General features: G+C 42.4%; 1 long non-coding RNA gene across 1 annotated transcript; it reads left to right on the plus strand.

Moving 5' to 3' along the window:
* The first annotated feature begins 21533 nt into the window (after positions 1 to 21533).
* Positions 21534 to 37884, plus strand: LOC102549475 (uncharacterized). The gene is made up of 4 exons (XR_015643555.1): positions 21534 to 21925; positions 22001 to 22147; positions 33671 to 33775; positions 36965 to 37884. It is a non-coding gene; the product is annotated as an uncharacterized LOC102549475 (long non-coding RNA).
* The last annotated feature ends 34205 nt before the right edge of the window (positions 37885 to 72089 follow it).

Below are 72089 nucleotides of genomic sequence, written 5' to 3' on the forward strand. Positions count from 1 at the left end.
TACATGCCATGCTTATTGGGCCTCTTGGACACACCAGGAAACTACATCAAGTAACTACACTGCATTGTCTAGGTTTGTACAAGGTACATTTGATGATGCCAGCACAACGGAAGTGTCCAATTACTAGTTCCTCAGAAAACATCCCAATCACTAAGCAATGCATGTGATACTTATTGAGCACCATGACAGATGCTACTTCACAGGATCCAGTTATCACATGGATTCCTAATCTTCCTGTGGAAGAGATCTGTTATTTCTCTCATAGATGAGGAACCAGAGGCCTAAAGAGATGCCGAGTCTCCCAGAGTCTCTGAGGTAAGACAGTTTCAGGGCTTGGAATCAGATTTTAATCTTTTATTATATAATATGCTCTGCTGTATGAATCATATATTATTCTACCATGTTCTATCTTATTAATTCATCAGTGTTAATGTTTGCCCCATGCTTCATATACCTGATATGTTCTCTACTGTCTTCTTCTTCTCATAGCCTACAATTTGTAAGTAACTAAGTCTAGCTCATATTCACAAGGAAAAGACTGCACTGTATCTACACACCAAATCTAGAACCCCTCCGTGTAGAAGATTTCTCCACTTTTCTCCATGTATTTCCTTATTCAAATCCATACATCTGTACAGTAGAATCTATCTGACTTTGGTGCTTAAGTTGCTCAGACATGGACTTTAAGAGTCTTTTTTGATTGGTTCTTTTGTTGTTTGGACAGGGTTTCTCCCTTATTGTGTTTTGGGCACTTTCATAACTTCTGAAAATTCATGGTGCTCAAAGACATCTTGTAATTTCTGTGCCTAATCCCTAAAATCAATTATTTCTCTAGGAGCCCTTTTAACAAATAATAGTGTCTAGAAACCAAGGTCTTGTGTCTGAGTATGCTCACTGATATCTGGATTGCCTCTGCTTGTAGCTGTTCAGAGTGGTCAAAGCTAGAAGATCATATATATGCATATATATACATATATATAATATGACCATATTGATACATCAATGTATGTGCTACTATAAATCTATACTAATCATTGTATAGGCACATGTCTCTAATTATTTCTACAGCTATCTAATTTGGAAGTTTAATCTGTTACCTCTGGTGCTAATTCAGAGCCATAACTTTCTTCCCTTATTTATTTGTAAACATTACTTTTTCAGAGACCGAAAAGAATCTGTCTCCCACAATTCACCCTTTTATTCTCCTTGTTCAACTTTAATGTGCACGTAGGTGCAGATTTGTGAGTCTATGTGCACAGGAGCAATACATTACCAATGTAAGTACTATGATTATACGAAATGTGTTTTGTCTTTAGCATAAAGCTTGATGTCAAAATACCATTCTCCCTGGTTACTTAGCCCAACCCTATGCTCTCCTTAAGCGTAATAAAGCTAAGCTGAGAAGGCATAGCAAAGTCGGCGCTGGTGCTGCTCTCTGATGTTTGCAATAATCTTCTCTAAGCAGCATGGGAGGTTTGAATTTCTCTGCCTTCATTTAAATCAGAAAAGAACATGGTACCTGCTTTGCCCATGCAATGGAATAGAAGCTGGCCAGCATTGCTTCTAGGAAAGAGCCAATCGCTTGTTGCTAGAGTCTCTGGGCCTCTCTTCTCATCTTGCTGATTATGGAAGGATCCTCTACTGTGAAATTACAGGATTTTTCAAATGGAAGATAGCAGCCCAGGAGGACATTTAAGAGACTCTTAATGGAACTTATATGGAATTTTACATTTGTTGTTTTAAATACCTAAAGTTTTAGAGTTATTAAGGCAGAATCATTATGGTTTTGTCCAATATATAAATAGACACAAGTAAGGACAATAAAACATGAGAAATAACTCTATAGGGGGAAATTAGGATTATGGAGATATGCTTTGAATTATGGTTTTAAAGCTGTCTCTGCTCAGTAATTCCTTTGGAGATCTAATGAACATAACTGCTCTCTTCAAATACAAGGAGTTCTGTGATAGGTGCTTTCCTCATCTCTGTAACAGATTACCTGACAGAAGCAACTGGGGGTGGGGGATTCATTTTTGGCTCATGGTTTGAGGGGATACCATCATGGTGGGGAAAGACCTGGCAGCTAGTAGCTAGGCCCCTGATGGTGGGACTTTGTAGTGGTTGGTTACAGTCAGGGATTGAAGACTCAAGCAGAAGTAGGGCCAGCCTAGAGCCCTCAAAGTCTACGTATTCACTCACAAGTCGAGGTTGCATGTCTCAAAAGTTCCAGAACTTCCCTTAAGAGCTCTACCTTCAGGGGCTGGGGATTTAGCTCAGTGGTAGAGCGCTTGCCTAGGAAGCACAAGGCCCTGGGTTCAGTCCCCAGCTCCGAAAAAAAGAACCAAAAAAAAAAAAAAAAAAAAAAAAGAGCTCTACCTTCCATTTTGGCTGGTTTCATGGATTTTTAGAAATCTGCCTAGGTCATATGTCTTCTCTCAAGCAGGTCTGTCATTCAGCCAGCAGTTGCCATGGGTTGGTGTTGAGCTCTAAGTTGTATTGTTATCCTGTGCCCCTCAGATTTAGGTGGATCAGGGTGAAGGAGGGCAGCAGGTGAGATGATTCCTAGGGAAGTTCCTGCTACTGCCAAACCTTAAATGAAATACAAAGGAGATATGGAGCCCAATTTCAGATGGGTCATTTGAGTGGTGGAAGTGGAAGAATGCTTTACGCTCAAGGCTGTCCTACTTTGGGTCCCATTTTAAATGTCTCCATTAATAACAATGCTGATTCCACTGAAGCGCTATTCTCTCTCTCTCTTTTTCAGCAAAGCTGGATGGACATCTAAGCCTGATGAAGGTCAAACAAGGATTCCAAGATTCCAAGAGTGGCTAAAATTCAAAATACTCAATGCTCAACGGAATCAAGTAGACTGCGGTGAACTGAATGCAGAGCACGTGGCCATCTCAGATGGATACTGTGCGCCATCTTCAGCAGCCGCCACCGTGAGGGATTGTGGGTAGTGTTGTATCATTCCAGGTTTGCAAGAGAAATGTCTGTGTTGTGTGCTTTGGTGAACTAGTCCGATTTCTCAGAAACAAAACAAATCACCCAGAGCCACCAGTGCTGTTGAAGGTGCTTGTAGAACAGGTCTTCCCAGAGGAAAAGATGTTTGGTGGTAATCCACACATGTTTATACAGAGGGCTGCTGAGACCCAAGGGTCCGCCATTTGCTAAGGTCCTCAGGGACATCTTATTTTCTATGTTGTCAGCAGCCTTTCTGCAAGCTAGTGAGGACCATTCACAAGACACAGCTGGTTCACAAGGGCAACCCTCTTCCATGCCATGAAGCCCTTGTTCCCTCATGGGGCAAGGAAGCTGTTAATGGTGGGCATTTTCAGTTCTAGCTGCTGGGTACTTCTAAGGATGTATTACGTACCTGTTCCTGCGTATGAACAACAGCATCCTCCAGCTTTTCAGGAGGGCATGCAAATCTAATCCCATAATTCTTAACTCAAAGACAGAGGAGAAAGAGAAGCATGGTGACATTACCTATCACAAACTCCCTGTACACTGGACATACAACACTAGGAATTGGGAGAGGAGCGAAGAGCCAAGCTAGCATTAGCCACCATGATATACGGCTCTAGTTTGTTTCACATACACATGCTTCACGTTCCAGAGTCCAGGGTTTTTTGTTTAACTCTCCTTTTCATGGATTGTACAGATTTGGGTGAGAGTAACAACATTGTTTTGCTTTTTCTCACAGCAGCAAGTTATCCATCCACCCCCGACCCTGGACCCCAGTCTTCTGAGAGCTGCAATCAAATGAAATCTTCAGAGCATGATGGTAAGTAAGTTCCAGGGCTCATTCTGCCCTGTGGGGAAGAACGGACTCTCTGGACCAAAGGGCGATGGCACTGTGGGCCTAGGGCCACCTTGGGGTGTTGAGGTAGCACATGACATTAAAGGATGGTTCCAGAATCAGGAGATCTTCACTGATGCAGTGAGCCTCAACTTTCTGTGCTGGAAATTCTCCACAGAGCTTGAGTCTCATGGTTTTGATGAGAGCAGGGTTCCTACAGAGCTTTAAGTGGTCAAAGGCAAATCTGGCAGCAGAGCCAAAGACTTGGTATGCGATGGGGGGGATAACTGAAGTTGGAGCAGAAATGCAACTGAACCAAGGAGCAATTGTAACAGTCAGGGCAGGAACCTGCGGCATCACAATGTGCAGCTAAATTCCACACACTTCCCTCCAACAGCAAGCTATTGACTTTGGTCCTATGAGAGAGCACATGGTATTCTGCTGAGGGGCTGGTTGGGTGGATTGTAGGTCAGTACATGCTATCTCACCACACTGACTCATCTAATAAGTATGGACCATGATTCCTTGGTGAAGCAGTAAAAAACAGGTTCATGGGCAAATACACACACATATACATATGTACAAATAGACACAAAATATACACACATGCACATGCATACATACATGTATACACTGGACAAACACATGTAGACACAGATCCACAGATACATACATGCACATATATGCACAGTATGCACAATGACTCACATACATGTGCATACATGTACACACACATAAACATGTATATATGTGAAAACACAAGAATGCTCACATGTACACTTGAACATACATACAAATGAGCCAACGCATGGGCACACACATGTACACACAAGTGCATACACACATATACATGTGTATACATATATACACATAAATAAACATGCACAAACACATATACACATGTATACACACATATATGTATAAACATGCACAAATACATATATACATGTATACACATATACAAACATGCACAAACACATATACACATGTATACACATACACACATATACAAACATGCACAAATACATATACACATGTATATACATATTTACATGAATAGAAACATGCACAAACTTATTCACAGACACTGTGATAGCTAATTTTCTGTGTCAGTTGGGGGAAAGGAAGTTCAGAGACCTAGGAAAGCATTACTGTTAAGTGTGTCTGAAAATGATTCAGTTGAGTTTGAACATTTAGTAAAGAAGAATTCGAAACAGTGTGGTTCGCATCCTCCAATTTGTCAGATTCCAAAAGGACAAAAAGGCAAAGGAAGGCGGTTACCCTCTGATTCAGAAGTTGGTGCCTCTAGCCACAGAGAGTCAATGTCTTGTATTTCTGGACTTTGGACTCTAGGGCTTAAGTAGCAGTTTTCTTACCCCAGTGCCATCCAACCCTGGCTTGCAGGTGTTTGCTTAACACAGTCATTAAGAAACTGGTATGTGTGACTATCGGACTAAATGAATGTCAAACCAGGGACTATTAGTCCACATACATACAAAAAGAGCATTCCACGATCACTTGGTAACTTTCTCGAAAAAGCAATCTTCAAAGCCTATGCATCTGCTAACAGTAGACAAAGGCACTGCCATGAGAATGTACAGGACAAAGAGAAACTGAGCGATCTACATCCACTGCGGTCTCAGGCAACAGAGGACAACACTAGGCTTATTACAGAACTTCTCTTTAAGGACATGGGACCAAGTGACTGTGGACACCAACCCCACAATCCAGAAACCAAAATAAGTCCTCCACGTCCTCCCTTCAGTTGTTTCTGTCACAGCTGTGGTTTGTCCCAGCCACGAGCACAGTAACTAATACAACAAATGTGGGGCTGGTGTCATGGCTCAGTTGGGAAATGCAGGCTGGTCATGCAGAGCTGAGGCCCTGAGTTTGATTGCCAGAACCCACACAAAAAGCCAGTGCTGGAGCGCACGGTTGTAACCCTAGCATTCCTATAGTAAGGTAAGAAATAGAGACGGAAGTGACTGGTAGTTTGAGGGACAGCTAGCCAGAAGTACACAATCTGCAGAAACAAGAGAGAGACACAGCCTCAATAAATAATATTGATTATTAAATATTATTATTATTAAATAATAAGATTGAGCCAATTCCTTAAAGTTGTTCTTTGACCTCCATATGTTCATCATGGGGCCTGTACTTACACACACACACACACACACACACACACACACACCAACCACCACCACCCAAAACCCCTCAAACCCACATCAATACATTTCTAGAAATAAAATAATGAAAACATCAAAACATCCCTACATTTAAATCTATATATTACTGTGAGGAAAATGGAGTCTTAAATAAAAAAACAAACAAACAGTTTACTTGCTCATGTAGGGAGCCTCAACATTGTAAAGATAGTAAATTTTACAAAAATTAATTGATATAGATTGAATTTAATTCCAATCACAAATCTATCATGCTTTTTTGATTGGAACAGATGAGCTGCTACTAAAATGTACACACAAATGTAAAAAAAAATTACAGATAGTCAAAATCACATTGAGAAAGAAGCAATTTGAAAGATGTATTCAGTCTTATTTTAAGACTTACTATAATTCTACAGTAGCCAAGACAGCGCAGTAGCAACTGACACAGAGACAGACACGTAGTTCAATCAAATAAGAAAGAAGGTTCCAGAAAAGACACACAGCACAGCCCACTGACTTTTGAAGCAAACACTAGTCAGTTTAAAGGTTCGGGGAACAGCTTTTCAGCAGATACCACTGGGTAGTGCCTGTAAATAACAGGTTGAAAACCGTCCTGTAACTCGTGGTTCCTGTCATATGCAAAATTGTATTGCAAACCGGTTCCAGAGCAACATGCAAAAAGTCAAGTGGGGAGTGACTATTTGGTGACCTGGCTAGACAGGAAAAGGTATTTTTCGACCGAATATGAAATGTAAACTATAAAATAATAAGAATAAGCATGATGTCATCAAAACTGTAAAGTCTCCACGGCAGAACTCAGAATGCTCAACGGCAGACTGAAGAGAACATTTACAGTGTTTGCATGAGGAACTCCATGTACGATAGTGTATTTGCATACAGAATGTGTGAAGTCCAGGAAATGAAAAACACAGAGATGAATGACCCAATAGATAACAGACAAAACACTAGACAGTTCTTCAGAGGATGCATTAATGCCACTAAGCACATATGAACAGATATGTTCAGCATTGAAAAACCTGCTGGCAAGTTTATACATAAGCCAGAAGAAACTACTGTATGCTCAGTAAAATCTGTACAGGTGAAAATAGCCAGTCTTGAAGGATGCACGACAACTATGCTGTGCTTGTCTTTGATAGGTAAAACTATAAAATTATACGTCTACCTTGGGAATCTGGCAGTGTGTGACAATGTCGAATATATACCAACCCCTACATGATTCAGCAATTTCACTTCTGCCTACTTACCCTAAAGTTGGTGTGTGTGTGTGTGCGTAGAAAAAATTTAAAGTTAGAACCAAAAAGAATTAAAAGACAATACATTTGAATAATAATCCCTAAACTTGACCATGTAAAACCTACTGTATGCCCATCTTGGTTCTTATGTGTTTGGGTAGAGCTACAAAGTTCTATTTCCACCCTTACTGGAGCCAGTTCAGCCTGCTGGTCATTTTAAACTCAGGCTGTTCTAACACAGCTGAATAATTAAAAGAGTACTTTGATTTCCATAACTGATCAGTTGCAGAAGCATCTTAAAGAGCAGAGGTAGGCTGCTATTGGCCTCGTAAGGAAATCTCTAGAAATACTGTGCAAGTACCTTTGGGTGTAATGCCATCTCTGTGAGGCTACTTGGGAGCAGAGTTCTCCACGGTTTAAAGGATTTCTCCTGCTTTTGCTCATACTCACCCCCTCCCCATCCATCTCCTTTAAGATGCCAAAACTCTTTTGTCTCTGAGACTATACTGCCTTCAAAGTTCCTTTTGCTTTCCAGTCTACAAAGGTTGGTAATTTAAGGAAAAAACAAAAAACATAGACCTGAAGTGTGAAAAAGAGACAGATAATATATATATATACATATATATATATACATATATATATATAATTTACAGATAAATGTATGTATTTACAGATAAATGTATGTGTGTCACACACATTTCAGTTAATCACTCTGGTCAAGATTATATGCTGCTATGATGGAGGAGGCTGAAAAACACCTCTGAAGAACCCAGGGTGGAACTGGAATTTGAAGGAAGAGGCAAGGCAGTGGGCAAGGAGGAAAACTTCAAGGAAAAAGACCCAGAATATGCAAAGGATGTGTTTCATTAAGGGATGGGAAGGAGGCCACTGTTGTACAGTGGTCCCAGCCAAATGAGCAGGACAAACACGGCATCCTTTCAAAGGCTAAGATTTGTCCTAGAGTAAGTGGGAACCCCTTTGGTTCTTCCCCCTTTTTAATATGTCTGCCTGTCAATGTATCTGGGGAAAGTTTGATCCTCCGTTCTCCACACTTCTAGGACTACATCTAAATGCAGGGTGGACCCTTTGACAAAGCATGACCCTATAGACTCAGGAGGACCGCCATCCCCAGAGACAAATAGCCACTCGCCAACGGATAATATACTCTAGCCAACTCTTGCTAGAGCTTTATTTCAGCAACTTGGGATATGGAATCATTTTGCCATTTGATTCAAAGTAGTTAGGCGAAATGGCTGGAGAAATAAAAGTAATTTAGGTTATAAATGAGAATGCTAACCTCATGATAGGTTGCTATAAAGGAAGACCAACATTAACGTGCAGTAATATGCAACTTGAACTTAGGGAGGAATGAATTATGTCCTGCAATAATGAGGAGGCAAAAAAGTTACAGGAATCCTTACTGTGGGGGAAAGCGGTTTCCACGGCGAGGTTCTCATCCGGGTCCTTGCCCATGCATAATTTCCTTAGGAGTCTCAGATATCCTATGTTAGATCTAGAGAAAGAAAGGGGTTAGTGTCCAGGGGAGGAAAAAAATGCTATTAAACTCATTAATTTCAGAGTTCTGGCTGTTGAACGATTGTGAAAGACAGCCGTTTCTTGGCTCAAATATGGTCCAGCACTACAATTCTAAGTGTGAACTTGTGAAAATATTGAGTGCATGTGTTAAAAGAAGCAAATGTAGGGTGAAACCTTGTTTAGTTAACCCCATTTTGTCGGTAATAAAGGAGGGGAATACATGAAGACATGAAGGGTCTTTTTAAAAACAGAACCCAGAAGAGAGAATAAAACGGAGTGATATACTTCAAATACTGAATAGAGCCCATTTTACCTTCTCATTTTAGTACCTTCTATTACTTCAGAAGCACGCATTTACATATCAGTGATAAATCAGGTGCTGATCCTGACAGCATTTTTATTAGGTGATGGTTTGAACGTACTACATTGGCTTGAATGGCTGTGCTTCTGAAAGGGGCCCTCACAGCTGTGTGTCCTTTAATGTAAATTCCCCAACCCAGAATGCCCAGTTCTCTTTGCCAAGCAGCCCTGCTATTGAAGCTTTGGTAACTAGAGAAGATTCCAACCTCACAGCTTTGGCTGGGGTTCAGTGGGGCATGGGAGGTTGGTGTAGGGATGTTCATGGCCACAGGAAACCAGAAGGCCCAAGGGAGGGGGCCAGAAGGAAAAGCACTGGGCTCAGGTACAAAAATATATGCTCCACTCAACTAGAGGAAAGTGGACCCCAGAGGAAAGTGGCTTCACTGGCAGACCAGTGCCATCGTGGGCCTTCAGTTCTTGGTTCTATGGAGCTCCAAATACTCAGATCTGAATTCTCATCAGAAGAGGCTCCCTTTCTCCACCGAGTGTTCCGGTGTCTGGCCTTTGCCTAATCGTGCCTGCTCATTAGCCTTCACAGACCGTGAGAGGTAAGGGAGAGCGCCTCTTCAGATGCCTTCCTCTTTATTTCCTGATATAAGTAGTGGCTACATAACCTTACCCAGTTTCCGCTCTCACTGGCTTCTTTGCCCTTCTCTTCTTTGCTCTCGGTTACGCTGTTTTTATTGGTGATGTGTTTATTAGCAAACATTAATATAATAATTTATTGGCATAATTAACATAACATTAATACAATAAGCCTATATTACAACAATATAATGAATATTTTTAGCATATACTAATTATGCAAAAATAGGATTCACCTTGATGTTTTCATGCATGTACATATGCCTTCTGATCATATGCCCTGCCCCTTGTCTTCCTCTCTTCCCTGCTGATTTCTTCTTCTCAATCGGTCTCCTTTCTACCCTTCCTCCTTGTTTTGTTGTTCCAGTGAGTCTCCTTAGGGTCACAGGACCATGAACCTGTTTCCGGTGGCTACACCACTGAAGAACATATGGCCTCCACCTTCAGCAACCACTGTCTCTAGCTGGAAGTTCGGTCCCCAAGGGTCCCCTTCCCCACACACTCTGCAATGATAAGACGCTGATCTTGGGCAGGTCCTAACAGATAATGCCAGCTTTTGTGAGTTTGAGAGTTTTGGTCTTATCTTCCCAGGAAGACAGCGTTCCACTACACCTCCAGCCCTTCCTCACGCCCTTACACCCTCTCCACCCGCTCTTCCACTATGTTCTCTGAGTCTTGAGGGGGAGGGTAGTACACAAATGCTCCATTTATGGCTGAGTTGTTGAGCTATTCTCAGCACTTGGACCTGCCTCTGCAGTTACAAGTGCCCTCTGCGGAGAGAAACTTCTCTCCTCAAAGCTTGCTCAGTTTCCCTCCAACTGGAAAAAAAACTTTTGCCCAGGAGAGCTCCTCTACTCTTCTCATCCCCATACAGTTTTGCTCATTTGCACCCTTTGTGGATAGGAGAGAAAACCCCTCCCAGTCAGGGCCTGGCTGGCTGGAGAGGCTTTGGCTCTGCTTGTTCTTTGTTCCCACTGGGCAAACGCTTCTATAGTTGCGAGTTCGAATGCCCAGCTGTACTACTGACTGGGTGTGATCCTCGGGTATGGCATTCACCTCTATGAGTCCTGGTGGCTTCATTTTTAAAATGAAGAAACACAGAATAACATCCCTGGTGTTGAGTGGTTAAACTATAACTGGAATGAGACTCTTCTTCATTCGTTGTTTTGTTTTTCTGTTTTTTTTTTTTTTGCTGTTGTTTGTTTGTTTACTTCCTGAGACAGAGCATTACTATGGAGCTTAGACTAGCCTAAAACTTATCAGGTAGCCCAGGTCAGTCTTAAACTAGTAATCCTCCTGCCTCAGCCTCCTAATGACTAGGATAGCAGATGCATACAATCATAACCCACTCAAAACAAAACAAACAAAAACCCAAAATGGATAATAGAGTGATATTACGTCATTTATTAAGAAGTGGGATTTTATTACATATGCAACTTACAAATTGTCATTTTACTGAAAATATATTTTGATCATTTTAATGCTACCCATTTAACATCAATACATTAGCCTTTTAAGTATATTGGTTTAAATGGCTATACCGTACCCCATTGTGAAGTTTAACTTGAGAGAATACTCATTAGAGGAACTGATTTCAATGCTGTGTGGGAAACAATGCTTCAAGGTGCTTCCTCACCAAGGGCCCGCATCTTTCTTCCAGGGCCTGGTTTTGAAAATGGAACACACAGGTCAGTACAGAAGCACATTTTAACGACTCTTCATTTGCTGAGCTGACTTTCATTTTCCATGTCCATTAGTAGAAATAGAGACATTTTTATTTTGATCTTATATTCATTGTTTCAGGGACCCTGAGCAATTTGGATCTAGAATATTTCATTTTTTCCCTCATGACTTTTGCATCTGTGTGCGTCTTCCTAATAGATACGGTGCCAAACACAGATTTGACAGGGCGTTGAAAGAAGCCTACTCCTGAGGCCTCAGCAGAGTGGTCCCTAGATTAGCTAATGTCTTCACGAAGGCCTTGGGAATTCAGCTAATGTCAATATGTTGTTCCTAATAAAGAGGTCCACACATTTGTGTTCACGATACAGTACTGGGGAAGGGGAAGTGACATTAAAAAAAAAAATCAATGCTTGAGTCCTGCCTCAGTGGGTCTGGGGAAAGGCCCAGGTGCTGAAATCATGTGAAGACTCCACAGGAGATCGTCATGCATGGTTGGAGGTAAGAAGGATGAAAGTCCTTTAATTACAGGTGAGGAACTGTAAATGAAGTCACATCTGTTTCCTTGCACCTGCTGGAGGTGTTGTCTGATTTAAGGGCCACCATCTAGTCACTCCCACTCCTTAAACACATGAACAAAAAAATAGCTTCCGAATACTGGCAGCGTTTGGAAGCTCAGGTAAAATACAGAATTAGCATCCACTTTTCTCTCTCAAGTTTGCTGTGGGGAGCATCCCAAGAGTAATCTGCAAAGCCATTAACCATCTCTCTGTGACCAGACCTCTCCTCTCGCAGGACATTAAATCTCTTTTGTGGTGACGATACCTACTGTTGGGGTTCATGAGTTAAGGGGAATTGAGAAACTGCTGGTTCTTACTGTGTTTGTAAGACAACCTCAGCCTCATGTGTGTTGGGAATGTAAACTCTTGATGCAGCTCACTGAACTTGGACATCTGCAAGCCCTGGGGGACCTGTAAGTAATATAGTTCCAGGGACAACATTTGAAGAAGCTTCTGCACTCTCATCTTCCTGAGTTCTCACATGTTTGTTTAAAAAGAAGTGTATCCAGTTATGGCTGTAGACAGGAGGCTGAGGAAGCACAAGTTCAAGTTCAAGGCCAAACTGGTCTATACAGAAAGGCCTGCACTGTACAAACTAGTAAACACACACACACACACACACACACACACACACACAAAGACACACACAGACACACACACACAAAGACACACACACAGACACACACACACAAAGTCACACACACACAGACACACACACAAACACACACACAGACACACACACACACAAAGAGAGAGAGAGAGAGAGAGAGAGAGAGAGAGAGAGAGAGAGAGAGAGAGGAATTTAAGAAATACAAATTGTGGTCCTCCTACAAGAAGATATCAGCCATACTTTGCAATTAAAACAAGAAAAACTGACCAAGACAGAAGGCTGCCCTTACCAGACTAATGAGATATGGTTACAACTTTTGGCAGAAGTTGAAGTTGGTAAGGCCATTTGGAAGAGATATTTAGCAATATTTCCTACAATTAAATGATTGTGATTACCTAAACTAAAATTCAAAACAAAAATTAATTAATTAACGTATTTTACATCCTGACCCCAGTTCCCCCTCCCTTCTCTTCTCCTAGTTCCTCTTCCCACCTCCCTATCCACTCCTTCTCTCTTTCTCTTCAGAAAAGGGTAGGATATACAGATATCAAACATGTCATATCGAGTTGCAGTAGGACTACACATATCCTCTCTAGTTAAGGTAGTGCACTAGAAGGAAAGGGTCCCAAAGGCAGGCAATAGAGCCATTGACATCGCCTGCTCCTACTGATCAAGCTACACAACTATCACATATGTGTGGAGGGCCTAGGGCTCTCTACAGGCTTCCTGGTTGGCTGTTCAATCTCTGTTAGCCCTTACGGGCTTAGGTTAGCTTATTCTGTGGGTTTTCTTATGGTGGAGGACTCAAGTTTAGACCTTTATTTACTTCCATATTTTAAGACCACATTTCTCTATTGTTTATAGCAGGAGGTAAGATCATGGCGGTGCTGGCATCTGCTAGGACAGTTACCCAAAAATGATGGAACTAGAGGGAGGTGAGACACTGAGAAGCTATGTGCAATCTTTGGAGACTTTTCTCCCCTTTTTTCTTTTCAGATTCTGAAATAGGGGTTTACTATGTAGCTCAGACAAGTCTTAGATTTGTCTTCTTCCTGTCTAGCCTCTTGAGTGCTGGTATTACAGAAGAGCCCTACCAAGCCTCCCACTCCAACTCCTCCTCCTCCTCCTCCTCCTCCTCCTCCTCCTCCTCCTCCTCCTCCTCCTCCTCCTCTGTCTTTTTCTTCTCCAGACAGAGTCCCACTATGAAGCCCTGACTAGCCTAGAACTTGCCCTTGTGGATCAGATTGCCCTTGATCTCACAGAGATCCTCACATTCCTGCCTTCCAACCTGGATCTAAAGGTGCAGGCCACCACACCAACATAAACTCAGCTTTCAAAACTTCTTCTTTTGTCTTGTACTCCTAGGGATAGGACCTTGTGTACCCCAAACAAATACTGCACCCTTAGTAGCTTCCATCGCTCCTTCTCGGACTAAGAAGGAGACATTATTAGCACACTGACATCAGCTAGAAAAGCCACAGCACTTGACATTCTTCCCCTATCTGTAGGGCCCGTGTGATCTGTCTCATACACAGGCACGCTCTGAATGAGCGCTTTTATGGAGACAGTGGTGTCTCCTTACTTTGGGCCCCATCCCCCACTTCCACCACAGCACTATGAATATTTCCAAGATCAGTTGCTAAGAACCCAGGTCAAGTAGTGGTGTGTGCAAATGTGTAAATTCTGAGCCAGGGGAGCTCAGTTATTAGCAGCTCCCAGGCTGATTCTCTCCACAAGAAGAGCACCCTCTTAGAGCCGCTTCATGAAGTAGTCCTGGGCTCCATGGCTTCCTGTACCGGATGACCATCTTTGGAGTTAACCATAACGATCACCGGTATCAAAACAAAGTAATTAGATCAGGGTGTGAGCCACCCCCACGGAGCTCCTAAAATACATTTCAGTGTTACATAAAGGTCAACAGTACCTTGTCTAGGAATACAGGTCAATGAGAGAACTTGCCTTGCCTGCCCACAGTTCCAGGTTAAATCCTCAGCATTGCCAAAGTAAGAAAGATAATAGTGTATGTAGCCCGGTAAACACCACATCGGCTAGTCCTGAGATGGTGCAGTGCGCAGCAGACAGACTTTCTGAAGATATGAAGTGTGTAAGAGGAGAGTAACAAGAGAAGGAGACCAGTTGTCTATTCTAGACATCCTTGGCATCCTTCCGTTCATCCCAGGTCCACGAAGTCTGCCATCCAGGCCAAGTCCACTCCTTTTATTTTATCTTTTGTCTATTTAGAGCATAAGTTTGGTCTTACTGCTGGGGCGGTGCCCTCAGCTGGACTGCTTCCCCATCAGAGTTTGCAGAGTCATGGCTGGTCTCTGTTTAAACCCAGACATCAGGAAAAGCTCAGGTTCATGTTTTCCCTATGAAGGTTGGGATCTGTGAACTGTACTTTTTTTTCCTGACTATTATTATTTCTCGTCATCTTCTCTGTCTGTTGTGTACATTTTCTTGCATCTTCTCCCAAAGCTGGCCACGTGTTAGTCCATGATCTCCAGAGTCAAGCTTATCCGCACGGCGGCCTTCCAGCTTTTCTTCACGCGCTATTTCCCCGGCTCTCAATCGTCATGGATGCACAGTCCTTTTGGAGCCTTTCATGAGATTACCTCTATTAATATGATAAGTGAATACTGGCAAATGTAGTTCAATTAACATTTCATAATCAAGAGCATACTGTAAAGTATCAGCTGGGCTCCCTCCCCGTAAGGTTGAGCAAGAACCTTTTCTGTTGTGTTTCTGTTAGCTGCATGAGTGCTAAACATGGCTTTTAATTAAATAATAAAGAATATTACAACCTTTACAGTATCATTAGGAATTTTGATGTGGAACAACAACTTGATTCTTTAAAAATTAATTGCCTAGGAGTATATTTAAGTAGTATTGATTATGCTTGTACCTCGTGTTGATCTGTGATACTTAACCCAACATTTAAAATATCTTTTTTTCCATTATACGTTGTGATGCAAGAATAAAAGCAAAGTAGAAAACAAATGGGCACTTGAATTCTAATAGCAATAAGCAATAAATGTCAGGCATCTGGAAATTATGGGTGCAATTTCGTCAGGGTACACTTTGTTCTTCTATTATGCCTGCATGAATTTTGCTACAGGCAAAATCTATTACAGATAACAGTTAAGAACCTTTCTAATCTACACAGATAGTCATGGCAGAATGCTAGAAAACTAAATGTTGGAAAATGTAATATTGCTGGGGAAAATTGACACTTGTAGAAAATAATGTGGCCCTATTTAGAACCACAAATGGCCATAATTTCTTTAAGATCATGGTGTATCGCATGTTTCTGTGATGGGTGACCCAGATGAAGGACGAGGGCCCTGGTAATGAATCCTGTTGTGGATATGTGCATGTAGGGAGATGCTTATCTGGAACCCGAGAGGTGGAGTTTGTGCTTAATGATTGCCAACCATGTTGTAATTACAAAGGCAGGTTGCACGTGAGAAGCCTGGGTTTTTTCCACTGCCCTTGGGTACAATGGGGAGGAATATTTCTATTCTGGGCACACTAGAACCCCTCCGGAGAAAGATTAGTTGGTATTCACCTCTCTTGATGGCAGGCAGTGACCCTGGGTAGTTGCTAGGTAAATTTGCTAACGGGGTTTTAGGGAAATTGGCTCCTGGCTATTAACTGGCCGAAATTGTTTTTCTGCACTTAAAGTCCAGCTAACCTGCCACTTGTAGGTTTCAGAGAATGAGAACATGTGTTTGAAAATGAGGAGTCTGTCATTTACTTTATTCCCTCGCGTTCTTTATTTTCCCATCCACTCAGTCTGTCTGAGCATTACCACCTGGATTAATTATCTACCGTGGTGTAGCCTATCACCCTCAGCATCACACTGATTGCAGCAGATGCTCAGGGTCTCACAGTTCACGTGGGCCAGCCTTTGGGAGTAACTCTGATGGGTGGATCTGGCATGAGGTTGATTCCGGCATTAGTTGACTATCTGATGTCAAACTGGGGATGAGGGTCGCTCTTTCAGAAAGGTAGCTGAGGCCAAGAGATATCCCTTTCTTGTACATGACTGAAAGGAGGCCTCTGCTTACCTTGTGGGTTTCTACACAGACTGCTTCCATGAATGGACAATATGGAGGCTGGCAAGCTCAAACGCAGTTTATCAAGAGGGGGGGAGCCTCTGTGCCTTTGAGGGACTGAATCCGAGACGTTACAGCAATATCTTCTCCCATAGTTTAGATTTCAGTTGTTAGAGACAGAACCTTTTGATTCCTATTCAAACTGAAGGGGGACAAACGTTCTTCGATTTCTGAAGTAGTAAAGAATTCATTAAAATATTTTCAGAATACCATACCAGGACAGGCTCAATTTATTTTCCAGGCCTGATTAGATGCCAGCTTGTCTACCTTTTTTTTTTTGATTTTTTAAAAGCATATTCTTCCTGTAACTCCAGGTAGCTGAGTACCTTACCTCTTAGAGCATAGCTCTTTGGATACTAGGAATCGTTATTTCATGCATTTTCTTGACTTCTCCCCAATAAAACATGAGGCATTTGTAATTTTATTTTTTTTTACATTTTTAAAATTTATTTTATGTATGTGAATACACTGTTGCTGTCTTCAGACACACCAGACAAGGACATCGGACCCCATTATAGATGGTTGTGAGCCACTGTGTGGTTGCTGGGAATTGAACTCAGGACCTCTAGGACGAACAGTCAGTGTTCTTAACCGCCGAGACATCTCTCCAGCCCTAATTTTATTTTCTTTAGGGTTTGATCTGTGTTAGGCACACGACTGGTGCTTCATCAGTCATCATGAAAGGTTGTCTTTGGTAGTAGGCCATAGCTTTACCTTGGAGTCTTAGGTCAAAATCTGATCCTCCCTGATAGAACACTGGGTGGGAAATGTGTTCTACAGGGGATGTAGTTAAAACACAATCTACAAGTCAATTGTGCGGAAGTCATGAGTTAGTGCATAGTGAGAACGTGACAGGCACTGAGACTTCAAATCCCATCCCCCACACCCATTGGCCCTTCAGATCATTCACCGCAAATATCCAGGGACCTTGTGAAAGGTCTTCAGTTTGCATCATCCCACTGCTTAAAGCTCTCCTATCACACTCTTTATCTCTCCACAAAGGAAAACTAAATATTTGTTTACTGAAAGACTGCACGTCTTAATTGTGTGTGTATGCTTTAACTGTAATGCTAGACTTCTGTTCCCAGAAGTAATTAAGGTGCATCCTTATTGGAGGTTAAAAGGCTATGACATATTTTCTTTTAACTAAATGCCTCATTCCAAGGCAAGTTGAAACCAAATGAGCCTAATTGCAGCCTGCAACGTCTCTTGGAAATATGTTTCTTCTTACCTTTTGACTGCTGCCTCTTTGGAAATCAGAGTTAGACAACTTGTTTATTGAGAAAGACAAAAACGGGAAAATTTTAAAAAACAATTTCATGTTAAAACATTCCACATTAGAATGTTTCCTATGATACGAGTATCATGTGATATCAGGGCAAAGCCCTAATAGCTCACGGTCCAATATGGTGTGGATGCCTTTCCATCTGAGTCTCCACCTCTGCAGACAATGGACTTCTTTCTCCCCTCAGTGCAATGACATGGTTCTATTTGGAGGCTCTGTATACTTGTCCCTTCCTCCTGGCAGGTTCTGCTGAATATCTTGGCTAAGCTGTGTTTTTGTTACAGGTCTATGTGGTCTTGGAGGGGTGTCCTAAATCATGCTACCTTGTGTGACAATTAAAACCACCGTGATTGTCTTGTTCACTTATTAATTTACTGGTTTATTATCTGTTTCCTTCTCTCAAATGTCTGCTTTGAGATGGTGGAGATTAGAGCCTGGCCCATTTGTTTGTTGTTGTATCCCGGGACTCTGCCAGCACACGCAATGAGCAAATGTTCCCTGAAGAAATGAAGCAATCTTGGCTCTGCCAGTTGCCACCTGTGTGACCTTGGGCAAGCCACTCTTCTCTATGTTAAATTACACTACAAAATCGACTTGTTATGAAGATTAATAATACACAATAAAATGTTTAGCACTGTGCCAGGTACATAGAACGTGTTTAATAACTGAAATTTTGCTTCTCTGAGACGCCTCATCGGTGCGCATATGTGTGTGTGTGTGTGTGTGTGTGTGTGTGTTTGTGTGTGTGTGTGTGTGTGTGTGTCCATGAACACATGCAGTGGGCACTGAATAGATATGTGTCAATTAAACATAGGAAGTTCTCCAGGTCATTGGATTGCACAGCTAGACTGTCAATCAAACTTCTTCAATGTGATGGTTTGTAAATGCTCGACCCAGGGAGTGGCACTCTTAGAGTAGGTGTGGCTTTGTCAGAGTAGGTGCATCACTGTGGGTGTGGGTTTAAGACCCTCATCGTAGCTGCCTGGAAGCTAGTGTTCTGCTGGCAACTTCAGATGAAAGATGTAGAACTCTCAGCTCCTCCTGTACCGTGCTGGCCTGGATGCTGCCATGTTCCTGCCTTGATGATAATAAACTGAACCTCTGAACCTGTAAGCGAGCTCCAACTAAATGTTGTCCTTATAAGAGTTGCCTTGGTCATGGTATCTGTCCATAACAGTAAAACCCTAACTAAAACACCCACCCCTTGTTTGGGATTTGATGCATCTTTGGTAATTCTCAAGGCCTGTGGGTTGGGCTAGAGAAGATGGAATTTATGGAGATGGGAGGTTTTCTGGAGCCATAGCTTCTGAGTGTAGTTCTCCCTCTAGCTGAGTGATAGGGACACCTCATTATATATACTGGTCAGGTTTCGGATGTGGGAAGCTGAGACCATAATGTCAGGCTTCCTCTTCCTTTCAGTAGTTTCTGTCACCTTTTCTGCATCAGGAAGGAAGCCACAGCTCTGCCCACACGTGGCCCATGTTCTAGGTGGGGAGACAGACTGGGGACAATCATTCCCAAGAACAACACAAGACCCCAACAGCAAAGGAGCTCAGAGGTCAGCTGCGGGTGCTCTTCATCACCAAAGGCTATTGTGTCCCCATGTCATCTGGCAGAGAAGTGTTCATGGACTCACAGGACTTCACTGGATGGATTGTGTGGAAGTACAGGGCTTCATCTCCTCAGAAGTGATGGCGGCTCATCCTAAGGCAAGGGGTCTATTGTGTATCTCCACAAGCCTTACTCATACACAGAGCCAGCCCGAAGCCAATACCAACAAAGCAGAATAGTGCCTCAAATGGTAGAGATGTAAAAACGAATTTCACATCCCCAGTTGGAAAGTTGTCAGGCGTAGCAATTTAGATATGCTGGTCCCATCCTCTCCTACTGAAACTTGTCTCTCGGGCAAACAATGGTTTAGGAAAGACAGTGAAGGGTTTTCCTGTTGAGGACAGACTGCAGGAAGCTTGGTAAGAGCCATACTGGAATGTGAAGAGATAGAGCTCCCCAAGCAAGAATTCTTGTAGCTGGCCTTTGGCTGCTCTGTGGGTTCTTTTTTCTTCTACCTTTCTCCACCCTTTTAACTCCTTAACACTAGATAGAAGAGAAAAAAGGATAAAGATGAAAGGGGGCAATGTTATCATTAGAGTACTTCCTACTGATTAGGGGTATTGTTCCTTGGGGCAAGTTGAATCTTTGCTATCAGGATATCTAATTTCATTTTCATCTTTCCTCTTTCTGTGTAACTGCTTAACACACGGCAGTCACCATCAGCCACAACCAACCAGCAAGCCACCCCACCTTTTGGGATTCCAGGACTAAGATACCATGTGAAAAGTCCCCAAAATGTCAAATGTCACAAAATTGCAGAAGCTATCTGCAGCTGGAAAAATCACGTCTCTGCTAGAGCATGAGTCAAGTCATAGTCAGCTGCTGTGGACAATCTGAAGTGGTCCCATATCCCACACCTTGGATTAAGACAAAAACAAATTCTTATAATATTTCCATGCTTTTTAAAGAAACCAAAATTCCAAAATTGTCATTACAGAGTTTCACTTTCCTTCCGGTTAGTCGTTGTACAGCACTCAACCTTTGAGATCAATGAACTTTTTCTTGGAGATTTGTGTTCATCATTATTAACTTAATTGTTAGCTTACAATTATTATAGTGGTAATAGTTCTATCTTCATGCTAAATACTTCCTTGAGTAGAATAACAGTAGCACTTGAAGCCTATCTCTGAATCTTGATTGCAATATCATCTTGATGCCTGATGTGAATAACCACTTAGAGGTGTCCATCAGGGACTGTATTTTCATGTAAATTTCAGAGAATCCTTTGCTCGTACACATTTGACATTAACATCCCTGGGTAGTTGTGAGATCAAATTTGAGGGGAAGAATGTATTTTTCATCAACCTAAAGACCAGGTGTGTTGCAATCTGAGAGAAAGGCCACCTTGCTCGTCCCCTGTTCATCTATCTCCTCTGAAGTCTCCAGCTAAGCCTCATGACAGTCCCTTCCCAATGTTTACCTTGTCTATCACTCCAGGCTCTAGTCAGGATTTTCTCACTTAAGGCCGACAAGATTTTAGATGAAATATCTTAGTGCATTGCAGTCCTTTGAACATCCCTTTGATTCCTTTGAATTAGCTGCTGTTAGAAGAGTGGGAAGGCCAGCGATAGATAGATGTGTAAGCCAGCAGTGCCCAAACTCATTTTTGTTGACTGTGTCCAAGTCAAACACATAAGAGTCTTTCAACACAGTCATCCCAGAGCTTCTGCTCCCTGGTGTACTTACTTAGAAGACTAAAGCAGATCCTAGAAGGCTTATTTTTAAAAATCTGATGGATACCTGGGTTTTAGAACAGAGTGCTTCAAACTCAACACTATGATTTTTTTTTAAACAATGAAAAGTAAGGATGGAACACAGGTAGCCAGTAACAGAAGATAACCAAAGCTGGGCCTTTCCTTCTGACTTTGTCAGCATTCTTTAGTTATGACAACATAATGATGAATAGCTACTCAATGAGTACAGCTCTATAGTCACACAGCGAATATGCGAGTATATATGTATATGATTATACATGTCACTATACAACATAACTTATATAACACCACATACACAGACATGGAGACAGAAAGAGGAACAATTAAAAATTCATAAGAAACTCTTTAAAATATCTGCTTGATCAGGGTTCTGGTGGACCTGGGACTGATTAGTCCCTGATCTGGATTACTTCTGAAGACATGAGAAAGGTTGTGGAAGAAGAGAGCACACAGCTAGAGGGCTAGGCATGTATTTGTGAACACAACTCAATGTCCTGAATGTGCCTCTCTCCCAGGAGCACAGGGACTACTCTGCTGGGCAGGAGAACAAATGAACTGATGTTCCCAGGACTTCAAAATTTGCCATTCAGGGCACATTCCCCTGGGATTCAGGGTATCCTCTAGCAGGAGCCACAACATCATCTGGTAGGTTGGCATATCCCTCATGTGTCCAAGTTAGTCATATCTTTTATTATCAAAGTAACGTTTTAACAATGTAAGTTTCAGCTCACAGAAGGCAGTGTAGAAACGCAGCATGCCTACATGCTTCCTTCACGATACCTCCTGTCAACTGTGTTGAACCAGTGCTGACAAGTCTCATCACCCAAAGTCCACAGGTCATGTCAAGGCTCACTTTTGGTGCTCTAAGTAAGTTGTTATCATTTTCTTTATCTAAAAACTTTGAGATATTAAAAAAATAGAGACAAATTAAAAGTACTACAATCCTGTACCCAAATTTAAATACCATAATATTGAGTTTGCCAGTATCTCTCATCTTTTTGTGTATGTGTGTGTACACGTAAGTGTTCTCTTGTTTTGACAGTGGAATTTTATAAAGCTAATAATGTGTTTCAGATCTCTAAAGGGCTACCAGTTTTGCTCCTTCAAAGGCAAATATCATCATTACCATCTTGTTTATGCAGTTATTTCTAGGGGCGACTGCTTCCCAGCAGACTTCCTGTATCCTGGACCTTACAACATTCTGATCCCTCTTTAGTGATAGTCTCAACTATAGACACAGGAGCCTTGATCTAGATGTATTCATGGGAGATGGGCTTCCCAAGGCCCATTGGTCTATGCATTCTGTCCAATCGTGGCTTTCTGTGCTGGTTTCCAGTTGGTCTAGGAAGAGCAAAGCAGTAGAAATAAATTTGGTTTTAAAGTCTGTGACATCACTAGCTCCAGGAACTTGACTAGGTTTCTAATACCTGGCATGATTCTTTTGAGTGAATCCTAGGCCCTAATAGAGAGCTGTGGCTACCACTTATTACACCTTCATAGGTGACTTGCCATGCTGGCCATTGTTGTGGTTCATAGGGGTTGTGGTTGGATAAGACTATTTATTGTGTGCATAGTATTTCCTAGTACCATGGAGATTAGACTTCAGGAAAGAGGCTTTCAGGTTAGACTCAGTTGAATCATGTGAGCCCTGTGTCCTATATGTACAGTGTCTTCAACAACAGGGGCTGACCTTCGACCTCTTAGAAACTACCAAAGTCACCAATAATGGTCTGTATTGTTTGGGGACTCACTTGGCCTTCCATGGCAGGCTGTGCTCTTTCTTATGATGCTTACTGAGGTTTGATTAAATGGGCAACTGGAAGAGGAGGTTGTGGACTGTGATGTCAGGCATGGCCAGCAAAGGCACTCGACGATGTACATTCTATCTATGTATTTTTCCTCCAGAACAATCTTCTAAGAGCTGGGTACATGATGGTCATGAAGGCCAATCTAGCTCTTTGTCTGTGGAGCAACCATCTTGAGGGAGAAATCAGAGAACAAGGATGTAAAGAGCTTGTTAAGTCATGCTGTCGTAAGAATGACAACCAGAAAGCAGGTTGATGGGGCTGAGGGAAGAAGGGGCTATTGAATGGCCATGGTGGCTGAACTGTTCTTCCAGCAAACTTATGAGACAAGCAGGGTATGCTCATGCCAAGGAGGAGCCTAAACAAAGTCTAGGCATTCAAGAAGTCTAGGGAACCATGGGAGGCATAGCCAGGGCTAGAGGAAAAGTGTGGATCCAATGGGGTTTGAAGAGAGAAGGTCATTTGTTGAAGGATGTGTGAGGATGTCTTCTTGCCTTCCCATTTCCTGTTTTCTGTTGGGAAGCTAAGGACAGTGGAGGATTCTGTGGAATGTAATGTTCCCAGGGACATGGATAGAACTAGCCAAAGGAATACTCCATTTCCCTTTCTGTAAGGTCTTTCTGCTGCTTTTTTTCTATAGGCACCAATCTGTTTTTCTTGATATTATCAAGACAGTGTCTTGGTATATAGTCAGTGTTCAAGGCTGATTTTGAAATTTACCATCCTCTTGCCTGAGGGTTAGGATTACTGGTATGTGTGTGAGGAGGGGAGGAAGCCCTGAATGTGTAAAGTCCTAAGAGTGTGTTGTTGACGTGAAGTAGCTTTGTCAAGGACTCTAGCCACAGACCCATGGGGGAATGACACAGCTATTTTTTTTATAAATGTATAAGTTATTTATAAAAATGTTATTTAATCTTATTTTATGTACATTGGTGTTTGCCCACATGTCTGTGTGAGTGTGTCAGATCCCCTGGAACTGGAATTACAGACAGTTGTAATCTGCTATGTGGGTGCTGGGAATTGAACCCCCCTGTCCTCTGGAAAAGCAGCCAATACTCTTTTTTTTTAAATCTTTATTAACTTGAGTATTTCTTATTTACATTTCGATTGTTATTCCCCTTCCCAGTTTCCGAACCAACATCTCGCTAACCCTCCCCCTCCCCTTCTATACGGCTGTTCCCCTCCCCATCCTCCCCGCATTACCCCCTTCCCCCAACAATCAGGTTTACTAGGTATTCAGTCTTGGCAGGACCAAGCAGCCAATACTCTTAACCACTGAGTCATCTCTTCAGCTCAAAACATCTACATCTCAAAAAAAAAAATCACATGTTTATCTGGAATTCAAATATGCCTGGGCGCCCTCTGTTATCTGATGGTATTGCTTCTGGGTTACGTTCCTGAAGTCCAAACATGCCAGTGATTCTTCAGCTGGGTTTTGCATTCTTGCCCTGGCTGCCAGGGATAGACCTGATGAGGTAGTGAGGGACTAGAGAAAGGACAGACACATATACTCACAGACAGAGGTACACATAGACAAAAAAGCTGAGACTGGGTGGTCTGCACACTCTGGTGGGAAGACACAGGACCCCAGACGCTTAGCATGTTTAGTGAACACAATGGAACAGAGAGGTGAGGTTACTGTATACAGCTGAACATGGAGGTAGGGATATTATGTACAGATAAACAAGGAGGCAAGCAGGATTATTATGTACAGATGAATTAAAAAAGTCAGTCCAGCTAATCCCTGTAGATGCAATCTACAGGGAACAGTTTTCAGTCTGTAAATACCCTGGGGGAGAAAGATACCATGAACAATTTCTTCCCTTCTTATTGACATTTGCACTTTGACCCTCAAGGAAGACCTTGCTGCCCCTCCAAGCCTCACCTCAAAGGAATTGTATGAACGTAAAAGTCAAATTCCACTAGACGCTCTACAATCTCACCTCTAAGTCTGGTAATGCCTACCAGGAGAACTGCAATGGCAGAACCAGATGTTTTTGTGTGTGTCATCTCTCAGAGGCACGGACTTTACCTTGTTGGAGACGAGTCCTTGCCCTGTTTGGCTCCTGTTTCTTCCAGGATAGATTTGTTTATTTCCGATTGGCTTCTTTCTCCTGAGGATCCGAGAAGATGCCACAATATTTGTTAGTAGAGCTGGAGAGATGTCTCAGAGGTTAAAGTCACTTGCTGCTTTTGGGGAGATCTACGTTTGTCCTGAGTATCGATGCCAGACAGTTTATAACCAACTGTAACACCAGCCCCAGGGGACCTGATGCCTTCTTCTGGCCTACACAGGACACCTGAGCATACACGCACACAAGACAACACATACACATAATAAATAGTAAAATAAATCTTTTCTTTTCTTTTTTTTTTTTTTCGAAGCTGGGGACCAAAGCCAGGGCCTTGCGCTTGCTAGGCAAGCACTCTACCACTGAGCTAAATCCTCAACCCCAAAATAAATCTTTAGAAATGAAAAGATAATAGTCAATGTATACTTAATAGGGGACCAAAGAGCCAGTTTCCTTTAGATGGCTTCTGGAAGGGACAAACAGCTCAGCAAGGCTTCAGGGTGGGAGGGGGTGTAATGAGGTCTTCACAGAGGTAGCTCTCTTTAGAATTTAGGGTGGTTTCGGAGAGGGTCACAATCCACTCAGCTCACTCAGCCCAAGGCAGTCCAGACTTACTGCTCTCCTACAATATTCTGAGTTATACGCACACCCTCCCTCTCATAACCGTCCTGGTTTGAGGTAACGTGGTCACTCCACGATGTGCAGGAAGCTCAGACCAGGACATCCATTTTACAGACTGTGAAGTCACATGACCTGCTGGTCTTCTCTTGCTTCACTGGTAAAGGGGAGCATCAACAAAACTCTAAGCTCCCCCTCCAGAAACTTCTGTCCGTTTTTGGGCTGGAATGGTAGTCAAAGGACATCCCATAGGCAGCCTTTCCAGACTTGGGGTCAATTGGTATTCAGTGTTGCCATATGCTTTGTTTATTTACGCCTAGCAGACTTAAAACCCAAAACCGAAACCTCTTCTCTTGTCCTGGGGACATGGAAACCGAACGCTAGTTGATGCCTGAAGCAGTAGCTTTAGTGCGGTCAGATCATAGGAGAGCAGGCATGACTCAGCTGGTGAGAGCCGGCTTGTGGAAACGACTTTATAGACTCTTTAAGGAGGAATTGCACGATGTGATAGCAGAACATGGCCAAAATTTCCACCTTTTAGCTCCGCTGTTGGATTTACAAGGTTTCCCTCAGACCAGTTTTATGTGAGCCCGTTCAGACCTTGTAAACGGAAGTCTGTGTTTGCATTCATTTAAACTCCTGTGCTTTGAAATGAAAAATGTCTATCCCGAGTTACTAAATAAATTGCTGTCCGTAGTTCCCAGCCACCCCCCCCCCCTTTCACCAAATGCATGTCTGTCTGATTATGTTTTCTTTCTGGTGCAGGCTACCAAGCCCAGGGCCTTACACAGGAGAGCAATTTTGATACCAGCAGTTGCCGTTTACGTTCATGTTTTTTCTGGTTTTGGTGGGATTTTTGTTGTTGTTGTTGTTTGTTTTATTTTTTAATTGTGTGCTATTTTACAGTATGGGTATACCAAAGCATATAGAAATGATTCCCTATTGGTGGATTTTGAGGTTATTGCTAATTATTTGCTATGTTTAATTATTGATATTATCATGCATATATGAATTTATGTAATATAGATTCCTAGAAATGGAATAATTAATTTTATTAGTGTGTGTGAGTGTGTGCATGTGAGCATATATGTGTGAATGAATGTGTTAGTGTGTGTGTGAGTGTGTGTGTGAGTGTACGTGTGTGTGTGTGTGTGAGTGAATGTATGTGTGTGAGTATATGTGTGAATGTATTTGTGTGAGTGTATGCACGTGTGTGTGAGTATATGTATGTGAGTATACATGTGAATGTGTGTGTGAGTGTGTGTGTGTGTGAGTGTATGTATGTGAGTGTGGGTATATGTGTGTATGTGTGAGTGTGTGTGTATGTGAGTGTATGCATGTGAGTATGGGTGTATGTGTGTGTGAGTATATGTGTGTGAATGTATGTGTGAGTGTGTGTGTGTGTATATGTGTGTGAGTATGTGTGAGTGTGTGTGTGAGTGTATATATGTGAGTGTGGGTGTATGTGTGTGTGTGGATGTGTGTATGTGTGTATGTGTGTGTGAGTATATGTGTGAGTGTGTGTATGTGTGAGTATGTGTGTGTGTGAGTGTATGCATGTGAGTGTGGGTGTATGTGTGTATGTGTGGGTGTGTGTGTGTGTGAGTGTATGTATGTGAGTGTGGGTGTATGTGTATGTGTGTGAGTGTGGGTGTATGTGTGTGTGAGAGTGTGTGTGTGTGTGTGAGAGAGAGAGAGAGAGAGAGAGTGTGTGTGTGTGTGTGTGTGTGTGTGTGTGTGTGTGTGTGTAAAACCCATGCCACAGTGAGCATGTAGAGATCAGAGGACAACCTCAGATACTGGCCCTCACCTCCCACCTTGTTTAAGACAAGGTCTCCTGTTCACCACTCAGTATCAGGATGTCTGGCTGGGAGCTTCTGGGGAACTGTTCTCTTGTTCCCACCTCCCACCACACAGTAGGAGAGCCTGGGAGTCTATTGCTCCCACCACCCAGCGCACAGTAGGAGCTCTGGGATTTCAGACACACCTGTCTTTTGAGCTTGCTGGGGATCTGAACTCCTGTTGTTAGGATTGAGCGGACAACAATTTACTCATTGATCTGGCTCCCCGAGCAGGATTAACTGATTCTTATTAGCGATTGGTGAATTGACATTTTCAAAGGACTCTTTTCAGTTGCTTGTCAGTTTGAAGGGACTTTTCAGAACTTGAAGCAAACTTTGGAGTGACAGCAAGGTTTCAGGTGTTGGCTGTGCATTGCGTCTTTGTTGTGGTCAGGCAGTTATCCCTTGACCCCTGCAATTGGATCAAACTGAGGCAAACTGAATCTTACTTATGTAGACCCTTGCTCTCTGTGACCTTGTTTTTATGTCCTGAGTGATTCCTTAGACTAGACTGCAGTCCAGCCATGAACGGCCCTGATGGGAGAATACTTTTATCCCTCAATCTGTAGAAGCTGAATTGAACTTACTGGGATTAGCTGGTACTGATGGACTTGTTCGTCTACTTTAATTATCCTTCCAATGAGAGCTTTTTCCCCAGACTGGATTTTGAATCAGAAGAATGGCAGCTGCAGGAAATGTTGAGTGAGATCAGCTAAAGATCTTACAGAAAAGGTGCCCACAAGGAAAGCTCTAGCCTGAAGGAGGTAGAAAAGATTTTAGTTTCTAAAGGAGAGGGCATTTTCTGAGGAGTCACACTTAAAAGGCAGAAAAAGAATTGTTTTACTTGTTCTAAAGCCAGCCAGGCTGTCCTGTACTGAAACTTGCTCCCATAAAAGCTAAAAGTTAACAAAAGAATGAAAGCTGGAGAAATTGAGGGAACTTGCGGGTGGAAGACAAAGCCTGGACAAAATGGCTTTCGCGAGCATCATGTTCTCTGCCGCCCTCTGGTGGCCATGTGAAGGAGCGAAGTGTAAAGCGGTCTTAAGTTCATCTTCAAACTGACCTGCAGTTTGTTTCCACTGCAGCCTGTTCTTTCACAGAAGGCGGAAACAGTGATGCTTCTGATGTAATGACGTAAACGAACAGCAGAGAGGGAAAACGGAAGGAAACGGCAGTCGTTTTGGTTCAACACCAACTGTGCCATATTCTGCGTCCAGTCCTGGAGGCACAGAGCGGAATGAAACATGACTGCAGTTTTTGAAGCGATCCCAATATAGACAGGCGTGCACAAATGAGCGAGCGGTCCTGCAGCCAACCGTGTGAGCAGCAGTTGACAAGATGTAGGTCCTTGACAGCAATTCTCAAGTCAGATTGACATTACTTACTGAGAGTTTCCATTTGCTCCCAAATAGAAAAACAAAACAAAACAAAGCAAAAGCCCTCCACATTCTTGTTTAGAGTAGAGATGATGTTCGGGGAGAATGGATGTTTTCTTTCTTCCCTGACTCTGTAAAACATTGGGTTTGGGACGCTGAGATGGCACACGTATGACAGTTCAAAGTTGAAGCCTTGGCTTGGAGATGAAAGGCAAACTGTGTACACGAGCAAAACACACCGCTCTGTGAACAGCAGCGAATGCAAGGCTCTGAGGAGGCTGATGCCACACCATATGCAGTAAGGTCAAAGATGGTCACCCGACCTTCTCTGTGGGGAGTACTAAGGGTGTTTCTCAAGGGCTGTATGCAGGCTCCTCTCCTGAGTAATTCTAAGAAGCCCTCTGTATTCAGGGACACCTAATGGCACTAAGAATTCTTACTCTTGATATAGTTTTAGGGCTACATTTATAGTAGCTAATATAGTCTTTGAGTTAACACAAGTAGCCATAGAGGACTGAGGAAGTTGTATTAAAGATAGTGTTCTGCGTTGGGGATTTAGCTCAGTGGTAGAGCGCTTGCCTAGCAAGTGCAAGGCCCTGGGTTTGGTCCTCAGTTCTGGAAAAAAAATAAGATAGTGTTCTTTTTTCACTGTGTAGGGGTGCGTGCATGTCCATGGGTGTGAGAACTTGAAGCCACACTTGGTTTTATAAGGGAAAATGGCTCTTTTGTGTCTTTCCCTTGTGACTCACGAGTTCAAAACACCCTTAACCATGTAAATGATAAAGTGGTCACTCAGGCATCAAAACCTGAGCTGCACTAGTCAAGGCAAACAGAGCTCCACTCTCCCTCTCCCCCAGGGTAATCGTGAAGCTGGTGACATCTTGTCACCATAGAGAAAGATGTTATCTAATAATGCAGCCATTCTAGAGGAACGGTGAACAGCGAGACAGTGTGTAGTCAGTGATGCTTGAACTCCCGGACAGAGCCATACTTGAACCATGGCATACTGGTTAATATTCCAGTTATACAAAGCAACCCATTTCTCTGGCTATTGCTCAAGTCAATAAACCCCATGCTTTGGTGACTCTTAAATGATCTAAGGGGCTTATGGAGAGGTGGATTGTGTTCCTCACCTTCATGTAGATCTGGGCTTGAGGACTTGAATCTGGAGTGATTTCCAGGGGATGGAGTACTTGCTAGTTTGGCTATCTTACTATGAGAACCATTGGCTTAGAAGTCTTCTAGTAGATTCTCCTGCTTATTCCCCAAATTAAGTGGCTTGATAGCAGAGGATATTTTCTCAAAGAGGGAGAATCTTGGGGGAAATTCCTGGAAGGGGCCCCAAGAGTATGTTTGAAGCCAGTCAGGAAGCACTTGAAAACGTGGCATGACCATGCCCCATCATGGTGCGAACCATTTTAGTAGCTTTATTTTGCTTTATTTTGATCTCTTTCTACTCTCATCCTACCCCCCCCCCCTTTGTGGTTAGAGGCAAAGCCAATAGAGTAGGTGACAAATTAACCCAAACAGTAGGACTAATGCGTGTTTTGTCAACGACTTAAAACGCACGCATTGAGAAAAGGCACATTTTTTCCCCTCTGATCCAGTCTGTCAACAAAATGCTTTTCAGGAGAAACATCAAAGCCATTTCATCTGCAAATTTCATTTTTTTTCCCCTGGAATCCCTTAATCTACACTGTTGACAAAAATTTCTGTCAAGTGCCTCAAACCATTGTATTAACAAATCTCGTTTTGTCAATCATGATTTAGGCTGCTTGCAAATGCATTTTGTAATATTCCACTCCATCCTGTGGGAAGAACAGCTCACAGTCAACGCCTCAATCTTAATACTGAGAGCGAATGAAGAAGGAAAGGGAAAGTGGTGTCATCCACTGGGGGTCCCTATGCATTTCAAGTAAGGGTAGCACGTCTGAAGTCTTCCCTTAGCAATGCCAGGTTGGGGAGACTGACCATGAGTGTTGGCGAAGGCACAGAAACTGTACCTCAGGGTTCCTGTTTAGTTTGTTATCTGTGAATAACAGCCTTGCTGTCTTCTCCTCTTAGGCGACTCACTGTGCCTACCATTGGTGGCTCCTACATCCACTTCTAACACCCCCTGATTATGAATTCAAGAGGATGGCGCGCATGTCACTGCGTTTAGATTTCAGTGTGTCTTTGCTTTAGTTATCACACCATGGTGCCGAAGATGGTCACCACTGTCTCTCCTAGCCACTCTGAGAATGTCTAGGGGCATCTGCTCAAAGAGGAAGCTATTTTAGGTGAGCTCAAGCTTGAGATGTCTGTTTTCTGCTTGGCTTATCTCCGAACTCTTCATAGTGGGATGCCAGGGAGGGGCTGTTGCTGCGGTTCCCAATAGCCTCTAACATAGGAAGTTGCTAAGTTTTCTTGGTGAGGGATGTCACTGTGGCCATCAAATTATGGTGGACTAGACACCCGTTACTGCAGAAAATAACAGATGTGTTAGGTTAGATGTTAGGGGATCTGAATGTGAGTCCCGACTCTACCTCAGAATAGCTACTGGATTTGAGAGGTCACTGTTCATCTTTTTAATGACACTAAGTGAGAACTCCTGAGCTCTTAGGAAGAACAAGGGAGAGAAGCTTGTAAGCTTGAAGTTAGAATGATGGTCAAGCACAGAGAACATAGGCTGCAAGGAATGCTGTTGCAGAAATTCTGGCTATCTCGGAGGAGGTCGATTTTTCTGTGCCGTAAGCCAAAGCAGACTGATGATGTAATATGGGATCATAATTCAGATGGCTTCAGAAACCCTGACCTTCTATAGAGTCTAAAAACCCATTCTTAGGAATCAGATACATAGAATACCCTCAAAGGTTGCTAGGCTATGTAGGAATGATGTCATACAGGTGAGGGCAGGTACAAGATAGAACGAGGCCTATCATTGAATGAGAAGGAAGGATGGGTGGGGGAAAAGTTTGAGGGAAGAGAAGGAGACTAGAATGGGAGGAGACTGGCGGAGGAAGCCATGGAGAGAACATGGAGGCTGATGTTAAGATTCTACTCTGTGTATTTACAGGTTGTTATAAGTATTCTTAAGGGACAGATGTGTACAGGGCTTTGTATGTTTAGGTGGGAAATTATATCTTATCAATTGGAACACAGGTTATTGTGTTGTGTGTTCTTTCATGTAGCGAGAGAGTGTGTGGCGGCAAGAGATCCTGGGCTGCCACAGAGTTGGGATGTGTGTTTCTGGCATAGTGCCTTGGGAACTGGATGGGTAGAGAGATTGCTGCCAGGCTCAGAGAGAAGCCTTTGGCAGTGCAATATGGGATAGAGCAAAGTGGGTGAGAGGTTCTGCTGACTGAGATGAAGACATCTACCAGATATCTTGGGGCACTGTGGTACCAGACCTAGCGGGGGTAAAAGACAGCCCTTTTGTATAATTTTACAGCAACAATGCTATGCATATGTGAGTTCACCTTGGCTTTTTGTGTAACAATTTATGGAAACCCAACCAGGAAGAATCGGGCCCTAGAACTCAGAAAGCACTAGACAGGAAGCAAGATGGGTCCTTCTGATGCCCAAGGAAAGAGGCCACACTGAGGCCAACTCATGTTTGATCCCCACCGCCATAATTTTGCTTCCATCCAGTCTATCACATGTGAAGAATGATTATATCCTTGAGAAGATTTAGATACAGGCTGGGTCTAGAAAGCCTGGTGACTGCCTGACTGCTGTAATGGCTGTGACTTCCATCTATAAATCCCCATGTTGAACACTGTGACAGAGCCAATGACTTCCGCATGCTACCACCCCTACCCGTTCCTTCCCGCCTGCTTAACCCCTCCACAAACTTTTCTTCTGCCAGTAAAACTAGCCCTGTTCCACTTCACTCTTCCCAGGCCTTCGTCATCTTCATAGCCACCCAGATTCACTCTCTTCTTCCACATGACAAGTGGTGTGCCGCTATTAACAGGCTTCCTGGAGCTCTCGACCCTGGGTTTTGCTGCCTACAGCTGAGGGAATCGAGATTGAGTACACAGTTGGAGAGAAACAAATCAATTATAATAAGTGACAAACAAACAAAATCTCTGGTCCCTCAGAAGCCAGAGCTAATGTACTGAGTTCACAAACAAGGGCTCTCGGGGCTGGTGCTTTCTGGAGAATCACCCTCAGAGTGAGTGTCCCCAGATGCTGGGAGGGAAAAGGCAGTGGGCAGCCCAAGGGTAGAGAGAAAGACCAAAGTTGTAGCCTGTGGCTATAAGCTCTGCTCATTCTATTGCACATAATTGGTTTTTCCCAGGAAACTTTTGTACTAACCTTTGGCTTCTGGATGCAGAGACTGGCCTACAGAATAAATGAGTACGATAGGCAGTGTGACAATCAGGACTTTGTAATCGCCAATTATGGATAATGTGGCCTCAGCCTGTTTATAGAAAGGGGGGACTGTGCACAAGCCTCTTGGTTTAGGGACCCTAATCACGTAACGGTAAACCTTACTTAAAATATGACTGGATTCAAGAGCTCACGACACTGCAGAAGCGACTTCCTATTCCTCATCAGCCCAGCTTCCTCTTTGTGGAATCTGTTTGCAGATGGTTTTGTCTCATGGATGCAAAATGATGTTTCTGGGGCCCAAAGCCACGCCCCACTAGCTTCAATTCTGGCAGAAAAGAGGTCTTATTTCTCTCATTCCTAGAAACCTCCTGAGATTTAGAATGACCAAGGACTCTTGGATTCTCTGCTTAACCATGAAGTAGAACCAGTTGGCCTGAATTGTAAGAGCCTAGAAGGAGCAGGTGAGGTAAGTTGGCAAGGAAACTGAAAATCAAAATTGACGGTGGGGATGGACTTATTAGTCAAGGCTGGGTGGAAAGCACACAGATTGTTGTTTTAAGCTGAAAGTAGATTATTGTGGGATATTCCGTGAGAAGGGGCAAAGTCTGACTCATCAATGACATCCAGAAAAGTCACCCAGAATTGACTCACAGGGGGAACTCAGGAAGCCAGGAGTTGAGATGTTCCACCATATCTGGACTCTTGGAACATCACCTTTATGTGATCTAAGGATCAAGAATCTCCATCAGAGACATTGGCTCCAGCAAAGTGGTGCCCTCTTTACTGCCATCTACAAAGTTAATGAGGCCTTTTGTTAGATGCCCTATAATCCCACAAAACCCAAGAATCATTCTAGAAACACTAACTAGCAAAATCATGCTCTCTGCCTCCCGGCCCTCCCCATCCTGTGTGCCACGCTGACAAAGTCTAGAACCCAGAGCCATGAGGAGCTAGAAAAGAAGAACATTCAACTTCACAGTGCTTAACACCATTGCCTAGCATAAGGGTAGGACAGAAGTTGGACGGCTCCTTTTGTAACTCAGAGAGCCAAGTAAGGACTCCCTACTACAATAGAGAATGTAGCTGCACACAAGGCAGGTCTATATGTATGCTCAGTACTTCCTAGCATGGATTCATTTTACTAGAACATAGGTAAAGAGACCTATGAGGATAGGCATGCTGCATTCGACTCATCCATAAGTACTTAATTAGCAAAGAGGCACATGGCTAAGAAGATGGATGAACAGCAGATTCATGCAATACTTGGGTAGAAGGCATAGCAACCAGCCATGGGATAAGGAAGAGTCTAAGAAAGAACAACCACTCCTGACTTCTTTGACTATATACCCATGGTTCTGCAGACCCTGAAGCTGTCACTGTGGGTACTGAGAGCTAATGATCTCCCCCTGCTCTCTTGTGTTCTCTCTCTCTCTCTCTCTCTCTCTCTCTCTCTCTCTCTCTCTCTCTCTCTCATTATTATAGTAGTGTTGTTTCCTGTATGCATGCCATGCCATGTATCCTCCTATTCATCCTATTCAACGTAGAAGAATTATTCATTCAGTCAACTAATACTTGTTAGTTACTTGCTATGTAGTGGTCCTAGTCCTCTGATAGTGTTATAGCCACTCACAAAGCAGACAAAATTCCCACCCTTATGGTTCTAACATCCTGATGGTGATTTATATCTCTTTGGGGAGAGAGCAAGTTGAGGCAAGCATTTCTGACCAGTGGCGACAGGTAGTATTGGAATTCTAGCATTCTGGCAGCGGGGCTGTCACTTACATAGCGTCCCATCTGTGCCCCAGGGCTCCCTTGAGAGAAAGTTCCAGAGAAGGACCTTCTTCCCCTCTCATTGGTGGCTGAGCTGAGCCTCTGGGCTGCTGGTTGCTGCAGCTTGGATGACTGGAAAAGCATGGGACAAAGCTAGAGCTGGGTAGGTGTTTGGAGCCACAGTGAATAATGCTCTGCCTCAGAGCTCAGCGTGCTCTTCTCCTTGCAGGGAACAATGGCGGCTGTGCTGAGGGCTGGCACTAAAGAGGAAGCTGCTCCAGACTCTGATTTCTTTACCTTATCACCCACTCTTTACTGCTCTGTGAGGCATATGCACCCATGTAAGACAGTGTAAGAAAAGTCACTAAAAAAAGTAGTCTTCCCAAGGTCACACAGCTAGAAAATGGGGGAGTAAAGGCTTAAGCCCTCTTTTCTAACCCATCGCTATGCGAAATTATGAAGGAAAGGTCTTCTAATGCATGAAGCATCTTCCTTTTTAAAGATGTGTCCATTTATTTACAGACTTACTTATGTGCGTGCACAAATGCACGTATTTGTCTGTATGTCAGGCAAACATGAGACGGTGCACCCCTGTGGATGTACTGGGGGCAAAATAAGAAGGCATTGTGTGCACTCTTTCATAGTTCTCCACTTGTTACTGTGCACTAGGACCCTCCTTTCTGAATGGAGGATTGTGTCAACAAGCTCCAGAAATCATCCTGTTTCAGCCTCTCTCCAAGTGCTGATTCCAAGTAGCTGTGGAGAACATCAGGCTTGTTACCTATGTGTTGAGTTCTCTTAGTCCTTGTAGTTTTTCCATCAAATGCTCTTAGCCATGGAGCCAAGTCTCTGACACAACCATCTTACTTGTTATCTGTGGTGACATAAGATCAGTTCAGACCCATGGCTAGGCATCTGCACTTTACTGGACTCACAGTGGCATCCTGGAATGGGAATTTAAACTAAGCGATACCAAAGCAGAGAATTGTCCCTTGGTCTGATGTTCTTGGTCTCCATCATCACTGCTGTTTTCCTTAAAGTTGGTTCTTGGCTTGGCTGACATTCTGGGTACTTTTATTCTTATTACTGGAGGATAGATTTTTTTCCAACAATACTTTCTGTTGTAAATAATTTGACGCATTTCCTTTTGCATTAAAAGGGAAAAGCATCTTCTGTCACTTAAATTCAGCAATTTCATATTCACACTGGGGACTGACCCAGTGGGTGACTTGCAGAGGCCTCCTCTTATCTGGCAGAGATGCGAAGAGCAGGGCTTGCTCAGTCTGGGCACCTACAGCATGAGAGAACAGGTCATTTTTAGCTGTGAGATTGTTCTGTGCATTGTAGACATGTGGCATCATCCTTGGCCTGTTTCCACCAAATGCCAGTTGTAGACAGAGAGCTGGCCCTATTTTACATTTCATCACCAGATGCCAGGCACTTGAACTCAAGCTTACTGCAAAGGAGGCTGGGAAATGTACACTGACAGTCTTGGGCCCCCAAATAAAAATATCTAGAATTACTGCAGAAGTTCACAGCTCATAGTGAAATAGAGAAATGGCCCCTTGCCTGTAATGTTCTGTCTAAGAGGATAGCATTAGGAGTCAGGGATACCTGAGTGGACCTGGAGAATTTGTTGATTTTTTTTAAGAGATCAAATGTCCAATGGACAAGGCAGTGGTACCTCCTCATACAGATGTCAAAACTGAAGTCACATGAGAAATAAAGAATGGTTGCAATTGCTATTCACTTTTTAATGTCCTATAAAGGGCATAAAGCAGCATACAGTTCTAAGATTCCCTTGCAATAAGATAGGATTAGGCTGCCTGGAATCTTACATATGAATGTGCTCTATGAGTACGAGGCCCATGTGATTCTCTTGCAGGCAACCTCTGTGACATTCCTAGGCCTGAATCTATTGTGGAGGTCTCTGATGCTCCAAAGGAAGGACAAGATAATCTAAAAAGTCAGGCAATGTGTGTCTTGACATGGCTTCAGAGAGCACAACCATGCTGCGTCGACATCGGGGACTTCGCCTGCCTCTGCTGGCTCTGGTATATATAACAGAGAAGCAGCTTTGATTGTATGAAGCTATTGAAAAATGGAAAAGTCAATCTGTTATAACAGCTAACAACCTCTGACTGCTACCTGCGCATAACAATAGACTGAACCCTCGGAAAGTGTCAATAGCTGTTAGATAATATTATTGATAGGAACAATGGGTTTCTGAATTTGACAGACAGTTGGAGACTACGGAGGGGAGAGAATAGGAGTCGAATGGATTGATGTACATCACTGTGTCTTTCACCAATTCATGAGACTTGATGGATGGATCAGCATTGGCTTATGTTATGCTTTCAAGAGCATTGTTATGATCCCAATGGTGCATCTCAAAAACTAGAAGCCCTGCCTCCTCCCAGGGGATGGAATTGAGTCATCTGAAGAAGAATCTATAGTGAGCTTCTCAGGAGGACCCAGGAATGAGATCCAAGTTAAAAAAGAAAAAAACAGTATGTAAGGAATCTGAGAAAGCCTGGCAGGTCCTCAGATGTATTCCTTATCAACATGAGAAATTCATTTTTCTGAAGAGATTCACTTGAATCCTGTACATTGAAGAAAGGTAAGGCTTATCCCAAGAGTTCATAAGGGTAAAATGAATGCAGTGAGGACTCCCAGAGGAAGAATCTATTAACCCCTTTTTCTATTCTCTCTGCCATAATTTTGTCTTCTCTGATATTTAAGATATTTGTAATATTGGACTTTCAGAAGGCCATTAAACATTTCCATTAGGTCTCTTGAACATCAATGATAGTGTGTTGAGTAAGGGACCTACAAAGACACCATATCTTAATCTATGGGATGTGTGAATATGCTACCTTCCATGATGAATGGGGTTTGCAGAAATGATGCATTGCAGCTCTTTCCCCCAGGCTTTCTGTGTCCATCAGACCAGTCATCATGGAGTAGAGGCTGCAGTGGTGGCCTACAGGGTATGTTGGTCCAGCCATTTTAGTAGCAATAGATAAGCAAAATGATACAACAAAAGCTAGCCATGAGAGGGGTAATGAAGTTGTTAGCATTTGTTAGCATTCCCTTGGAGAGAAACTGGGAGGGGATCACCTGATCACCAATGGAAGTCTAGTCATTATGCCCTCCGGTCTGGTCCCTGACTGTAAATAGAGGTGGTGGAGAATATAAGAGGTGAAACATTGATTAAGGGTGGAACTATGAGGATGGGTACTAAAGCTTTTATGAATTATCCCAAATGCTGGGGTAGGACTTTTCAGTAAGGAGGCTGCTTTGGATTCTCTGAAGTTCCTACCAATAACAGTTCACCAATTCTACTGTAACCAACTTCAATAAAGGCATTGGTTTACCAAGATGGACTTAGATGGAGTCATTTTGTCCTAGTTAGGTTTCTGTTGCTATAATAAAACTGGCCAAAAGCAACTTGGGAAAAAGGATTTTTTATTACTGGTTACAGTCTTTCATGAAGGGAAGCCAAGGCAAGAGCTGGAAGCAGAAGGCAATGGAGCAATGCTGTTTACTGGCTTGCTCTCTCCGGCTTGTTCAGCTACTTTTCCCGTAGAGTCCAGATGAGCCTGCCTAGGGATGGCACCGCCCATGGTGGGCTGGGCCTTCCTACACCAATTAGTAATTACAAACATGCTTCATAGTCACAACCACAGGCTAATCTGATCTGATCAATTCTTCAGTTGAGGTTCCCTCTTCCCACATGAACCTAGGTTTGTGTAAGACATATTTATTTGGTCTGTTGGTACCTTATCTGGTAAGTATAGAATTTTCATCTCTTCTCCATGGGAAATTAGCATATAAAGGTGTGCCTAAATTAAAAATCAGAGAAGACTCTCCTGAACTAAATATGTTCCATGTAACCAAACAAAAATGTTCTTCTAAGAGGAAGGCAAGGGGACTAGGACTTGATGTGCTAAAGATTCTAAAGGTTGGGCCATGCAGAAGCTCTCATCTGAGAGATGCAGTGGAACCCAGAAGCTTTAATGTGAATGAGAACAGTTTCTTACTTCAGAAGCCCCAGAAGGAACCAGCCCTGCCAATACCCTGATCTTACTCCAGTGTGATTTGCTTTGGTTTCTAACTTGTAGAATGATGCAGTCATTGTTTAAAAAGAAGCAAAAGCCACAGCAGTCCATCCATAAAGAAGCAGACACAATTCCCTTCAACAAGGCTCATTAGAGTGAGAAGCCTCAAGGCCATGTTTGAGCCTTGGGGTGGGAGCAAGAATGTTAGACAGAAACAATGCAGAATATGGAGAGCTAAACATGAAAGAGAAGTTTGACTTTAAAGTTGCAGAAGAGCTTCATTAAAAGTAAAAATATGAGAGAGAAAGAGAAAGTGTGTGAGAGAGACAGGGTGGGGGAGAGGGAGAGGGAGGGAGGGAGAGAGAGAGGGAGAGAGAAAGGGAGGAAGAGAGAGACAGAGAGAGACAGAGAGAGACAGAGAGACAGAGAGACAGAGAGACAGAGAGAGAGAGAGAAACAGAGAGAGACAGAGAGAGACAGAGAGAGACAGAGAGAGACAGAGACAGAGAGACCGAGAGAGCGCCACTATGAGAGGAATGGTAGGGGGACAAAGGTAGGACCAGAGGAGCCTCTTCAGAGAGCATTCTTCATCTTTGGGCCAAATTCTCCAGCAGTATCTCTGAGGAATCTTGGACCCAGCTTCAGGACAAATGAAATGTCTGATTCTTTTTAAAATAATGCTGTAGCAGTATTGAGAAGGTACACATTGCATGACAGGATACATGACAAGGAACTTGGAACAGCCGGCTACCATAAACTGGGAGCTGTCAAGTTACAGCACAAATTGATTCTTAACTCTGTCTCAGAGAGAACTTCAGAATGGCATGGCCTGATTCAAGCTTAGGGATCCAGTCTAAAGGTAGACGCCTATGTTTCTCTTAGTCATAAGCTTGCTATTCACTAGATAGTCTAGTTAGGGTAGGGGTTACTGCACAGGTCGGGATTTCTAGTTGTGATAGAACATTTAGCACAAAACAGCTCTGCGAAAAAGCTATAATGGTTCCAGACATGTCCATGTTGAAGAACTCAACAACAGTATGAAAACTTGAATCCAGACCAGCCGGTGGTAAAGCTGATTTCTTCTAGAATTTAAACACCAATTGCAAGAAGCTTTCTGATTGGTTGGGGTGCATTTTATGAGTGTCTCTGAACCTATCATTGAGGTAAAAGAAATCAAGAGGAGTGGTTCCTACACAGTGGTCTATATAGCAGTACTTGAACCCAGGCTTCATATTTCAAGATAGTTGGAGGAAAAATGAAGAAAAACATGTGGGACAGATGGGCTCTCATTTGGCCATTAGAGCTGAGGAGAGGTTTGCTAACAGAAGACAATAAAAATCTGTAGTGAGGATGATGGCGGCTGGGTTGGTAGGATCTCACTGGGTAGTACAGGCTGGTTGCCCACTGCTGACCTTCTGCCTTAATGTTCTGAGCGTCATGATTATGGAAGCGTCCCCTCATGTCTGACTACATGACAAAGGCCGTCAGTGGCTGGCTAAAACAGCTTATAAAGATCTCCCCATCTCTTTTCTTTCTCTCATCTGTACAAATTAAGTCACTAGTAGTAAGGGCTAAGCTATCTTATCCCCTCCACCCCTTATTTTATGTATGTGAGTACACCATAGCTGTCTTCATGCACATCAGGAAAGGGTATCAGGTCCTGTTACAGATGGTTGTGAGCCACCATGTTGTTACTGGGAATTGAACCTGGTAGCTTTGGGAGAGCAGTCAGTGCCCTTAACCACTGAGCCATCTCTCCAGCTCTCTTACCTCCAGCCCACTGTTTGCCACATATTCTCTAATATTTGGGATTAAGAGTCTCTGAGACTTACCTGCTAGGCACAGCTCTTAGGGCATTGTAGGCAAAGCTGAACTTGAATGGATGTAATTAATCATCATAACTGATTAATTTCTTATAGAGAATATCTGATTTTATCAAAACAGCTGAGCTCCTGAGTTCTGGCACAATTTCATGCCTAGAATGAGCTTGCTGTCCCTCCTGCCCTGCCCCTGATCTTTTCTGCACATTAATATGGCTTATTGGGTTCCTGTGGTGTTGGCCATCGGAGCTATTGAGTGAGTTTTCTTCCACTGTAGTGTTGAAATAGGATAATACCAAGTGAGAACCTGCTGGTTTTCTAAAAATGACTCAAAGGGTGTGTGTGTCTGACTCTATTAATCTCTCCTAATTTGTGCCAGCCTGCTACATTTAGACTGGAAACCTTTCTTTTGCCCTAATATTTAAACTCTTCTGATCAAGATCTTCTATCTGAAGAATGTGTTCATATGTGTGTGTACGTGTGTGCATGTGTGTGTGTGTGTGTGTGTGTGTGTGTGTGTGTGTGTGTGTATGTTCCAGCTCCTGTGGCATGTGTGGTGATACAAGCATCGCCGTCTAGCTAGCAAGCTATACTCCTTGTTCAGGGGTCTAGAGAGTGGTACAAGTGTGGTGGGAATGTGAAGCGATATCGCTAGGCAGTATGGGACTTCTCAAGAAACCAGTTCTGGGTATGCCTTGGCTAGGCTAGGGGGAAGAGCTCCGTGTCTCTCAGTATCTCAGGTCCATGTTGTCCACATCTGGTGTCCACACTCTACCTGTGGTGTTGGAGGAGCTGTTTGGTGCTATGAAGTGAAACCTCATAAGGGGTAAGAAAGGCTATGGAGCCATTCCTGAAAAAGGACTGCCAAACTCAGAGCTCTCCACCTTCCGTGTCTATGCTGGGGATCTCTATGTGGATGAAGCACACAGCGTTTAGTATGCTAAGCAACAGACCAGATCTGTATAGAACCCTCATTCCCTTCTCTTATGGGCACTTATTTTAGGCTTGCTACTACACAGTAAGCCTGCTGCCCAACACATCACTGTGAGCACTTGTTCAGTCACATGTGTCATAGGGCTAGGCTTTCAAAGGACCATCTGTGGGAATATAGAATCATTATATTTTTCCTGGAACAATAGGCTTGTATGGGTTTGTGCCTACATCTTAATCACTCCTTATGAGTGATCTGTAGACTGAAAGGATTCCTTTCGAACAAACATGCATTCTCCATTTATTGCTTCAGAATACAATGCTCAGGGTGAAGTGCCAGTCTCTGGGCCTTCCCTACTCCTGAGGACACGGAAGGGCACACATGTGGCACTTGCAAGCTCACAAGTCCATACTTGGTTCTGTAGAATGTTTTTAAGTTCCTAGAATCTTGCAGACATTGTCTTTGTTTTTATTTTCAAATTTCTTTTCTCTCTCTCTGCAACTCTGTTGTGACCATTCCTTCATTTACTAACAAGACAATCATGGGGCAGGAGTCAGGGAGACGTCAGGTATTGCAGATAACAAGACAGAACACCAAGAACTTCTCTTCTACTGTTTCATCTTTCTCTCATACACAATTTCATGTGTGCTATCACATGCATGCATGTGCATATGTTCTACTACATACATGTTAACATATACATGTATACATACACATGTGCTTCCAGCACATATGTTTGCACACATGGGTATGTATGCACACACACATGCATTCCTTCATTACATATATGCTCTCTCTCTCTCTCTCTCTCTCACACACACACACACGTGAACATGCATCCTCTTCTATTGCACACATATTTGAACACGCATACATGCATGCACACCAAGGCACGGTCTTCCTTCACACCATTTGCTTTCCAGTCCTCTTTCTCTTTCACCTGACAGAGGACCTAGTCCCATATTAGGCACAGTACCTGCTATCTGAAAGAGAGAATGCAGAGAAGTCTGGCCATGGTCTCCAGTGAGAAATCATAATGAGGAGGGGACTTGCCGAGCTGACACACCGCCCAGAGCTGTGGCCCTGAAACATACTCTTACCTAAAAAGGTATGTTGGGAACACTCCACTAACTCCTCATCCCCTCGAGCTCTGAGACCATCAGAAGCATCTACTCTGTGCCTGCTGGGGGAGAGAAAAAGTGAATAGCCCCAAGAGGTAGAGATATTTTTAGGTAAATAGCAGCTCTCTTCCATTCAATTAATTCTTGGGACATAATAGGTGTTCAGTAAAAGTTTACATGAGAAGAAATGATTCTTTTGAGCTTGGTGTTATATAAAGTATTATTGCATGGTATTATTATATTATATGTAATATTATTATGTAAAGTACTATTTTTAAAGGAAGTCCCCAATTTAAAGGTCTTGAGGATGTTCATACTTTAGAAGATTTAAAGTGACGTTTAGAATATTCCTACCCATGATCCTTTGTGCCCCTCACTGCTGGAAGCACATTCTGTTTCTCGTTAGCCTCCCAAGTCTTTGATTTTTGTTTCTTGTCCGGCCATCACTTTATCACTCCCTTTAATGAGGTTCCACACAGAGAGGCAAGGCTACACACACTTCCCTAATTGCAGCCCAAGAAACGACAGGGTCATTTTATAGGCTGATATGACCCAGGGAATGAAGGCCTACTGGTGGCTGAAGAGTGACCCTAGGTTGGAGCATCAGAATGAAGAATCTGTAGATCTCGTCCCTCTGTCACATCCAATGTAACTCCTTCCGGTCTCTATGGCTGTCTTCTTAGGAAGGATGGAGTGGACAGTCGTGCGTGAGGCCCTCTAGGCAGATGGCCTCTGCCTATTGCACAGTAGCCTCCAGTCCATACTTGTGATCCTCCTAACAGGTAATTTGGGGCTCCTTGCATGTCAGGTACTGCCTCAGGCTCTTGGTCATCAAGAGCTCATGTGACTTTCAGGTCCGTCACTTCTACACTAACGCACCTAGGCTAGAGTTGAATGGGCTGAGCTTCAGGAAAATCTGGAGCTAAGTCATACTCCAAAGTCATGCTGTTAGCACAAGTGAGAGCTAGGTTTGAGTGAAAGCAATTTGTGCTTATATGTCAGGGCCCCTTCTCTCACTCTTAGTCCCAAACCACACCTGTCTACCCGGTTTGCTTGTGAATTCCAGTCACTTGGTTTTCCTGGCACCAGACTCTGAGTAAAGGCAGGACTGAGAAGTGGAGGGGAGGTGAACGCCTTAAGGTCCCGACTTGATTTGCAACAGAAATCAAGGTTAAGAAGGGAAAGTGGCAGGTCTTCACTTCACAATCCCTCATTCTTTACAGCCTTTCTCAAAGCTTGGTCAACAGGCAGCTGGAGGTACATTTAAGTGACAAACTACGACATTTCTAGTTTTTTATTTTAGTAACATGTAAATCCCTGTAGAGAGTGATTTGGGTTTTCTTATTTTAGAAATCATTTTTAAATTATTATTTTACGTTTATGGGCATTCCCTCTACATCCATGTTTGTGTAACACTTGTGTGCAGTTCCAAAGCAAGCCAGAAGAGGGCATCAGAGCGTCGGGAACGGGAGTTGCAGATGGTGAGGCAGAACAACGTGGGTGCTGGGAATTGAATGCGGGTACTTTGGTAGAGCAGCCAGTGCTCTTAAACTTGAGGCTTCTCTTTAGCTCCAAAAAATATGTTTAATCACAGCTCCCCAAAACAGGGTCATGCTGTGCCACGTCACTCAGCTTAATTCTCTTTAGTACACAGAGAACTGTGTCCAAAATGATACCCATTTGTGCAGGTACACACACACCACATCCAGAACTGATCTGGGATTGGTCTCTTTCCAGAACTTTCCTTATCATCTCAGTTAAAGCTGAATACGTTAAGTCTGCTAAAGGATGTAAACCGAGCACCTCCTGTTCTCTGGAAATACATTGTGGAGGCTGGTATCCCCACTCCTTTGTGTATGTGTTTGCTATCCTGATGGTTGCTAATGAGAAGCAAGCTGAGCCTGCAGTACCAGCTGAGACCCTGCATCAGCCAAGCAAGTCGAGCCAGGCTCTGGACAGCCCCTTGGAGTTTTTCCTTGTTGAGCAGGAACTTATGATGGAAGCCAGAATCATCACTGTGTCCCTAGAGCACTGACTACTGTGGAGACATCCCAATAGTTTCTGTTGGTGTGTGTGTGTGTGTGTGTGTGTGTGTGTGTGTGTGTGTGTGTGTGTGTGTGTGTGTGTTGGTGGTGGTGGTGGTGGTAGTGGTGGTTGAGTAGATTGACTCTGCCCCTCTACCTGTCTGCATTTTCACAATTTACCAATCAGAGTTCTGCTTAGGATTCTGCTTTAATTTTGAAAAAGAAGGCGCATAGCAATGGTGGGAAAGCTGTTTGAATGGTAGGAAGAAAACAGACCTTGCAAAGATGACTTTAAAATAGACCTGTGATGGGATTGGGGCGAAGAAACTCACCTTTGTAAACCAGTATTATTTACTTTTCTGTAGCTCTGATACAACACCATGATCGAAGGCAACATAATGAAGAGAGAGCTTGTTTTGGCTTATGCTCCAAAGGTGATAAAAAAAAAATCCATCATGACAGAACAGTAGGACTGGTATCCCGAATCTCGAAGGTGAGAGATCATATGCTCAACCCCAAGCACCAAACAGAAAGAAGAAACGGGGAGAGGCAGGGGATTTTAATCTCAAAGTCTCCCCCCAGTGATTTACTTCCTCCAGGAAGTTTGCACCACCTAAACTTCCCCTCAACAGCGCCACCAACTAGGGGCCAAATGCTCAAATGCCCAAGACTACTGGGAAAAGCCTCATTCGAACACTGACAGAACCTGTTTCCTCAGTCTCAAAACTGTGGTCTTTAGGGTTGATTGTAAACACTGAAGCTGCACAAAGGAAAGAAGCCAGCACCATTCTTGAGATGGAGTAGATTCTGGGTAATGGGGAATTTCTACCTGCTATTACCATCATCACGGTATCCCTTTTGAGATTACTTTTGTTTCATAGGGAACAAAAGCGGAGGTTGAATACCTGTTGTAGTTAGGGTATGGCCCTCAGATCCATATGTTGAAGCCTTGGTCTCTGAGCTGGTCTTGGAAGATGGCGTCTAATGGGAGATAATTGGTCTGTAAACTCAGAGTCCCCATGAAAGGATTGATGACCTTTTGTTAACAATGAGTTAATTACCTGGAGAGTAGATTGTCAGAAAGGTGAGTGTCCCTCACGGTCTCTCCTTGGTGTATGCTGTTCATCCTTTTGTTCTTCCACCATAAGAGGAAGGACAAGAAGATGCTGATGCCACAGCCTTTCCGGCCTCCACATCAGAGGGAAGAAACGCCCTTTCTGCAAAAATATGTCAACCGGTGGTATTAGTTGAAACAGCATAGCGCAGATTAGTGCAATACCAAATTGGGAACCCCAGGAGGGCCTCCATGAGTCAGATAGATATATTCAGTAGTGGCGATGGCAGAGGTGGAGTTCAGCTACAGACTGGATAAGCCGAGCTACCTTTTTGTAAGTACAAGGCCAATTAAGGACCATTGTCATTGGGCAACTCGCATGCAGCCACCAAATTCAGAAGTCTACCTTTGCCAGAAAGAAATAAAGTCTTTAGGCAGCCAGGGTAAACCAGGGAAGGAGCCCAGAGTGCACAAGCAATGGTACCTGGGGCATAGGCATGAACACAGCACAGAAGACAGTTTCCATGGTAGTCCCTAGGATGAACTTCTTCCCATTGCCTGTGTTCTGGGGAAGAGAAAAGAAACTTCTTTTCTTTATTGATGCAGGGGATCATACAAAATGGCCTATTTTCCCTTCAGATGACTCCTTGTGGAGACAGTACCCTAAGCCTGCAGTTCTGGGTGGAGCGCTCTAATAGTAATGAATGATCTGAAGTGACATCTGTGCCCACCCCCTTCACTCTGCCTTCCCGTCCATTAACACCAGCACTCTATTCTGGCCCAATTAGAATCATAAAATGACTCGGGCTCAGAAAGATGTGTTTTGAACTTGAAGTTGCCTCTTCATATTTTTAAATCATTGCATTTGAGTCTAATTCAATATGATTCTGTATTTCCTTCCCATTGAATTTGTGTGCTGCTCTCGCCTACTTGTTGCTAGGACAACCAGCATTAGATCTGGCGTTCACTTGTTGTCCAGGAGGAGGCTGTTAATTAACTCCCTGAAATTGCAGGCCAGGTAATCAATACCAAATGTATGGACTTGGCTGGAATGTTTTAATTAAATTTACAGTAATTTTATTTGCAGCTTCTTTTGCAATCTGCATGGCTGCCATTGATTTCTGTCTCAGACACAATGGCCTGTTCACCAGCCAGGTCATCCTTCCCTTTTAGTGCCTTTCCCCATCAGCTGAGCCAGTGTGAGACGAGGATTCACAAGGCAAATTGTTAGTTAAAGCGATAATACAAAAATGAAACAAGCCTTAAAATATGAGGAGGGCTGGGCTTCTGCCAGTGTGGGACGAGTTCTGTGTGAAATGAATCCAGAAAGCAGGGCTCAGAAAGGGTCCATGGAAAATAACCCGAGATGGGCAGAAAACAGCAAAACCCAAACCATGCTGCAGCCTCTTCAACGTTGCTCAAAATAAGATGGTAACCACCTGCCCTCCACCACTACAGTATTCTTAGCACCTTCGTGCCTTTCTAGAACTGAGCTGTGCACCTCTTAGGAGAAACATGCCCCCTCGTCCTTAAATAAAGAAAACGAGGTTTCCCTGGCAGCAAGACCAAGTCAAGGGCATTGCCTTCTCCCAATAGCTGTAGGTGGTGGCTTATCCTCACCTCATAGAATTATCATGGATTAGATAAAATCTTACAGAGGATAGGCCCAGAGCATGCACTGTGGAGTCAGTCAGGCCTCTGAGTCCTATTTCTCATTCCACTTGCTATTCGAATAGCTTTAGGCCAAGAACATAACCTTCAGGGCCTCAGGCTTTTTCCCTGTCAAATGGGCACATTGCCACCTGTCTCACGTTATGTGGAAGGATGAACATAAAGCCCGGGCCGGTGAGCCTGGCTCATGCACCCCTGGGTTCTTGTTTCGTGTGAGGCCCCACTACACAGTTGGGACCAATACCTCGGTCCTGAGAGCTCTGTTGTTTAAGCCAAGCAGCTTTCCCTGGGGTGAAATGAACAAACTTGTACCAATTACTCAGGGTGATTGGAATTTATTGTAAGGATATTTGAGACCCCAGGTAGAATAAGAATTGGTGCCAACAGACACATTAACACTCCAGACATGGGTTTGTTGGTTTTTTTTTTTTTTTCTGTTAGAAGGGCCCTGAGGAGCATCAGTCCCAAAATCTTTCCTTTCTTAAAGCAATGAAGCCCAAGCTGAGGACTGCTATTTTCTCATTCGTCACCTTCTACAGTGAGGAGTCTCATGAAAGACCTCTGTCCCTTCAGGAATGGGCAGCTTCTACAAGACAAAGTCTCCTCTAAACCACATACCAATCGGTTGAGTGTCATAAATACTTCCGTTCACATAGGGCCATGCTAAGTCCTTCGTAGCAGGAGCAGAGGCTGGCTATGATGACTCCACCTAAGAAAAATGACAGACACTTGGCTAAAATAAGAACTAAAGAAAATAGCCTCGGTGGGTACCCTGTTACAATAGTACCACCAGAACTTTACCTCCCTCCCCCCCCCTCTCTCTGTCTCTCTCTCTCTGTCTCACTCTCTCCCTCTCCCTCTCCCTCTCTGTCTCTCTGTCTCTGTCCTTTTGCTCTTCTTCAAACAAACTTGTATTTGGTGATACAATAATTTATTTGTTTTTAGTACTTACTAGGGACCCATTAGACATCACTGAGTAAGGGAAGAAATAAAGAATGTGTTGGGACAGGTTAACATGCTTCCAGATAACTCCTTCAGGTGGCAGAAAGCAGCCAAACTTGTGACGCTCCTGGAGTGCATTTCAAGAGTCCTTTTCTAAGTCCAGTGATCTGTTTAACTGAAGGTGTTATTGGCCACGAGAGCCTGGAATGGCCTCCAGGGAGAGGGTAAGATTTGTATTATGGGTAACGACTACTTGAAAATTCTTTCTCTCTGCCCACATGTTATGTTTCAAATAAATAGAACCTTACTGAGACTGTATTAATTCCCCTTCAAAGGCAATAGAAGAACTGCTTCCTGGAAGCATTTCAACTAACAAACAAAAAGAAAATGTTCCATGATGAAAATATAGCTGTGGTGGTGGAATTTGACCATTTTTCCCCAACCATAAAATCAATCTCTTTCTTGGTGCCTAAGATGATCTGTTTTTGGGGGACAGCATATTTATGAACATTTAAAGTTATTTAAATGCAGTTAGAGAATTAGGGATGGGCGACACTTGAGATCACACTCTTCCCAGTAGGTGTTCCTCATATAAATCTCTTTCTTTACATTTTTTTATGGCAACTGTTCTCAGAAAGAGAGGTCTGTGAAGGATCAACTACAAATTAAACAATGTGGGCTCAGCTGGCCAATCCTTTTTGTTGAAAGACCCTGAGAAGTGTCCCTCACCCTACCTTGAGCAAAGCCAAGGACTCTGCCTTTCAGAGACACACCCTCATATGAGGTCCCACACGGCCATACTCATTCTAGCCATTTACAGAGGAAGTCTGAGGGACTTGGGACATCGCTTACCTTCCAAGGAGCTGTAGTTGGCTTTGAAGGGACACTAACAAATTCAAAGCAAAAGAGATTTGAAGAATGTGAGTTTTTGGTCCCGTGTCTCGGCGGATTCTTTTTTCACACACATATAGTCATCTGTGGAATAATTATATAGTTTACCTATCTCTTCTCTAACTTTTCACCCTGTCCCAGAGACTGCAGTGCAGAAGACAGGCGCACTCTCCAAGCCAGAGTTCTGTCCTTAAGACAGGCTGAAGTTCACGGTAGACATATTCTGTGATCCTTCGTGGAGGGTGTGGTTGGGATTTCTGTTCCCTTCATGTTTAAAGGAGTGCAGAATTGGCACAGGGGTGACAAGTCACATGTGCTGTGCACACTGTGCTTAAGTCCCCATTCTAAGTCCTTTGGTATGAAACTCTCAAAACAGGTTTTTGAGAGCAGTAGTCTTCCATGTTTTTTACATAAGAAAAGACTGAAGCAAAGCAAATTAAAAACAAATAAACAAACAAACAAAAACTTGTTCCAAACCAAAATGGTGGTTAAGAGCCCGAATTTAAATGCGGGCAGTGTGACTTCAGTCTATGGGCTTAGTTTATGTCCATTAGTCCTCCATCAATCTTGAAAATGTTCAGCACAAGCTGTGCTCCCGCAGGCCAGGGTAGGTCTCCGTGTCTGTATCTCTAAGTGTCCAAGTGACATTGCTGACCCAGTAATCAAGCTTGCAGCAGCAGGGCAGCAAAACAGTCTCCTAGCCAGAGAGGCTGGCTCTGTTTGAGTTCTTAAGCTGCAGCTCTCCTGACACATGCTGTGGTTTCTGTCATTTAAAAGGAGTTATGATTATGAGAAAGGCTTTATTGATTTGTGGAGTAAAAACACTGCCTATACTGGTCATTCCTGCAAGACACTGAAGATGAGTAGTTCAGTGCGATCACCGGAGACAACCTACAGAGTTGGATCATGGCTCTGACTTTTATAAGCTTCGTGACTTTGCACAATACTATGGCCCTGATGAACTCTACTACGGTACCACACCTCACAGGATTATCTTGAATCCTTAATATGGGTCCAGGTTCCAAAGCCGTAGGCTCAGAACAAAGTTTAGTTCTGGGTAAACACTTATGTGTGTCGTTGCAAGGCAGCTTCAGCTGAATGCATTTGACAGTAGTTTTGTCTAATTTCCCAGTCTTAGGCATCAGTAGAACAGGGAGTGATTCACAAAACAGTAGGACAGTAGGAGCGATTCAGGACAGTAGTTAGAGCTTACACACCCACTATCCTTTGAAACTCTCGAATCCCTGGTGTGTATCCCATGCGTGTGTGTGTGTGTGTGTCTCTGTGTGTGTGTGTGTGTATGTGTGTGTGTATATGTGTGTATGTGTATATGTGTGTGAATCCATATACATATTGATTGACACATACCTGTGTATACCAATGTGAATAATATTCCTTTTATAGAAATAATATAGTGAGGCATTCAGAATGTAGAGTAGGGCTCATTCATGTCCCACCTGACCCTCCACCCCCACTCCACCAAGGGTAATGCAAACTGTTGTGTTCTCATAGTAAGCATTGACTGTGGGGACCTCCAACCCCAAGGTAGTGGCAAAGTTAGAATTGGTTTTGTTCTGTTTTCCTTCTATTTTCTAAGAAAACAGACACTAGGTGTTTCAGACATATGGAACTACACTAAGGACATCACAAAGACCCAGGTATTAAGACTTACCTCACAGCTTCAGAACTAGAATATAATAAAATACTCATTTTCTCCTTTCATGCCCTACCCAGTCGTATTTTCTATTTTTCCTCAGAGGCAGATGCTATTCCTTGTAATATTTATACTTTTAGTATTTTTGGCTATAGGCCTGTGTGTGACAAGGTGATGTTCTATAGAGTTAGTATTTGCATATCACATGTCCTTGAGCAATTTGCATTTCTCTGCATTGCGGCTGTGATGTGCATCCATGTCTTCCTGTAGCTCTACGGTTGACTTCTATCACTAACAAGTGTTATAGCCCAAATTAGTGCTCACCCTCCTGTTGATGAATTCTTAACTCCTTTGAAGGAGTAGAGAACAGCTGTCTCCCCACGCATCCCTCCCCTCGTCCCAATACAGCAGAAAGTCAAGCCTTGGACTTTCCAGACTTGGTTCTAGAGTTCAAAGATATTTTGTCTTTTGGCTCGAGTAGATGAAAGCAAGCACCCTCTGTAGTCTTCGATGCTTGTCTCTTAGATTCTTGTTCTTTTTACTCTACTGTACATTTGACTTTTTTTTTCTTTTTTTCTTTTTTTCGGAGCTGGGGACCAAACCCAGGGCCTTGCGCTTGCTAGGCAAGTGCTCTACCGCTGAGCAAAATCCCCAACCCCTCTACTGTACATTTGAAAACCATGCCTAATATCCAATACACATTTGATTTTCTACTGGGCTGCGTAAGCTTCCTCATAGCTCCGTCAAGCTGCTATTCTGTTGACAAATTGATGAAGAAGAGTACTCAGGAAATGCCATGTGAAAAGGCATTGGATTGGAACGAAACCCCATCGATATCTTCCAATAATAACTGTCTTACTGATAGGGACAGTTAAATCAACACGGATGACTAAATGCTATGACTTTTGTGAGTATCGCGTTCTGATCCCATCCACATTTCATAGCTATGTCCCTCCTTTAGAGATCTTGTTAACCTACAGATTTGAAGCCTCAGGTGGAGGACAACAGTTGAGATTCAATGTCCCTAGGAAGCTCTCAGAGGAGGCAGCTGCAGGGACCTTGGGACACTTATTTATCTTGTGGGTGTGCTGTTGATTACAGCTACCTGAGACAGAAACACAATCCATCCATCTAGATCAACCAAATGAAAGCGTCTAGGGCTAGGATCCATATGGTAGATTTCCACGGTGTCTGGGTTATTGGGATGTACAATCAAAACTTCCAAGAAACCTCATCCCAGGGCAGACGTTCTTAAACTTTAGCACACATTAAACTTTCCTGGAAGTGTTGTTAAAATGTAAGATGGCCAGGAACCAGCCATGTGACTCAGTAGGTCTGGAGTGGACCAACGAATCCCTATTTCTAACAAGCTTCCCCGTGATGTTTAAGGTTGCTGGCCTTGGATCCCCTCTTTGAGAACCATTATTAATGACTGGGGTTTTCATCAGTGAAAGAGGTACAAGTATTTACCCACTTTTCATGGCCATTGATGGTTTAAGTGAGAAATTTCCCTTGGAAGTTCTGGTATTTGAAGATTTGGTTTCCATTTGGTGGCACTGTTTGGGAACCGTTGTGAGGTACTGCTTGCCTGGAGAAAGTATGTCATGGGGCAGACATTTATGTTATACGGCCTATTTGTTGCTTGCTCCCTGCATGGTGCTTGTGGTTGAGGATGTGAGCGCTTAGCTTCCTGCTTCTGCCAACACAGCTGTCAGCTATTGCAATGCTTCTGTACCACTGATGGACCTTTATCCTCTGGAACTGCAAGCCAAGATCAACTCTCTTCCTCAAGTTGCCTTGGTCATGGTGATTTTGTCACAACTACAAAATGCCGTTAATACATGGCCCAGTGAATGACCCATAGACTAAAGCTGTTCTATTGTGCACACAGTAGACAATGAAGAAATGATTTGTGTGATGATTAATGCTTCTGTTGTATGTATGTTCAAGTGGGTTGATTAATAACTCTTTAGTTGACATATTCGTGATATTCAACACATGGTCTTGTTTCATTGATGTTCTTCTTTTATCAATGACCTCAAATCTACCTGCTTATGTTTAGTAAAGACATCATGGCTCCGACATTATTGTTATTATTTCCAGCAGGCCACATCTGCCTTGAAGTAGAAGCAGTTTCTTGAGAGATTTAAGATGATGTAAGACTGGATAGTCTCCAAAGGAACGATAGAAAGGGAAGGCAGGGAGTTGGTGTACCCCCTTCTGAGCCTTGAAGCTCTGTCATGACCACACTTCCTCACTGCAACTGTGGCACACACAAACTCCATTGTGCTTTCTCTCCCTTTGAATGCTGTGTTTCCATCCAGCTCCTCCCTTGAAAGAAGTGCTCCCAGGTGGTAGTCTCAGGCCTAGTAGCTGCTTGCTGCTTCACTGTCCTCTTTGTTAACCTGAGAAGGCTGCCTTCTGGGTTTTGCAAAGAAGCACATCCTTCTCCCTAAATTCACTGTGTCAGAATGACTGCTTGCTGGGCTAGGCAGCTTCCTGGGTGAACTGCAACTATTGATCTTGTACCAGCATCGTGAGTAATGCAGACAAGACAGTTTCTGGTGCCTTCTCTGACAACAGGCCACATTTTGGACTCCTGCTGGATGTGGACTGCATCGTAAACATGCCCAGCTTGTGCTGACAGCATGGAAAGCACTTGAGGATAAACATTTGGGCCGGCTAAAAATGTCTCTAAGATTGGGAGTGTTTCATCAAAAGACTTATCTGTGCATTTCTGAGGGTGTTTTGAAAACCTTCTGTAGTCCCAAAGCAACAGTTCTGATGGATTCCTTGGTCAATATCTTCTGCATTACCTTAAGCTTCAAAGAGGAAGACTGAAATGAAAAGGTTAATTCATATTAAAAATGGACAGGTGTCCTTTCTGGGACATAGAAAGACTTAACTGGGGAATGTTTGTAATAGATTAAGTATTTGGGGCTGAGATCAGACTATGTTACCTCTTAATGCTTTGGGCTTAGGGATCAGAATCAGTTGCCTAAAAAAGATGGTAATTCTCCCATAGCAATTGTTGGGCTAATTAAGTTTGTCACTAGTTCTGGGGAAGCTAGAGCAAAGCAGAGATAGCTTTAGAGCCGAGGCTGGTTGCTGCTGTTTTGTGAAATGGTCTGAAATAATTGTCTTCTGGTTGATAACTCTGTCACAGTCAATGTTCCCTTTCTAGAGTTGAGCTTAGGCATGTGGTCCCAGGAAAAGCTATGTATTTATTAAGATCCATGCTACTGTATACTAAATTCTCATCTAACCTGGAGTAGAACCTAAAAGACAATGGGAAAGCATCCATTAAGGAGAGATAAATGCTGCACGCCCATTGGAAAGCCCTGTAGTGATGGTAGGCTAATGCTGTGAGCACATTTTATGAATGGCCTTTGAATGGGGAGGCAGAGTATAACATGTATCCATATTAGTTTTTTAATATGATCTTGTCCATTAATAGAAAGAAGAAAAAGAACCACTACAATAGTAATCCTGATTCTTAGGAATTTCATACCTACTCTGTGCAAAGCACTTCAACCAGGAGATCACTGCTCTTCAGGGTGGCTCACAAGGGGAGGGCTGATCAATCCACCGCATTTGTAGAAACCGAGAGAGAAGAAATGTTGTCCACGTTTGAATATTTGGTAAGTAAGTAAGCTGGGGCTGGAATTTAATCAAGATCATGGAGCTCCTATCCCAACTCCCATGAAGGAGGCAAATGGGTCCAAGGAAATGTGGATCACAGGAACATGTGAGAGGTGACATCCAGTTCTAACAGGAACTGTGGGGTAAGTCTGAGTTTCAAAATTACAGAAGCACTTAATCACTTATACTCACTGAAAGTTGTATTATCTATAATCTATCTTCTATCTATAATCTATCTATCTATCTATCTATCATCTATCATCTTTCTATTTTCTATGTATCTGTCTACTATTTATCTACTATTATCTATCTATCATCTTTCTATTTTTATGTATCTACTATCATCTGTCTACTATCTATCTGCTATTGTCTATTATCTATCTATCTATCTATCTATCTATCTATCTATCTACCTATCATCAATCATACACCAATCTATTATCTATATTTTCTACATAAATACAAGGGTAGGTGTTCTTTATCCCTTAACAAACAACCACCAGATCAAATTGAAGTCTGCTAGCTCATTCACTTTTTTGTACTATGTGTACAAAATTTTATATACATAGTACATTTTTCTACTTTTATTAGATTTACCACTTATATGCTGCATTCATAAAAACACATAGAAGTTTTATTCCTTATAACAGTAAATGGGGCTATATACAGTAATGTGCAATGTGTTCTCTTAAAATACATCTATCCTTAAATTCTGAGTATACTGTACTATGACTAAATGTATTAGTCATTGTTTTAAAAATAAAATTGCTAACTCACTTGGTTAGCATTTTATTGAATTTTTATTTAACACTAGTCAACCAGGCATTGTTGCACATGTCTATGATCCCAGGACTGAAACAGTAGGATTGTGTGTGAGACCAGCCTGGGCTACACAGAGAGACAACTGTACGATTCAAACTTAAGGACAAGGCAGCCTTAAGCAAACACCAGGTGGAATTTAGGATAACACCCTGTTCCAGGAAATGAGCTAGCTGCCTTTAGCAGGGGTCCTTCACCACCCCTTCTGCATGCGAAAGATATTTCCCCACCAAGGAACTCCAATGAATTCAAAGGACAATAGGAGGCCACCAATAAATTAAAAAAGTAATAGGCCCCACCAGTGAGAAATAACCAACTCATGCTGTAACCTAAAGCCTATACCTTGAAAGAGTATAAAGGGTGTGGGCCTTTATTCTTCAGGGTACAGGGTCACCCCAGCGTACTGTCTTATTAAACCTCTTGTTTATTGCATCGATCTCCATCTCTGTGCCTCTGGAACATCCCAGACGTAGGCCTGATCATGTCCTATACAACAAACAAGCAAACAGATTGTTTAGTGTTTTATTTCGGGAAAATGACAGCTTGCTTCTGCATTTGGACTTCTGACTATCCAAGCGCATCCAGGGAGCTCCATTCTCAAACGGTGTGCTATATCCTGTGACATTGTTTTCTTACAGAGCAAGGGTAAGGTGTATATATTTTAAAACATCATCCATTTAAAAAAAAATCCCAGGAAGTTGTTTTTATAGAAGTTTTAAAATATTTTTGAAATTAATTCAGGAAATCTGAAGAATAAAAAATTTACTTAAAGAATAAAAAATGTATTTATCGAATTTCCTGAAACTTGTTAAAAGTAGTGGTATTTGAACCATGACCTCCTTTTCCCAGCTTAAACCCAGAATTCCATGTCCAGAGTTGCAAGTTGAGAGCTATGCTTTCCTAGAGGAGCATGCATTCATTTCTCATCATCCTGTGCTGCCGTTATTCCACTGAACCCTCATTCTTAGGGCAGAGGCTCTGGGAAGCCACAGCACACTGAGGACAATGTACTCTGTTATGGTCATCGAAAGCCATTTCTTAGGGTGTGCCGAGCCAAGAAGACCTAGGCTACTGTCCCCACCCAATATCCTGAACTTTGAATAAGGGATGCCATCCACAAATGCTGAACTCAGGTCTGGAGTTCATGGCTTGGACATTTTACTTAGAAGCGAGGCAGGCATCGAGAGTTTGTGGCTCCTCTCTAATGTGCTGATTGCATTTGCAATCGAGTTTGAAGGAAGCTCAAACTTGAATGTGCTCAGAAAAAAAATCAATAGAAACTTGAAAGGAGAAAGCAATAAGCTACACACTGGAGTAATTTACTTTCTGGAAAGAACCAGCAAAAGAGAGAACTAAGAAGAATATTCTCAGGATCAGAGCAAACTGATGGAAATATCCATCCAAAGGTCCTATGTTTATTGGATCAGACAGGGAACAATGTGTGCCCCAGGGCATCGTCATAAAGGAAAGAGCAAACATCTGGCAATTAGTGGAGCTTGACTCCATGGTGATCATGAGAGTGTGGAGCCCAAGGGAGCTCTCTCCAAACCCCTGCCATTCCAGGGTGACCTGACATAATTGAGGTTGTACTCACCGAGGAATAACGACAGACCTTCATTCTGCAGTAGGGATGCAGGAATCATGGAGGACATCACTCTTCTTCTCCAGTTGTCCTATAACAAATAAATAACAAGAGCACAGTCTGAATTGCTGTTCCAGGCCTAACCACACCATAGTAAAACCAGGAAAATACAAATTGCAGACTGGAAACAGAAGGTGATAGAGCAAGTGCTTGCAGAGTTGACAGAAAAATGTCCTTGCTGAAGAGAAAAGTTGTGGTGACAATGGCTCATCAAAGCAAAGAAGGAGAGATAGACAATTGAAACATGAACCAAGTATAAACTACATCTGAAAAGCATACTAATGAACTGTGTGTATTTTTAGCAGAAAAAAATTGTAAAGAGTAAAAATGAATGAATGAATGAATGAATGTAAAGTGTAGAGAACAGTTGAAGAACAGGATATACAGAAAGCACTGAAAGGAGGGAATTGGCCTGATCCAAACTGACTCCATGACAGGCCTGCCCAGAACGGGGCAAGTCAGTTCCTGGAAAAAAAAATACAGGCTTATGTTACAGGGGCTGCTCCCCATTTTGCAAAAGGATAGTTAAGTTTTCAGCCAAGAGGTCGAGAGCTACCTGTCCTTGGCATGAAGCAAGAATAGTCAAGTATGCTGGAAACAAGATCTAACCAATCATAGCATACCCAGACACCTAGAGATAGAACCCGCCAATCAAGATATAGATCACATAGCCCTCCCTAATGTTCCTCCTTTTGGCTTTAAAACTGAGTCTGCAAAGTCAGTCAGGGTCCTCCCATCCTCATAGAATTGCACCTCTGCACACAGGAATCTGTAGAATAAACAGTCCGCTTTTGCATGCTATTCGAGTCTGGGGTATCATTCTTCAATGATTCAAGGATGCTAAGAGTGTACGTTTTTATACTAGGCACTGTGAGCATTATTGAAAAAGTCAAAAAATTGAAAACCTCAAAGTTTATAATGTAAAGAAGATACCATAGGCTAAGATTAGTTATTATTGTATAAAAACAGTAAAATAAGATTTGTGAAGCCAAGGGTAGAATGTTTAGCTTCAGTACAATGGTCATGCCCAAGGCCCTCATGCTCACCAGCCATTCACTGACTAAACCCAGAACAACTGTCTCATAAGCTCCATTTAACCAAATGACTTATACAGATGTGACTTTTTATCCATTATTTTTTTACAGCACCTTTTAATGCTGAGATACACAACTACCATGATGCTGTGATTAACTACAGAGTTCAATGGGCTACCACGCTGTGCAGATTTGTGATCATGCACTAATAGCTCACACCTATGTTTTGTTACAGTGAATTCGAGGATGTTGTTCACAGTCGTGGATCACCTAATGACAAATTTCACATAATACAACCCGGTTGTTAAATGACAGATAACTATAATTATATGTTGGCCTATAATGTACATTCATGTAAGATAATTACAAGTAGCAGTGCACAGGAGGTGGGGGAGAAGAGAGCATACTGGAGTAAGGAACGCACAGCATGACAGCTCCAGACCTCATGAAAAAGAGGGAGAAGCAGAAGCACTAAAATATCACCAAAAACCAAAATCAACCAAACAAATGAAAAAACAACTGTTTCTCTCATTCTTTAAATATTTTTAGTAAAAAAATTATATAAAGCAGTGATTATCATATAACTGGGTTTTAAACACATAAGAGGTGTCCTTCTTATCATAAAAAAACAGAGCTAGATTCCAAGCACAGTGGCGCACACATGTAATTCTAGCACTGGGGAGCAGAGGCAGGAGGATTGAGTTCAAGGTCAGACTGAGCTCTAAGAACCAGTTATAAATCATCTTTATAATGTAGCAAAAAGTAAAGGAATAGAGTTATATCTAAATATTTTTTAAATGTTTTTCTGTCTCAAGAGATAATCTAAGATTGGTTCTTGTAAGTTACTATACATTCAAGAACTCCAGGGATGACTAAAGAAATATCTTTTACAAGTAGTGAAAATTGCTAAAACACTAAATTTTTACAATTGAAAAGAGCACGCATAGAATAAAAGCAACAAAGGGGGTATAGAGGACCTACCAAAACACTTGGCATGTGGAAACGCAGTCTAAACCAGAACACTATGTAAGTAATTTCAGTGAATATGAGTGAGGGTATTAAATCATCCAATCAAGAGACAGGTTATCAGACTGGAGCAAAGAGAAAACAGAACAAAATTCAATTACTCGCTGTCTCTAGTAGACATACATCAGAGACAAGGGGACAAGTGCATTGGGAGTAGAGGGGTGGGGAAGATCTACTGAGCAGAAGCATCCAGAAGGGAAGGGAGGTAGCACCTGGGACATTGTTGCAGAGCAAAGGCTACAGGAGGAAAAGGCAGACGAGGCACACTGTTGAAGGGAAGATATTAAAACTATGAACATGTATGTGTCATGTTTTAGCTATAGAGCCCTTGGATATAGGAAAGACTGGCAAAAATGATAAGCTGGAGTAGACATTTTAAAGATTACAGAGTCATCCTTAAGACTTCAGTAGCATCCCAGACTGTCTGGTCCTCAACAGCACATCTGACAACAGAATATACATTCTGATAAAATACATAAAAGACATTCAGACCCTAAAACTAGACTTAACAAATTTTATCATGCCAATGGGGTGATACTGGAATGGACAGCAGGAAGACAATTTGGGAATCCATGAATAGTGAAATTAAGCAGAGAGTGTACGACTGAAATCAGAGTTACGTCAGGAGTCCCAAAAGGCATTAGGACATACTTTAAAATAACCAGAGCACGCCATAAACACTTTAGAGTCCAGGGTGACAATACTGTAAGTGTGTGTGGCAAAATGGAAGGCAAACAAATCTCAAACAATAACATAACTTCAAGACACTGAAAACAGAAGATCAAGTTAAACTTACAAAATTAAAAATATAAGAAGAACTAATGCCCGTTCACAATAAGAGCGCTAGGCAAAGTCAGAGTACGCAGGAATATTCAAGTCTCCCAGTTCACACACATATTTACAGAAAAACAAACAAACAAACAAACCCTGAAACGCACACCCCAAGACAAAACCAGAATCATTGCCACTCCTAGCTCTTCTAGCCAACATTGGTAAGGGTGTTTCTTTCAGAGTATTTAGGTCATTAAATGAAATAAAAGTTGTATTAGCTGGCTCAGGCAGCTGTGGACAAACACTATTGGGTGCAGGGCATAAACAATAGAAATGTGGTTCACATAGCTATGAGGGTTAGAAGTACCAGATCAAGGTCCATCAGGAACAGCTAGGGATGAGATCATCATAGCTTCGCTTTTTAGTACTGAGGCCTCAGATGTGGAGAGGAACCATGAGATTCTCTTCAAATCTTACTCATCAAAAGCCCACTTTTGTGAACTCATTTGAATTTATTTCCCGACTTCAAATATGACCACAGAATAAGGCTTTAACATACCGTTGTGAGGAAAGAGAACATATTCTCTCTATGGTGTGGATTTAATCTAATGCTTGAATTATGTTAATTGGGTCCCCAGCATTACACGGGAATGCACACAATGCTGAAGGTCCCTGTCCTCAGTTGGTTTGGATTGGTAAATAAAGTTGCTGGCAGCCAAGGGCTGCATAGAGAGACAAAGGTGGGACTTTAGGATTCTCGGGCAAGTGATGAGGGAAGGAGCAAGAAGGAGAGGAGTGGCTGCCGTGTCTGAGAAGGGCAGGATGGAGAGACAGCCAACATACAAAAGCTGGGAATTATGGTCCAGCCATTGAGCTGCTTAAGGTATATTAAACTATAAGGCTGCATGCCTATGCATTTCATTCAGGAACCCAGAACACTGGGGTGAGTAGCGAGGAATGCTTGTGCTGCCAGCAAGTCAATTTGAGTAGGGATTAATTGGGTACTACATCATATCTATAACATTCCACCCCGGCTGTTCCCAAATTAACGCAAAATATATTTGTTTTCAGCCTCAAACTGTCTAGTTCATTATAGAATTAGCTTTACAGTCCAATCTACAAACTCTTTATCTAAACATGCCTCGGGGATCATTGCAGAAGAGATGGTGGGACAAGTATAAGAAGTCTGCTGGGAAAGTCTGTCCCAGGAATGGCTGCATAAGCAAGGCCAGAGCAGTGGCAACATCAATGGACATGTTAATGTGGAAGAGGAAACAATCTCATGGGGTTCCATATCTAGACAAAGAACTACAGCCACTGAGGAAAGCTAGGAGAAGGGGAATTAGACTCTCTCAGGGATGAGCCCTCATCAATTTTCCAGTACAGAAAAGTCAGTCCTGAAACCATATAAACACAAATAACAAAAAAAGGCTCAACATGTTATATACATTTATCTATTGTCTATCATCTATCTACTGTCTCCTCTCTCTCTCTCTCTCTCTCTCTCTATCTATCTTTCACACACACACATCTATCTATGTGTACATACACACACATATGTAAGAATAATAATCAAACAAAAAAGTTATCAACTTGAAGGTGAGGTGCCATGAGAGGGGCTTGGATGAGGATGGAAGAGAATATTATATTACATAATTCTATGTTGATTAAAAATACAAAAAATCCCAAACCTTCATCTAAATGAAACATGAAGTATGATTCACCCTGATGCAAAGTTTTCTAGCTTTGGACTTGCGAAACCAGACAAGTCACGTGCTCCTAGAACACAATGAAAAGACGGGAAAAGACTAACCATTCCCGTTTCAACGGGGTACCTGAGGAGGAAGAAAGGGAAGTCTAGCTAGACAAATGCCATTGGATCTCAAGGCTCTGGCATAATACTCTTTGGTTAGGTGCTCTGCCCTGTAGGGCCATCAGGGATAATATGTCACTCTTACAGCTCTGTCTTCTAGGTTTTCCTAGACAGTGGCCCTGAAGGGAAGGGGACATAATCTACACCACAGGAAGGAAACAACCCCAGAATGGCTCCACTAACAGCAGGCCCTTGCTTTGCTTTTCTCTCTTATTTCTCTGATTTTTGTAGAATTGACTTTCTATCAGTCACTTTACAGAGATCTGGCATTTTTTTCTATGATTCAATTCCGAACCCTTCCAGACTTTGTCTACTAGTGAGCTTCTCATCACCCCTGTGATGTCCTGGGATACTGAGATAGCTTTCACACCAGTGCTTCACTCCTTAGGACCATCTGAATAAATTTCTTTATATCCAATGCCAAAAATGCCATTGGATTGATGACATAAGCAACTGCAGTTTATTCTTCATGCTTCAGGTGTTCGACATCTCAGGCAACAGTCTGGTCATCAGTTCATGGTGACCGTTTCCCATAAAGATCTTCATAGCTCACAGATATCCATTCATTGGTGTGTGTGTGTGTGTGTGTGTGTGTGTGTGTGTGTGTGTGTGTGTGTGTGAGAGAGAGAGAGAGAGAGAGAGAGACAGAGAGAGAGAGACAGAGAGAGAGACACAGAGAGAGACAGAGAGAGACAGAGAGAGAGAGACAGAGAGAGAGAGACAGAGAGAGAGAGACAGAGAGAGAGAGAGACAGGAACAAAGATAGAGACAGAGGAACAAAGAGAGAGAGGGAAATAGAGGCAGAGACAGAGGGACAGAGACAGACAGAGAGAGAAGGAGAGAGAGACAGAGAGACAGAGAGAGAAGGAGAGAGAGAGAGAGAGAGAGAGAGACAGAGAGAGAAGGAGAGAGAGAGAGAGAGAGAGAGAGAGAGAGAGAATATCACATCTATTACTTCATTCAAGCTTGCTTGATTCTTTAGTGTGAATGCAGCCACACTAGGGATTGGTCCTTCAACAGTGAGGTGGGAGATGGTTAGGTCCTAACGAAAGGCACTCAGATGAGAAAGAAGTAAAATTTTCCTCTATTTTGGAATGGTGTGATTTTGCATCTCACAATTCTCAGACAACCAGTAGGAACCTATTAAGACTAAAAACTGAATTCAGCAAAGTGGTGGGCTGTATATAATATCATTATAGATAAATAAATAATAATTTACATAATAAAAATTTAAGTTGAAATCAAGAATACAATTCCATTCATATTATGACGTGAAGCATAACATTTTTAGGAATAAGTAAAAAAAGGGTTTTTTTTTGTTTTTCTCTATAAACATAGACATTATGGAAACAGAGAAATATCCAAATAAACAGGAAGATATGTCAAGTTTGTGGATTAACAACAATATTGTTATAATGACTGCCCCTCAAATTGTTTGCATATTCAGACGGATTCATATCACAATCTCATTTGGACTCTTCAGAAACTGACAAACTAGCCCTAAATGTCATGTGGAGAAAGAGAAACAGAACCATCTTGAACAATGTCATAGGACTTGTAGTTTGATTCTTCAATTATATTAATAGAGTGACCACGACAGTGTAGTAACACAGTACAGTGGTGATCACGATTCTGTGTCAGCAGTTCTTAACCTTCCTAATGCTGTGACCCTTTAATAGAGTTCCTCATGTCATGGTGACCCCCAACCATAAAATTATTTTTGTTGCTGCTTCATAATTGTAATTTCATTACTGTTATAAATTGTAATGTAGATGTCCTTGTTTTTCAATGGTCTTTGCAAAGGGGTCACAACTCACAGGTTAAGAAATCTGCCTGTGGGCTATCATGGTGATGTGGTGCTTCACAGGGATAGATGGATAGAATGGGCAGGGAGTAAAGAAATAGAAGGACATTTGTAGCCAGCTGATTTCCACAAGGAAATTGGAGGAATCTTTTTAGAAAATGGTGCAAGGAGCCAGTGGGACAGCTCAGAAGTAAAAGCCTTGCTACATGAGCCTGCTGATGGGAGTTCAGTCCCCAGGATCCCTAGTGAGAGGAAAGGACTGAGTCTGCAAATCTCCACAACCTCTCTGCACAGTGTGTGTGTGTGTGTGTGTGTGTGTGTGTGTGTGTGTGTGTGTGTGTGTGTTTGAGTGAAATGTTTTGTAAATATCTGTTAGGTTTATTTGGTTTATAAGGTCAGTTAGCTCCATCATTCTGCTCAGTTTTGTCTAGATGACTTGTCTATTGGCAAGAGCTGGGTATTAAAGTCTTCCACTGTTAGTGTGTAAGAGTAGGTGTGTGATTTAAGCTGTAGTAGTGTTTCTTTTATGAACTTGAGTGCCCTTGTGTTTGGTGCATAGATGTTAAGAATCACAAAGTCCTCTGGGTAGATTTCTTTTTCTTTTATGAGTATGCAATGTCCTTCCCTATCTGTTCTGATTACTTTTGATTTGAAATACATTTTATCAGGTATTAAAATGGCTATACCACCTTGCTTCATAGGACCACCTTTTTTCATCTTTCACCATGAGGTGATGTCTCTCCTTGATGTTAAGGTGTATTTGTTGGATGCCACAGAAAGATGGATTTTGTTTTAGCAACCATTCTGTTAGCTTGTGCCTTTACATTGGGGAATTTAAACAGAGTTTATTGATTCATGTTATTTTGTTGTGGTTGTTGTTTTTGTTGTTGTTGTTGTTGTGGTGGTGGTGGTGGTGATGGTGGTGTGTGTGTGTGTGTGTGTGTGTGTGTGTGTGTGTGTGTGTGTATTTCTCTTTTGATTTGCTGGTCTGAGATTTATTTCTTGGGTTTTCTTGGGTGGGGTCAACCTCTAATTTTTCTTTTTATTGGATATTTTATTTATTTACATTTGAAATGTTATCTCCTTTCCTGGTTTCCCCTCTGAAAACCCCTTACCCACCCTCCTCCCCCTGCTTCTATGAGGGTGATTTCATACCCAACCACCCACTCCCACCTCCCCACCCTGGCGTTCCCCTACACTGGGGCATGACGCCTTCATAGGACAAAGAGCTTCTCCTCCCATTGATGTCTGACAAGGCCATCCTCTGCCACGTATGCAACTGGAGCCACGGGTCCCTCCATATATACTCTTTGGTTGGTGGTTTAGCTCCTGGGAGCTCAAGGGGTTCTGGTTGGTTGATATTGTTCTGTTTCCTATGGAGTTGCAAAGCCCTTCAGCTCCTTCAGTTCTTTTTAAATTTCCTTTGGGGACCCTGTATTCAGTTCAGTGATTGGCCTCAAGCATGTACCTCTGTATTTGTCAGGCTCTGGCAGAGCCTCTCAGGAGAGAGTTGTATGAGGTTCCTGTGAATAAATACTTCTGGGTATCAGCAAGTATTTTGTGTCTGTATGTGGGATGGAGCCCACAGAGGGTCAATCTTCGGATGGCCTTTCCTTCCATCTCTGCTCTAAACCTTAACACCAAATTTACTTCCATGAGTATTTTGTTCTCCCTTCTAAGAAGGACTGAAGCATCCACACTTTGGTCTTCCTTCTTCTTGAGCTAAACAAAATTCTGAACTGAGGAATATAAAATGGCCATGAAGCACCTAAAGAAATGTTCAACATCCTTAGTCATCAGGGAAATGCAAATCAAAACAACCATGAGATTCCACCTCACACCAGTCAGAAGGGCTAAGATCAAAAACTGGGGTGACAGCAGATGCTGGGGAGAATGTGGAGAAAGAGGAACACTCCTCCATTGTTGGTGAGATTGCAATCAGATACAACCACTCTGGAAGTCAGTTTGGAGGTTCCTCAGAAAATTGGACATAGTACTACTTGAGGACCCATCTATACCACTCAATTCATGTGGTCTATGAATTGTATCTTGGGTGTCCCGAGCTTTTGGGCTAATAGTCACTTATAAGTGAGTGCATACCATGTGTGTTCTTTTGTGATTAGGTTACCTCACTCAGGATGATATTTTCTAGTTCCATGCATTTGCCTAAGAATTTCATGAAGTCATTGTTTTTACTAGCTGAATAGTACTCCATTGTGTAAATAAACAACATTTTCTGTATCTATTCCTCTGTCGAAGGATATCTGGGTTCTTTTCAGCTTCTGGCTATTATAAATAAGGCTGCTATGAACATAGTGGAGAAGGTGTCCTTGTTATATGATGGAGTATCTTTTGGATATATGTCCAGGAGTGGTATAGATGGGTCCTCAAGTAGTACTATGTCCAATTTTCTGAGGAACCTCCAAACTGACTTCCAGAGTGGTTGTATCTGATTGCAATCTCACCAACAATGGAGGAGTGTTCCTCTTTCTCCACATTCTCCCCAGCATCTGCTGTCACCCCAGTTTTTGATCTTAGCCCTTCTGACTGGTGTGAGGTGGAATCTCATGGTTGTTTTGATTTGCATTTCCCTGATGACTAAGGATGTTGAACATTTCTTTAGGTGCTTCATGGCCATTTTATATTCCTCAGTTCAGAATTTTGTTTAGCTCTGTACCCCATTTTTAATAGGGTTATTTGGCTCTCTGGAGTCTAACTTCTTGAGTTCTTCACATATATTGGACATTAGCCCTCTATCAGATGTAGGATTGGTAAAGATCTTTTCCCAATATGTTGGTTGCTATTTTGTCCTTTGGTCAGTGTCTTTTCCCTTACAAAAAATTTACAATTTTATAAGATCCCATTTGCGGATTGTTGATCTTAGAACATAACGCATTGCTGTTCTGTTCAGGAAATTTTTCCCTGTGCCCATATGTTCGAGCCTTTTCCCAAATTCTCTTCTATTGGTTTCAGTGTATCTGGTTTTATGTGGAGGGCCTTGCTTCCCTTGGACTTGAGCGTAGTACAAGGAGATAAGAATGGACTGATTTTCACTCTCCTATATGCTGACCTCCAGTTGAACCAGCACCATTTGTTGAAAAATGCTATCTTTCTTCCATTGGATGGTTTTAGCTCCTTTGTCAAAGATCAAGTGACCATAGGTGTATAGGTTCATTTCTTGGTCTTCAATTCTATTCCATTGATCTACCTGTCTGTCTCTATACCAATATCATACAGTTTTTTTTTTTAAATCACTATTACTCTGTAATACAGCTTGAGGTCAGGAATGGTGATTCCCCCAGAAGATCTTTTATTGTTGAGAATAGTTTTTGCTATCCTGGTTTTTTTTTGTTATTCCAAATGAATTTGATGGGGATTGCATTGAATTGTTTTGGCAAGATGGCCATTTTTACTATATTAATCCTGCCAATCCATGAGCATGGAAGATCTTTTTAAAATGTATTACATTTATATAATTTTAATATTTTGGTAGTTACTTCTCTTCCTTTGTGGGATGTCCCTCCTTTATCCTTATTAGGTATCTCTTCCTTTAAATGCTGTTTTATTTTTATGGTGATTATTCTACTTTCATTATCTTATTCTCAGTCTTTCTATATAATTTTCTTTTACTTCTGTCTCTCTAAGCAAAAATTGAGTATCATTTGTTTACTTACTGTGACATTTTCTGGAATAAATATTAATACGTGTTTTACATTTTTTATTTTTATATTTTTGAGACAGGGTCTCCTTATGTAGCCCAGAGATGACCTTGAACTCTTAACTCTTATACGTCATTCTAGTTCAGGGTTTGCAGATGTGCACCAATACAATCTCAAAAATACTGACTCTTCCAAAACGCATTTCTACTGACTGTCTGGTCTTTCGATTGCTATAGAATTTCTTAGTTTATTTTTTCCTAAGCCTTGGTGACTGCGAGAATTTTGTGTATTCCCTTTGGGTTCCGGTGCAGCTTCAGAAGATGTGGTTTCTATCTCAGGTTCTTGGTGATATTTGAAGAGTTCTGATCATTGTTTCTGAATGTCATTCCCAGTGAACCACCTGCTGGTGACTTCGATCAGTAAATCTCTCTGAAGTACAGGAAACACTCTTCCTGCTTTTTTTTATATTAACCTCGTTTGAAAGCTCGCTGTTTGCTGTTGTTTTCTGAGATGATCTCTTTTGTGTAGCCCAACCTGACCATAAGCAGTCGGTTCCCTGTTCTCCTGCCTTTCCAGTCTGGGATTCCAAGTGAGTGCATCCACCTTCGTTATTGAAACCAAAACTGTTCATTGAAGAAGGCACAATTAGGACACGGGTGCTCTGATTCTATGGGTAAAAGTGGTTGTCTACAGGCCTCACCACCTGAGCTTGACCCCTAGCTCCCACATGGCAGTGAGAAACCAATCCCCAGATTTGTCCTTTGATCTGCACTCACATATACCATGGCACGTGAATATCTGTGCTTACTCACACTCTCTGTCAGTCTTTGCCTGTCTGTCTGTCTCTGTCTCTGTCTCTCTCTCTCTCACAAGTAAAATACATAAGTTAGACAATTTGTGGAAATGAATGAGAAACAGGAAAATCTTCACTTAACTACAAAAGATGACTTGGTTTTCTTAAATGAGAGTACCATTATAGTTACTGGATTTTTCTGTAGAATAACCGGACCAAGGCTCATTTAGTCTCACTGAAAACTGCTACGTGACATCATGGCTCAAGGTGGTGAAATACGGTAGTCGATGATTTCTGAAGGTTTTGATCTTTCTCCTATTCATTTAATGAGTTTATGTCTTTGTTCCTAATGACTTCAGCAGTAGATGCTATTTGATCCCATGTAAAATGATGTGTTTAATTAATGCTGGCTCTTAACGCTTCATGAGGAAACACTTCCTTGATTTATAATATACTCCTTTACAGATACCGTCCTTGCAGTCTGCAGGGAGAGGAGAGTATAGAGCAGAGCTATTCAGCAGGTTAGAGCAAACCCTTGCTTTGTATAGGGTCCCAGGTGGAAGGCAGGAGGACACAGCAGGTAATCTCAGCACTATGGAACCTATGAGCAGCTCCCCCTGAGCATACAAAGGAAGTCAGGGCAGGGCCTAGACCCTGGGTCTACCTAGTGTAATGGGGGAACTCATGATTGCAGGATGCTGGAAATACCTAAAATGTTATCATTTATTTGTAACTTAAAAAAAGTCTTTTCTGTTTGTTTGTTTATTTTACTGGATATTGTGGCTCATGCCTGTAATCTTAGCACTGGAAAGACTAAGACAAAAAGATGACCATAAGTCCAAAGATGGATTCAAATTTTACATTGTGAGGTATCACCAGTGAGGTATGTGAGATTCCTTCTAGTCTTTTATTAATTATCTTCCCCCACCCCTTCTGGCTTCCAATAGCTCCTACAAATGCATAGTATACACACACATACACACACACACACACACACATACACACACATACACACACACACACACACACACACACACACACACACACGAGTTTTCAAAGCTCATTGATGAGCAGCCTCTTTAAGTGACTAATGGGCTTTAGGGTGAATACTTCAGACAAAAGTATGACTCACATCCTGGATAGGATGAGTAGAATAGGAAAAGTCTTCAGCAGATACTCACGATACATAAATGAGAACTTGCCGATTATTTATTTCAAGGTTTTCCCTTGTAATGTTTTCAGATTGGTTGACTAAAGGTATTGGATGCAGTGGAACCTGGAGCTACAGGGAAGAGGTGAACTCGCTCATTTGTATCTTCAACTGCATTTGAAAATATCTCAATCTGCACAAATATCAATTCTCTCACATGTAACATGTATTATTTATATGTTGTGCTTTCACTTAGTTTATTTCTACCCTAATATCTGTTTTTTATCAGAAAAAAATCAGTGATAGTTGTGTGGGAGTTCATGAAACAGATACTAGCTGACTGGCTATTTCTTCATCTCTCTCTCTCTCTAAAATGGAATTATGAAATATGACACCTTTTTTTTCTCTGTTGCTAAGGCTACAACACATCTTAATGTCTAAAATAGCCATCGACATTTCAATGAGGCAAAGAGCTTTTCAAAGGAGAGATCTGGGGCCCAGAAAGGAAGAGCTGAGGTTAACAGTGGACACAGATTCGTGCATTTTAATTACTGGCAAAACCCAAATTAGATTCTGTGATAAAATAGCATCAGGTATTAAGGGAGGCCAAGAGGTCGAAGGCACCAGGGCCCTGCCAACGATGCCCATCATCAGTGCTGAATTGATTAAAGCATTACAGGGTGAGCTATTTCTGAGCGTATTACAGTGTTTCCTCTTGTTAGGTGCTACATTGGCTCCTTGCTGTAAAACATGGTGAAATAATTGAATTACTGGCAATCATAGGGAAGACTCCTGCCGTGGAAATGGTGTCACAACATTTTAAGAGGGAAATAGTCAGAACACTTTGTTCATGGTCTGAGAATTCCCTTATCCGTCTCCTCTGCTCAACGTCTAGTCCCCCCACTGCTTTGTTGACCAGCAGAAAGAGGCTAGACAGGAACCAAAAACACCTGAATGCCTGGGTACAGGAAATGCTGGCTGCTACATTTCCCGGCATCCCTTCAGAGGTGGAATGTCTACACAGACACCCTGTGGAACCCCAGAAAGAGGGCATGGCTTTGCTAATTTTACATCTATGACATCCTTTCGCATATTTACTCTCATGGTTATTTTACATGTCTTAGATATTTATGTAAGGTCACAGTGTATTTACACATATACATATATGTAAATGTATACATGCAGAGATGATAGGAAGCAGAGACTGCTCTTCCCCCTCCCCCCCCCCCCATTTCTTGTGAGGAAACAGAAAGTCTCCTCAAACTGTTTACAAAGAAAGTACCAAGGTTCGTACTTTAAATCCTAGAAGTGACGGATAGATCATGCCCTGTTGCCTACAGAGGAACAAGGATATGGAACGAGAAAGGAGGGTGCAAGCGGAAGAAGGATAGGGGGTCTGTGACTGGCAGGGCACCTTGCCTGCTGCTTCCTCTTGGAAGGAGAGAGGTATTAGAGGATGACCTTGACCTCAGCTGTCACTGCCTAGAGTCACTCCCAGGACATGGAAGTGCCCTACATGCTCCTTGAGTGAGTGCCCTACGTGCTGAGGGCCGGGAGGTGTCTTCAAAAGTAGAAATCAAGAGTGCCTCACGCTGCTCAGAGCCCTAGCTGTCCACAAGAAGAAAGGCATTTTTTTTGGCAAAACAACTTCACTTTGTAGGGCTCCCTTCCTCAAGGCCTGAGATGAGGTGGCTTTACCAGATAGGTCATCATTACTCAAGCCATTTCCTCTCTGTTTTTATTTTTATTTTTTTTATTTTAATTTTTTTTTTTTTGGTTCTTTTTTTCGGAGCTGGGGACCGAACCCAGGGCCTTGCGCTTCCTAGGTAAGCGCTCTACCACTGAGCTAAATCCCCAGCCCCTCCTCTCTGTTTTTAAATGGTTGGCCTTCAGAGTGCAGCACTGAAGTCTGGCCAATGACATAGAAATTTGCGTCTCCTTTCATTTGGAATTCCTTTAAACGAGGGCTTTAATTCATTTACTTACTTTTTTATGCAACTTATTTCTCTCAAATAGACCCAAAGATATTTATTTTGTTCCTTTTGCCCTATATCCTGTATTGTCTTGTAAGTTGTGACAGCATGGGCCTGTGGAAAGTTCTGGTACACCTCTGCCCTTTGGTATGGCTCATTCTGGGAGTGTTCTGTGTTTTCTTAGACAGGGTTATTGTTGCTGTGATAAAACACCATGACCAAAGTACCTTGGAAAGGAAAGGGTTTATTCAGCTTACATTTCAGTATTACTGCTCACCACTGAAAGAAGTGAGGAGAGGAATTCAAACAGGGCAAAAACCTGGAGGGAGGAGCTGATGTAGAGGCCATGGAAGGGGTGCTGTTTCCTGGTTTGTTCCTCACAGCTTGCTTAACCTGCTTTGTTATTGAACTGAGGACAATTCACCCAGGGATGGCATCACCCAGAGATGGGGTGGGCTCTCCCACATCAATCACTAATTAAGAAAATGCCATCCAGCCAGATCTTATGAAGTCATTCTTCGAATTGGCATTCCTTCCTATCAGATATCTCTAGTTTGTGTCATTACCATAAAACTAGTCAGCATACCTGTTTGCTTTATTTTGTATGTTAGTGTTTCCTCATTTGGTGTTAAGAGATTTTTCTATGCTCCCTTTG

Source organism: Rattus norvegicus, chromosome 19, assembly GCF_021556685.1.
Source record: "Rattus norvegicus strain SHRSP/BbbUtx chromosome 19, alternate assembly SHRSP_T2T, whole genome shotgun sequence".
Lineage (NCBI taxonomy): Eukaryota > Metazoa > Chordata > Mammalia > Rodentia > Muridae > Rattus > Rattus norvegicus.